This window comes from Uloborus diversus, chromosome 7 (assembly GCF_026930045.1).
Source record: "Uloborus diversus isolate 005 chromosome 7, Udiv.v.3.1, whole genome shotgun sequence".
NCBI classification, from domain to species: domain Eukaryota; kingdom Metazoa; phylum Arthropoda; class Arachnida; order Araneae; family Uloboridae; genus Uloborus; species Uloborus diversus.
In genome coordinates this window covers 88,577,154-88,649,242 of record NC_072737.1, presented here as the reverse complement: position 1 = coordinate 88,649,242, position 72,089 = coordinate 88,577,154, and positions in this window count along the sequence as shown.

Below are 72,089 nucleotides of genomic sequence, written 5' to 3'. Positions count from 1 at the left end.
ACATATCGCGAGACAAAATGGCTCCGACTACGTGATATTCAAATTTGAAACATTCAAATACTCATCAAATACTCAAATCAACATGGGCGCTCATTTTTGAGGTATTTGTCCTCATTTTTGAATATGTAATAATTTAAAAGTATTATGTACTCACTAGTGGAACCCTCACGACTTTGCCCGTGGCAGAAAATGATAAGGTCATTTGCTTCGCCTCTATCTTTACAAATATTGGATAATGATTCTCACGCCAATTTGCTATATTCATTCGCTTGCCCATGCTACGGTTCCCCGTTTTGATAATTTCGTAATTTATCATAACGTGAAACCGTATACCACGTTGTGATGATTTGCTCGGTAAAATCTTCTTAAAACTGGAATAGAAAAGGATCAAAATCGAATTTTTAAAAAATCTCTTCAAGTTGCACACCCCCATGCTACAAACTAACTTTTCACCAAATTTAATGAAAATCGGCCGAACAGTCTAGGCGCTATGCGCGTCATAGAAATCCAGACAGAAATCTGGACAGAAATCCAGACAGACTTTCAGCTTTATTATTAGTAGAGATTTTTGAATATAAAATATTTTAGCCCACTATTTGAAAACATGAGTACTCATATTTGAAACAAAATGTTTCAAAAAAAAAGAAAAAAAAATGAAAGCATGAATTTACTCATTTTCGAAAACTTCATTTTTCTCTGTGTGTCCTTGGTAGTTGGTAGAGGGTGTCCAAACAATGAAAGAAAGTAAGCGATCGCTCCGGAAAAAAGCATACAAGAACATAAAACCTATAGTTTTGAATACGGATATGAATGAGGCTTCTGATATACAAGTTGCTCAAGATATCCAACTTCAGCGACTATAGGGTTATTAAGTTAGTTCTGAAACTGCTTGCGCAAGCATAACTGGTGTCATTGGAGTACGGAAAATCCTCATCTCTGTCGCCTAACCACTACATCCACAAATGGTCATGGTGTGATGTGCCATATTATCGAAAATGTATTTAATCATCTCTGTTGCCAAACCACTACATCCACAAATGGTCATGGTGTGATGTGCCATATTATCGAAAATGTATTTAATCATCTCTGTCGCCTTACCACTACATCCACAAATGGTCATGGTGTGATGTGCCATATTATCGAAAATGTATTTAATCATCTCTGTCGCCTAACCACTACATCCACAAATGGGCATGGTGTGATGTGCCATATTATCGAAAATGTATTTAATCATCTCTGTTGCCTAACCACTACATCTACAAATGGTCATGGTGTGATGTGCCATATTATCGAAAATGTATTTAATCATCTTTGTCGCCTAACCACTACATCCACAAATGGTCATGGTGTGATGTGCCATATTATCGAAAATGTATTTAATCATCTTTGTCGCCTAACCACTACATCCACAAATGGTCATGGTGTGACGTGCCATATTATCGAAAATGTATTTAATCATCTCTGTCGCCTAACCACTACATCCACAAATGGTCATGGTGTGATGTGCCATATTATCGAAAATGTATTTAATCGTCTCTGCCGCCTAACCACTACATCCACAAATGGTCATGGTGTGATGTGCCATATTATCGAAAATGTATTTAATCATCTCTGTTGCCAAACCACTACATCCACAAATGGTCATGGTGTGATGTGCCATATTATCGAAAATGTATTTAATCATCTCTGTCGCCTTACCACTACATCCACAAATGGTCATGGTGTGATGTGCCATATTATCGAAAATGTATTTAATCATCTCTGTCGCCTAACCACTACATCCACAAATGGTCATGGTGTGATGTGCCATATTATCGAAAATGTATTTAATCATCTCTGTTGTCTAACCACTACATCCACAAATGGTCATGGTGTGATGTGCCATATTATCGAAAATGTATTTAATCATCTTTGTCGCCTAACCACTACATCCACAAATGGTCATGGTGTGATGTGCCATATTATCGAAAATGTATTTAATCGTCTCTGCCGCCTAACCACTACATCCAAAAATGGTCATGGTGTGATGTGCCATATTATCGAAAATGTATTTAATCGTCTCTGCCGCCTAACCACTACATCCAAAAATGGTCATGGTGTGATGTGCCATATTATCGAAAATGTATTTAATTCAATATTCATTGACGATATGGTCACGGGTATGAAGTATCGAGAGTTTCTGGAGAGTTACGAAGGCCCCAAGGCATCACTAAGGCCTTAACATGGCACTCCGATACTGGTTCATGCAGGGTGAAGCACGTTTGATGACAGTTTGACTGCATTGGATGTAGAGAAATCCACGGGTTATGGGATATTTCGTATTAGAGTACTAAATTTACACAATGAAACGCATTCTTTTTCTTAGATTGTAAATTTGGAAGAAATTGAGATGTTGAATAGGAAATTAAAACTCCCAATGGTAGCGTTCCAAATGAAATAAGATAACAAAGTGAATTTTTTAAACATTAAGAAATTTTGGTTGCTAATATTAAGATATTGATGCCTGAATAACAAGAAAAAAGTATTTTTATTACATTTATATTTGATTATTATTTGAGTTTGAAATGTGTAAAATCATTTTTCAGATTAGGAGATGCATATGTTCCGTGGTTTTCAAAGGGCAATAAGTATTCTTCAGAAAAATTGGCGCTTACGATTTAATTTACTCAAATGCACATTTTTCCTCAAAAATTTAAACTGTAGGGGAGACCGAGGTTACTTGTGCCAGGGGAAAGTTGTGTCATCGAGCCTCCTGACTGAGTCAATAGTTTTCAGCACTTGTCGTTTCATGTGAACGAGCAGGTTGATGGTCTCAGTGCCTTGTGTAAGTTTGGAATAATAGCGTTGGACTGTTTTCAAGATAAAAATATTTATCGTGTTTCCTACAGCAAAAGTAAATTTTGTGACCTGCGTTGAAATTGTCATGGCCACTAAGGACACTGAGCTATGAAAACTTTCCAAGCATTATTTGAATACCTATGTATCGAGCTGTTATTCCATGCATTTCATTTGTTGATCATAATAATACTTCGGAAACTATTCAGTAATGGCGTAAGACGGTGCTAGTTGTGACAAAGTCAAACAGGCACGTTGTGACAGTGTTACTATTTGCCCCGGTCCGTTATTCGTCAGAGAAGAGAGCGTTGATGACCAAAATGATAGCAAAATTAATAAATATAAAGTTCATATCAAACCCAGCACTTCAACAATAAATTTAGTCAATGATAGTAAGAATACAGATCAGTCTTCAGAAGTGAGCAATCTCATTGTATTAGATGAGTCTATGGCAGTTTGCATTAGCATTGTAACAGCGGTACGTTTTAGAGGAAAAAGACCGCCACCCAAAACTGGAAATTGAAAGTACCAGCACATCGCTCGTAAATAATTTAAAACCTGTCATTCTAGCAATCGCGCCTAAAGAGAAAATTCGAGAAGAACAAAAAGCAAGAGAACGCAGGAAACCAATTGAAGAAGAAAGAGACAAGTTTAAATTGTACGAAAATGCCAAAAAGTGCACAAAAAATTACAGCAAAGTTATTAAAAAAAATTGAAGAAGAAACTTTCGGATAGCTCTGAAGATGATAAAACTATGAATATAATATAAATATAATATGAATATAATATGAATATAATATAATATAAATAGATGATTGACTATGTCTAGTTTGCTTAGAGTAATACAAAGTTTGAAAACTCTAGAAGACAGGGTACAATGCATGACACTTAAAAACTGGTCTCATGTCAAATGTACCAAAAAAGAAACCTTATTTTATTTGCATTAACAGCACGTACAAGGGATGATAATGAGTGATTATAAAAACAGATTGGTCTGTAAAATATGGGCCTACGCATTGTACCTAGTCAAAGATTAATGTAGCCAAAAATTAGCGTTGGTCTACGTTTTATCGTTTCTGATTAACATTTTTTTGACATGTCCCTAATAAAGAGTTCACAAGTGTTAATAGTTTAACTATTTTACTTTCATTTCGTTTAAAGTGTTTTTGAAAACATGAAGGTGTACTTTTTGTGTTAAGAGCATTTTAAATGAATATTTTTTTCACTCTTAACTTAAAATATCCCATTTAATTTCAACTCTTATATAATCTGTACATTTTACAACTCATTTGTACACGTTTTTTTGTTGCCACAACTTGCCCCAAGCATGTCACTACTAGCCCCGCTACGGGGCAAGTTAAGACAAACTTGGAGGCTACGCAAATTCCATTTTATGTCATGAAAAACGTTTAAAACGTTGAAAATTTTTCTCATAGATTCATTCTCAAGATTCACTCTAATGATATGATGCACAAAATGTTTCACATCAGTTCAAACTTAAGGTAATATGAAAAATGACAAAATTTTCACCACTAGCCCTGGTGTCACCTACATACAAAATAAGTTTTTTTTCGAAATCTCTACTTATAAACTTTGGTTTAAAACATAGATAAGCTTTTAAGTTTACATATAATAAGGTAAACAACGTTTTCCTGCACAAAAAATTAAGGTTACTTCATGCAGTTAATTCGGTGTTACAAGGGATCCGCTTTTTCAATGCAAAATAATTGAGCTTATCTATGAAAAGCATCCGAAAAAAGACCGATGTCTCTAATTTCAAAGCATAGTATGTTCAAGAAAATGTTTTGCTGCAAAAAAGGCTTGATGAGTTCAAATAATCATGACTTACAGCAATTGCTTCAAATAAATGCCAAGTACTAAAGCATTATCTCAATTAAATATGACTACTGTCTAGTATAATTAAGATGACAGTAGTTGTTACTACTAATCAATATGCTATCCCATTTTTGTTGATTAAAAGACTGATCCTCTTCTTTACACTAAGAAAATTTTCAATACAATTGCATGTCCATAAGACTACATGCGCAACATATTATTGTCTCCCTACCTCCCGCGCCCCAGTTTCATCTGACATTTTTTTCCACTTGTATTTCTTTCGCATATTTCAAATTTTGGCCTTTCTAAATACATCAAAACTGTGGTATGAAAATTGTAAAACATTACACGTCAAATAATGTTTGGTCTCATTTCCCAGCTCATGAGTTGATCTCCCTCCCCCCCCTCACCACATCCGGTTAAACCAATACCAGGATAGGTAGAATGGAAGGGTTTAAGTTTAAATAAATAAATGTGTAACAGCATTTTTGTCATCATTCTTAAATTTTCATTTTTATCATTTTTATTATTTACATTCAATGGCTACACATAAATTTATTCAGATTGAAAACTTTACTAAATATCCGAATAATTAAATTAATCCTGCGATTTTCGAACGAGAAACAAATAACATCCATTTGTCTAATGAATGAATGAACCCTGAATGGTTTCATTCATAAAAAATGTTATAAATGCATCGAATAAAATAATTGCTCACTAGATATCCTTCAAAGCCACGTTCCTCCGCTGCTCAAGCCGCATTTTTTACCATTAGACTGAAAGATTTAAAATCCTATTAACTAAAAGACTTTTAATGTTCCCTTGAGAAATTTTAAGGTAAATTCTTTCCAGGAAATATTTCGTTGTTTTTTTTCCGTTTATCTTTCTTCCCGGTAAATAGTCCAGATTAAAGAAAAAGGAGTGACATAAAAAGCGATTGCCGCTGAATACTATTAATCTCCGTAGCGGACGTTGAATTAGAAAGTTGAAGTTAAAATAACAGATGCACGCATCAATTTGAAATTGGCAGCAATACCGTATTTTTATAAATTCTCGTTAAATTGTAACGTGTGAGAATTAAAAACATGTTTATGTAAAAGGTTTCCAAAAAACTTTCGGCCCTTTAAAAAATCATAAAAATTAATTTGAATACTGAAATTTTGAATTCAAATTATGTTTTTCGCAATCACGAGTTGCGAGAGGACCCTCCCTACTCATTGGTTACTACCCTACTCACTTGTTTCTAGACATGGCTCTTGTCCCTCCAAGCCCACCTCTCCTCTTGGGCGGTTACGTGCGTACAGTTGTGTATGTGTAGGCTTTTGTGTGTGTGTTAACCTGTGTGTATGCACGTTGGCGTGTGTGTATGTGTGTAAAGGCGCCCGTGTGTATGTGTGTAAAGGCGCGTGTGTGTATGTGTGTGAGTGCGTATGTATATGAGCGTGCATGTGTGTAGGACATGGACGCCACCGACTAGGAGCGGCTACCGGCGGACGGAGTCGTGCCTGCAGGTGACGGTGAGGATTGAAAAAGGCACGGACACCAAAGACGGTCAAATGAGAACAATAAGCAATCGTGATTCCTCAAAAAACAACAAATTGTCGGAAGAATATGCGATTTCTGCCGTAATATTTTAAAAATTTCATTACATCGGGGGGGGGGGGGGGGGGAACATTTTACTATACGTAACCTCCAGTGACAACTGTAAAGTCACAGCAAGAAAAAAAAGACGTGTCACCCACTTCCCCCAATTAATTCTAATTTGAATTCTAACACATTGAATTTTGACATATTGAATTCAAATTATGTTTTTCGCAATCACGACTTGGGAAAAGACACTACTCATTGGAGTTATTGTTTCTATAAACGGCTCTCCTCCCCTTGCCAAGCATATTCCTCCTCCTGGGTAGTTACGTGTGTATAGTTGAGTGTGTGTGTGTGTGTGTGTAGGCGTACGTGTGTGCACTTAGACGTGTGTATCTGTGTAAAGGCGAGCGCGTGTGTGAGTGTGTATGTGATGAGCATGCGTGTGTAGGACATGGACGTCACTGCCCAGCATAAGTGGATTCCGGAGGACAGTGCTCAGGACCAGTGGAGCCGCGCTGATGGGCGGTGGTGCTGCAGAGATCCCTGGTCAAAGCTGAAAAAGGAACCACAACATCAAGGACGGTCAAGTGAGAATAATGAGCAATCGTGATTGCTCAAAAAACATATTGTAAGGTGTTGGATCATTTTATCAAACTTAAAGCAATACCTTTCATTACCAGAGTTTAATGTGTGCAATGTATCTCGAAGCGCACCAAAACGGTACTGAAGTTCATACAATGCTCACAAACGGTGCACACATTGAAATCTGGTAATGGAAGGTATTGCTTTATTTTAATTAGAATGATTAATCACCTCACATGACGTTTATTTTTCTTACTGTGACTTCTTACAGCTGTCACCGGAGTTACATATAATTACGCGTTTTTCTTTTTCTTTTTTTACGATTCCATAAAACAGACTTGAACTTTTGAAGTATTATAGCAGAAACCACATATTCATGTAACAATTTGTTGCTTTTCAATGAATTTTTAAAATTTGCCAAGGACTTCTCAGACATTATATATATATATATATATATTTAACTACGTCAACTTTCTATTAAACTCCATATACCAGCCCAAATATATTCGGGTTTGCGAAAAAGTCTGGAAGATAACAGCGAGTTTTATAAAGACATGTTATATTGGTTGTTTCGCAGATAATACTTTTTCTGCGAAAAAAATGTTGTTATGGTATCTAAACGCATGTTTAGAGATACACTCGTGCCTAAAAATTTAAGCAGAGGTTTTTTTTTCAGTTTAAAAATTTTGAAGTCAAACGGAAAAAAACGGACTTTACCCTCGACAAAGGAAATCTATACTTTTTCTTTAACTTTTAGATTAATGGAAAAAAATTTGAAAAATATGGTTTCTTAAAAGCACAGTTTAAACTTCGCCACAAATCGTCAAGTAGGAAAAAAACTACATTCTTGAGCTTATACATGATTTGTAATGAACTCGACAGTAGTAAGCTAAAGAATTTACCGACTTTGCAGACTGAAATGTTCGTTTTAAGCCGTTATATAAGCTACGTTTTACTTTGATTCCACAAATAACTCTTTGCAACGTATACTTTGCACCTAATTTATGAATATTAATTATTATTTTAATATATTTTTCAACGAAGCATCTCTCGTAAAACTAATTTTTGTAACACATTAAGTGTTTTTTTTTTTTTTGTCCTTTGGTGACAAAGCGTTCTGTTAAGTTTGAATAAATCTTTTTAAATTGAAATACAAAGTTATTTTCAATATGCCCTCCGTCAAACTAGCCCAAAAAGTCTTCTACCACAAATTCTACTGATAAAAACAAAAATTTGACTGATCATGAAATTTACAAACTATTTTATTTTTGGGAATAAAAAACAACATTTTTTCATTAACTATGTTCAAAATCAAACAAAAAACTTAATATGGTTTTGGCAACATATGAGAATGAAATTCCCATATTTTTTTAATCATATCCTAGCTAGGCAATTGAATTAGAGAAACGCATCGTCGTTTCAGTCGAATTTATTGGTGTGGAGAAAGCCTTTTCATTAGATCTTCTCACTTTTGTTTTGAAATCCGGGAAGAAAATCAAGGGACACTTTGAGAAACAGCAAACATTTAATTGAACATCAATTGTCTCGATGCATTCCAAGAGAATAACATTTAATGAGAATTCCTGACCCGATTGATAGCCCAATGTCGATCCTCTTTCGTTATCCTGATTTTTCCTCCCAGCTAATTAATAAAACAAGCATGAAATACTTTCGCAAAGAATGCTCTGCTTAATTTCTGGGCATCACAACAGATAAAGTTTCTAGTTAACAGGAAATGATTTAAAATTGGCCTTTGCTTGTCGGACAGAATTCGTATTAAGATCATTGAGACATTCAATTTAGCTCACGAAATTGCAAGTCTTAACAATTATTTCAATAAATATTGGCTCCAACTGTTTGTTGTGTTGTAGTTTTTGCTTTTGCGATTGTTTCGTTAACTCGACCGTTATATTATTTTGTATAGTAACTGTATATTTTTTTTGGGTGTTTTATTGTCTTTTTATTACATCATAACGCATAGGCAGACATTTTTTCTAAGCATTGACTTTCATTTGCTGTAATAAAAAATATATGCTTTGTGCATCCTTACCTGAAATACCTTAACAAAGAATGCTCAGATTAATTTCTGGGCATCACAAAAAAAAGTATCTAGTTAGCAGGAAATGGTTTGAAGTTGGCATTTGCCTTTTGCGTAGAATTCATATTAAGATCTCTGATTCAATTAAGCTCACGAGATTGCAAATGTCAACAATTATTGCAATAAATATTGGGATCAACTGTTAATTGGGTAGTAATATTTTTGTTACAACTGGCTTCGTAAACTCGACCGTTATATTATTTTGTATAGTGACCCTAAATTTTTGGAATGGTTTCGTGTCCTTTTTATTAATCTTAACGAATATTCACTTTTTTTTATAAGCGTTTACTTTTCTTTGCTTTAATAAAAAATATATGCATTTTGTATAATTATCTTGCTGTATCCTTACCTGTAATAACTTCACAAATAATGCTCTGCTTAATTTCTGGGCCTCACAACAGATGAAATTTCTAGTTAACACGGAATGATTTAAAATTAGTCTTTGCTTGTTGGGCAGAATTCGTAATGAGTACATTGAGACATTCAATTTAGCTCCCGAAAGTTTTAGCAATTTTGCATTAAATGTTGGCTACAGCTTTTTATTGCGTTGTAGTTTTTGCTTTTGCAATTGTTTCGTAAACTTGACCATTATATTATTTTGTATAGTAACCTTATATTCATTAGTGTGTTTCAGTGTCTTTTTATTACAGCATAGTAAATAGGCAGACACTTTTTCTAAGCGTTGACTTTTATTTGTTTCAATATTACCTTGTTGTATCCTTACCTGTAATAACTTCACAAATAATGCTCAGATTAATATCTGTGCATGACAAAAGAACAAGTTTCTAGTTAACAGGAAATGATTTAAAATTAGCCTTTGCTTATTTTGCACAGTAACCTTATATTCATTTATATTCATTGGAGTGTTAAAGTGTATTTTATTACACCCTAACGAATAGGAAGACATTTTTTCCAAGCGTTTAGACTTTCAATTGCTTTAATAAAAAGTAAATGCTTTGTGTATCCTTATCTTGCTGTATCCTTACCTAAAATACCTGAACAAAGAATGCTCATATTAATTCTGGGCGTCACGATTGAAAATTGACGTTTGTTTGTTGGGTAGAAAACGTACGATGATTACTAAGACGTTCAGTAAGTTCACGAAAGTGTACGTTTTAGTAATTATTGGCAATAAGTGTTGGTTCTAAAGTTTTTAATATATTTTTTAAATTAATTCTTAATATTGATCATTACATTAATTTTTATATTAAGGTTATATTCCTCAGAGTGTTTTGGTGTCTTTTTATTAAATCACAACGAATCAGCATCATTTTTTAAAACATTTAAAGTTTAATTACTTTGGCCTTTGCTTGTTGGGTAGAATTGTATTAAAGTCACTGAGACATTCCATTTGATCCCTTAAGTCATAATGATCTTAGTTTCTGAGGTAGGTACACTGTTTAAAAAAAAAATCCTGAAATTTTACTGTAAAAGACACAGGCATCCATGTTGCCAGTAACTTTAATCGTAAAATCCTATTTCACTGCAAAATTTTACGGTAAAATAAAAGAGGGTTAAAAAACGCAAAGTTCGATCTCGGGATCTTCGGATTGACAGGCGGTTTTGCTGCCCACCATTCTAGTTGGGACACATCGAGTGAGGGTAAATACAGTGTTATCTGCTTCGCAATGTAAGTCATGTGTTGTATAAAAAAATTGGCGCTGCAATCATTTATTTTCTTCAGTATAATTTACTGTATTTTTTGTTCTGTACTGTAAACATTCCATTTTACAGTAATATTTATCATAAAAGTTTCATGAATTTTTAACAGTGTAGCCTACTGGTCAGACACGCCAGACATATGTGACATCCAATGACACATGTGCCATTCTCATCCCGATGAGTTGAATCAACTTTTTTTTACACAATCACGATTGCTAATTGTTTTTATTTGACCGTCCTTGATGTTTGGTTCCTTTTTCAACCACACCGCCCTCTGCAGGCGCGACTCCTCCCGGTAGCCGCTGCTCCTGATCGGAGGCGTTCATGTCCTACACACACGCACGCTCATACACACTCACACACATTCACACACGCGCCTTTACACACATACACACACGTCAACGTGCATACACACAGGAGGGACAGGAACCGTTTCTAGAAACAAGCGAATGGGTTAGTAACCAATAAGTAGGGTCCTATTGCAACTCGTGATTGCGAAAAACATAATTTGAATCCAAAATTTCAGAATTCAAATTAATTTTGAAAATTCGAAAGGTTTTCATTTATTTAGCTCTTTTGGACATAAGCCAAGCGTTCGCTCTACACAAGAATTATCTAGTTGTATCAACTCGATTCAGTTTTTAATGTTATTGTGGAGTAGTTTCGCGAACAAATTCGACTTAAAAAAAATGATTCAATTACTTTGGCTCGTGTGAAGACAACCAAGAAACACCTGCAAACTAGTTAACAGACAATTTTTTCGAAAAGTTGGTTAAACTTACCGTTTCGTTTTTCTTTTCCTCCAGGTTTCATTTGCAAGCTCAAGTTTCCTAAATTTTTAACAGTGATAGCAAACGGAGTTTCTAGTCAACAGGAAATAATATAAAATTGCCTTGTTTGGTAGGAATCATGTTACGTTCCCAGATAATTTGAATTTAGTTCGTGAAATAGTAAGTGTTACTCATTACTACACACTGTATAACTGATAATAAGTGTACAATTCCGTACTTTACGAAAAATTTAAGTTTTGTACCGAATCATGCTGAAGCATTTTTTTAACTATTATTATCCTATTATTGGCGTTTTGTTGTAAAATGTATAACAGTAGAACTCGAACTCTATTAACGCCAGTCAACCAATGTTATATTTAAAGATTTTGTATTTTATACAGCGAGATCAGAGTTATGTTTTACATATGACATTGCACTGACATTATCCATTAAATGCTTTTGATCATTGCTTAAGTCAGCGTTTGAAACTTTGATTTCTTCTAAACTAATTCTTACGAAGTTACCAAAAATTATTTTTTGGAGGACTAAAACTGTTTTCAATAATTCAGGGAAATGTTTCAATGCCCCACTTTAGGCACTTGAAGGAATGTGGTAATGCTTAGTGAATAGTCTTAGTGGTACTTGGGAAAATGCAAAAGAGAAGGATTTTCAAGAAAATTTTAATGACACGATTATTAATGCCAAAGCTGAGCTGCGTATCCAACTTCAAACCTCAGTCTAAGAGTATAAACTTGTTTAAAGTGATATAGTAATTGAAAATGTAAGTATAAAGTGAATATGTAATTCCGGTATTTATCCTTAGCTGTGTGGATGGGAGAAGCAAGGTGAAACACTTTGTGAATGCAGCTTCCTCCTCGTGGTGAATTATGGTTTCTTAATGTAAGAAAATGCTATTGCATCCTCAGCACACTCACTGAACATTTTTGAAGGAAAGAACTAGACTTTAAAAAAAAAGCACTGCAATACGCAAAAATGCTAAAAAAAAAATTTTGGTTAATATCAAAAACGTCTACGGCGGCGGCAAACCTTGAGATAAAATCTGTGAAGGAATAAATAATTTTGAAGGTATAAAAGAAAAATATTAAAACAAAGCATTTTAGTGGTATAAAAGCAACAATTTCAAAAATTGTGTATTTTCATAAAACAATTAATATTATACCACTTTTAACCTTTGAAAATATTTTTGAGGCTCATGCGAAACCTGAAGGCTTAAATTTTTATTATTGTAATCATTTCTCTCAACTCAACGATGTCAAAACACAACTTATTATTTTTGCTATAAGACGTTGTTTATCGAAAATATCAATTTTTCGGCCCTCTCTACAGTGGATGCCTACCAAGTTATTTTTTAGTAGGCAATTTTAGTTAAATAAAAAGTTAAATAGTTTCCTTGCAGATAAACTGCATTCATATCTATTGCAATATAAATAAATATCCACTGCCAAATGCTCAGAAATATCTATTGCTTTTTCTACCTCAACCGCCTAGAAGATGAACTGCCCTTATCGCTATTGTAATAAAATGGCAATACATACACCGAACCCTCTTTTTGTACGGTCCTTTTTTGCGCATTTTTTTTTTTTTTTTGCGACTTTTTTTGTGCGGTGTATGAGAAAATTTCAGTCAGATTGGATCTCAATTGACGATAATATTTTTGAAACGAACTAAGTTATTTATAAAACAAAGGAGCTTTTTTTATGCGGTCCCTATCCACTGCATTAAAAGAAGTTTGAGTCTACTTTAATTCTACTACGTTAATCATCAACAAATAACATTATTTTAATAAAAAAACAAATAGTTGCTAAGCATTATATCTTTTGCAATAAGCCATTATTACCGGTATTAATACGTAACTATACGAGCCTACCTCATTATTCCTTTAAAGATAATTTTAATTTTAACTTGATTGACCTCACGCAATTACTTGGGATCCATAAACAACATCGTACTAATTTCAATTAGGAGGTCTCTGAAAACATTCCGTAAATTTATATCACTGTCAGCACGTTTAACAGCGCGCACTGTGTTAATTTTCGCGAAGATTACAAAGGAGAAAATTTATTCGGTTTAAACGCGCCACATTCCACAGCTCTCACAGCAACGGTATGTAATTAACAGGAAAATAAATGGTCATTATTTGATTTTGATGTTTAATTATCTTTTTAGGTGGACATTATGGGTACTGGAGCACGTAAGAAAATTGTGCCTTTTTGAATATACAACAGTAGCTCTGAAAAATAACGCATTTTATTTTTAACTGGTAAAAAATGTTATTTTTTTTTACCAGATTTAATTAAACGTGTAAAATCACCACTATTCTCAATAAGGGTTGTTGCTAATAAAAATTCCAGGAATAATTTGGTTCCAACAGCTAAGCCATGAAAAATTAGACAATTTATTTTGTATAAAGTGTCTTAAAATTATATTACCTCGTACTAAAACGAAAATGTATAAGCTCTTTTTAAATGTTTCTAATCAACGTTTGCCGTTTATACCCCTCGATACAAATATATGGCGTCCGAAAAGTCCTTGACACATTTTAAAATTTACAGAAAATCAATAAATTGTCAAATGAGTATGCGGTTTGCTCCATAATAGTTTCAAGATTTTTTTATGACATTGTAAAAACAAAAAGGTAACAAAAGAAAGAAAAATGTGATTAAAAGTAGTCGCTGCATGGTCACACCAAGGTAAACAAACATTATGTGAGGCAGTAAGAAGCAAAAGTAGGGATATAAGTGCACATTTCAAGTTTTGAGTAAAACGCGTTTATACACAAGGTCCTACGTAGGTTTTCATTGAAGAGTTTTTCTAAATTATGCTGTATAGTTTAAACATTAGTTTCAGCAATTGGATTGTTTCCCATTTTTCAAAAATATTTTTTTTTCTGAAAAAGCGTCGTCGAAAACGTGAGGTAAGTTACTTTTTTTTTTGTTTGTTAATTTTGATACATTTGAAAAATAGTTTTAAACGACATTCAGCCGTTGTTTTCTTTTTCGCTGCTGACGTCACAAGGGAGCAAATCGCTACTGTTATCAGAATCAAGTTTTAGGACAATGCCAAACTTTGCTAAATGAATATTTTATTCAACTAACAATTCTTGTTCCGCTAATAAATTGCTCGTGGTAAGAAATAAAAAAAAAATCCTTAAAAGGCGATATCTTGTCTGAAAAGACAAACGTACACTCCTATCCAAATGACTTTCATCACTTGTGACCTCACATGATGACACATTTTGATTTTAAAGTCAAATATTTGAAAAAAAATAATTAAATTCAGTGTCTAAAAGTATTATTTAGACTGAAGAAAACATCCCCATTATTGCAATCAATATTGGCACCAAAATGTTTATTATGTTGCTGTTTTCTTGTCTGCAACCGTTTCGTAAACTCGATAGTTATTTTTTTAATATTAATCGTACACATGTGATGTTTTAGTATCTTCCTTACAATTATTATATCTAATGGGTAGGGTCTGGTGGGGTAAAGTGGTCATAAAATCGTAGGTTTTCAAATTAGGTGAATAATAAATACAATAAATTCTTTAAACACTTAAACTTTTTTTGTTTTTATTTTACATTGCATTATTAAAGAACACGGTACATTGAGTTTTAGGAAAATAAATATTGATTTAAGTAGCATTATAACCCTTTCTTTTCCCTTTGTATTTATGACCACTTTACCCCATGGGGAGGGGGAAAGTGGTCATAGCATGGGGTAAAGTGGTCATAGTTAAAAATAGATGCAAAACCATTATAAACAACCCTAATATTTGTATATTTTGCTTATTTTTATAGTTACAAGTATATGCACAAGCATATGTGAGTATACACGAGTATATACGTGTCGTGTAAACATTAGTAAACACGTTCATATATGAGTAGGTACATGTATGAATCAGATACATGCATGCACGTGCCTACTCAATCATATACGTGTATATAAGCATGTATACGTCATAAGCTACAGGAGTGTATGCGTGTATACACGAGTATATACGTGTCACGTGTATGTACGGGTATATATGTGTGTAAACGAACATCATATGAGTGTATGCACTTGTATCTTGGCACATACGTGCATACATGAGTATATACGTGTACAGTAGACGTATACACGCATATATAAGTGTACATACAGAAATATACTGGTATACACGAGTTAATTCGTGGATACATCCAGTGTATGTTTGGGGGAACATGTCTACTCACATTGTGAAGCACGCGTATACGTATGTATACGTGCAAACATGGTTATATACCTGTATAGACGTATATACGTACATTTACGTGTATACACAAGTACATGTATGTATACACGAGTATACAAGCTTACAAGCTTATATACATGTGTGCATACAGAGTGAAAACAAGATCTTGGGCAAAAATCTAAGGGGTGTGAGAGGGGAGGATGAGAAGCAAAGAATTACAAAGAACTTACGTTCGCTGACGCGCTACATGCACACAATGCCAGAAACTGATGGATGCAAAACAAATCACCAATTTGTTACACAAAGATGATTTTGCCCAAGATTTTAGTTTTTAAGAAATATTTAGAGCAGTTGTTAAAAGTTACGGCCTGTAGCTCTAATACAAGCATCGCAACAAAGGCGCATCGACTGATGAAAGTTTTTCAAAAGTCTCGTTATTGTAACAGAGCGTGCTTTGTGATTGTGACGCACATATATCACAGCTGCAGGCCGCAAATTTCATCAATCGCTTTAAAGTTTTCTTGAAACCTAAAATGTTGTGTAAAATTGTCTTTGTGTAATAAATTTTTGACCAGTTTTGCATCCATCAGTTTCTGACTTTGCGTGCATGTAGCGCGTCAGTATTGTGTTTGTTTCCTTACGTGATTCTTGCTTCTTATCCTCCCCTATAACACCTTTTAATAATTTGCTTAAAAGTTTAAACTCATCCTGTATACTTGTATATCATATGCTTATATGTAAGTGTCTACTCGGGTACGTACGCGTATATGAGTGTCTACCTGAGTATATAAGTGTTTATATACATAAATGAGTATATACGTTATAGTCGAATGTATATCTGTATAGATTAAAAATACTTGCAGATACCCATATATGTATTTATTGGTGCATTCATGTGAATACGTCTATATACGTGCCTACACAAGTATATGCGTATACTTACGCATATACTCGTATATTTAACACCATTTACTGAAAAAACAATACATATTAAGTGAAATTAATATTTAACTTATATCTGCCTTATACTTAATGATTAAGTGACATTAGAAGAACAATACTTGTTAAGCCTAATATTATGACCACTTTACCCCATCTTACTAAAATTGTTCTAAAAAATTATCTAAAATAGATTCAGCTAACTGTTAATGAGTAAGAATTCTTGAGACATGTAGGAAGCTTCCTATGCAGTCAATCTGTTCATAATTCTAACAAACAAAATTTCCCAAGGAAGTTAAAAGAGATGTTTAGATTTAAAAACTTCTCATATTGACACAAAATATTTTTTTTTACCGAATAACATTTTGCCAGTTGTAAAATTTTGTACTCAAAATGTAGTTTCTTACTACACTACTCTATAATAAAATTTTCACATTCATTCGAACATTTATTTTCTTGCTATAGCCATTTTTTTGACGACTGACAACTTAACCCCATTGACCACTTCCCCCACCAGACCCTAGATATTATTTTTTCTAACTGTTAGGATTTTTAATTGCTTTAATACGATTTGTATTCTTTGTTCAGCATCCTTACCTGAAATATTTTCGCAAGAATACCGATCTTAATTTCTGAGGCAGGTGGCAAACAGAGTTTCTAGTTAACAGGAAATAATGTAAAATTGCCTGGTAGGTGCTGACCTACCAGGTGTACTAGTACAATCTCTTGCCCCAAGACAGATGTGAGTTTCACCTACCATTTGTACTGATTGTCTCCAAATTTTTAATTTTTGCACTTACATCCCTTTTCTTCTCACTGTCTCGTGAGGTGTTTAATTATTTTCGGTAACAGAAAGCAATGTCTTTCAAGTTCAGTGTCTGCACCATTTATGTACTTGGGATGAACCTGAGTATGGTTTAGATGTCGTTCGAGCAGCATACAACTCGTTTGAAACGAGTGCCACAATACGAAATCTTTAATTTTCTTTTTTTTTTCGCTTAAATAGCTTCAAATAACGTTGTCTTCTTTGGAAAATAATGACAGATTTTTGTTCGAATACTAAACACAGGAGAGCACAGCAAATTTACTTTTCTCACAGCAAATTTCCTGAAAAGTTGAACTTTAAACGCTTTTCCTGTAATCAGATATTTTTCCTTTTTTACGCTTCTCTTATTTTTACAAAAAAAAAAAAAATCTTTAGCTAATGAAGCATTGTGGTTTAAGTTGCATATTCATAAGACGATTTGTAGCTTTTCTGTAAATTTTTAAAATGTGTTAAAAGATTTTTGAGACACCCCGTGTATTCTTTTGATTAAAAAATTCAAAATGTTGCTTCTCATGACAATAATTTCTTGGATAACAATATTCATATATATATATATATATATATATAGATATATATATATAGTAAACTCTCGTTTCCAGTTTTATAGTGATCGACTGGAAGAAATATCTATTTGCGGCATTGAAATAATTTTATCATAGTTCTATCTTTCACATGAAAAACTAAACTTTTTTTTTCTACTTTGGGCTGTATAGCAATATATGTTCTTGTTGTTTCTCATGCCCCTTGGAGCACCCAAGGTGATGGATAACGCAGGAATTAATCCGTTTTTGAGGTTTCCGGTTGACTGAGCCACATTTAGATATCAATATACGTATTGGAGATATATACGTAAGAGAATCACCCTTGTGAGAGAAAATAATATGGAACCTTTTCATTTGGAAACATAACATGCTGTAAACATTCTTTTTAATTTTCAAAGCTTTAAAACTTAAAGACCATCTTATTTCTTGCATTCATTACAATAGAAAACAGCGTGTCTGGAATACCTTGATGGACCATTATGACTGCAGTAAGACGTAATTAATCTATTACGTAATGTTAACATATATGTCCAGTAGGGTGGGTCGAAAAACCTTTTTTTTTCTTTTTCGAAACGCTATACCGCGAAAAACTTGCCCCTAGGGTAGGTAAGTAAAATGCAGATTAAACAGAGAAAAAAAAATGAGTCCCCAGCTAGCGCATTGTACTTGAAATTTCGATTTTTTTTGAAAATCAAGTCATTTTACAATTTTTTTTGTAGTACTTATCCGATAATATTTTGTAGTGCTATAGTGAAAATCTTTTACTAAAATGGTTGAAAAACACATGAAAAATGTTTTCTGGTCATTATCCTTCAATTTGAGGTAGCGCAAAAGACTCCAAAATCGGTAAATTATTGCATTTCATACGCGCGGTAATTCTGGTCTGGCGCGTCGCCCTGCGTATAACAGCTATTACTGTTTCATTGTTCTGTTTACCTCTCCCCCTTTTAAGATATGAAGCTTTTTACCACCACTTCCCACAATGCATTGTGTGCACGCTCGCCGTACCATTCTGTGACCTCTTCGGCCGGGGGTCAGTTTGAACTTTGACCCATATAGTGACTGGTGTTTTAATGCGCTGTGGGTTTACTGTGCTTTCTTATTGCATTGTATGATGAATGTTTCAAAGAAGTTAACTCGAAGTGAGTTGGAGTGTCCTCTATTTGGTCCTCCGAAAGACTTGCCTTTGAATAAGCTTCCTACGTATGAAGACGTTCTTCGGTGCAGTTTCAATGAACAATATAATATCGCCTTAGAGACTAATAAGACTGTTAGTTTTTCCAAAGTTTCGAATATTGTAACCCCTAAAGTGAAAGCTTTATATGATAAAGCTTCAATACCGACTGTGACAACTTACAGAATTGTTCAATTAATAAATTCCTATCATGACAGTTACCGCAAATTAATGAAATCATTTAAACGAGAGAAAGAGAAAGAATCCTTTAAAAAGCAAGTTGATAAATTCAAGAGAAAAGCACTGTTTCTCTTTGACATGGCCTCATGTAAGTGCGCAATTAAATACTCTTGCAACTGTCAAAAAGTTCTTGAGGTATCTAAATGTCCCATATTAATTTCCTGTGCATGTGAAAAAGCTAAAAAAATACCCACACTTGAGCTGAGGTTCATGTATTTTCAAAGAAATATTGGAAAAGGTAAAATCGGAGGTGTTGATGTTACAGAAACAAAAAAAAAAAAAAAAAAAAACTAAAAGACATAGAAGAAAATTAACTGAACAAAGAAAATCCCAAATTCAGTTGACATCCCAGCCATCATACTCGAAGAGTGTTGATATTGAAATTAGTTCGTCCGAAGAAGCTGAATATAAAGTGGATAAAGTATCTGAGTCGCATGCTGGAACTAAGAAACCTTGGCAGATGCGTATACAACTAAAAAATACTGCATTGACCTGTGATTGCTTCGGAATTTCGGACAGAGCAGCGGCTGCTGTTGCCTCAAGCGTGCTAAAAGATGTTGGTATTGTTACTGATGAAGACCACTCCAACGTTGCTGACAAATTTAAAATTAGAAGAGAAAAAAGAACAAAACGCAGCGAACTTCAAAACCAGAGCATGGAAGAACGCAGTCCCCTCCAAGGACTTTATTTCTATGGAAGAAAAGATAACACCCTTGTAATTGAGAATGTCAACCAAAAACATTTTCGAAGAACTCTAAAAGATGAACATTATTCCTTAATACAAGAACCTGGATCTGTTTATGTTGGACACGTTACACCCTCAACTGGAACTGCTCAGAACATAGCTAATAGTATCATATCTTATTTGACTGACAGTGGTTTTTCTTTGGACGAACTAGATGTTTTAGGATGTGACGGTACAGTTACTAACACGGGTTGGAGAACAGGCGTTATACGTTTTTTTGAACATCAAGTTAAAAGTCCACTACAGTGGGGGATTTGCCTTTTGCACTTCAACGAGTTGCCGTTCCGGCATTTGTTCCAAGCATTAGATGGAGAAACGACTGGGCCAAAATCATTTAGTGGCCCAATTGGTATCCAGCTCAATAAGTGCGAGAAACTTCCTATAGTGGTTTTTGAAAGAATTGATTTTGAGCTTCCAGTCATTGATTTAAATACTTTAAGCAAAGATCAGCAATACCTGCTGGACATAAGTTATGTTGTAAAGTCAGGCAGCTGCCCTTTGGACTTATCTGTTCATGAACCAGGCCTTCTTTCCCACTCACGATGGCTGACAACAGCTAACAGAGTTTTCAGACTATATATAAGCAGAGACAGTCCTTCAGATGAGCTCAAACTGTTAGTAGATTTCATTCTTAAGTCATACATGCCTGTATGGTTTAAAATAAAGAAAAGTAAGTACATAACAGATGATCCTGACCATATTTTTGAAGTAATAAAGTCCACAAGATTTCTACCAGAGAATTTGATTTGTATAACTGATCCCGTGATCGAAAGAAATGCATTTTTTGCCCATCCAGAGCATTTGCTCCTTAGGATGATAGTAGATGAAAGAAAACATATCACAGAGTTAGGCTTCAGAAGAATTATAAAAGCCAGAAAATTAGCCTCCGAAACAGAATCAATAAGATGTTTTCGACCTCCAAAAATTAACTTCCAGGCAATGGACTACACTGAAATAATTGATTGGAATACCACAACACTAAAACCCCCTCCATTGTTACGAAGAGTATCTGATGATGAAGTTTGGGCAAAAATCACTGCTGGTGAAACTGCTGACGAATGGAACTTCGGTAAGTTCTCATGCCACACTCAAGCAGTAGAATGCTGCGTTAAGTTAGTAACTGAAGCAGCTAAAAAAGTCGTCGGCACAAAGAATCGAGATGGTTTTATAAGATCCACTATAGTATCCAGAGCATCGATGCCCAAGTTTTCTAGTAAGTGCAACTTCAACTTACCCACCCAAAAATTGTGAGACTTTTGGCAATGCAATACTTTCTTGTTCGTTTTTTTTTTTTTTTGTATTTTTTAGTAAGTATGTAACTATAATAGAAATTAAAGATTAATATGTTCTTTTTTAATACCCTTTCTAAGGTCATTCTTTTTCAATTAGAAAAAAAAAGTAGTGGCCTTTTAACGCATACAGCTCAGGATACTTGACTACACCTTCCTTTAAGACGCTATTAAATGCAATAATTTACCGTTTTTTAATTTTTTTGCGCTAAAGTAATTTGAAAAAAATTGGCCAGTTAACATGTTTTTGTGTTTTTCAACCTTTTTAGCAAAGGATTTTCCCAATAGCAGAATAAAATATTATTGGATGAGTATAGCAAAAAAATTTGTAAAATGCCTTGATTTGCGAAAAAAATCGAAATTTCTAGTACCATGCGCTAGCTGGGGACTCAATTTTTTTTTCTCTGTTTAATATGCATCTTACTTACCTACACTAGGGGCAAGTTTTCCGCGGTATAGCGTTTCGAAAAAGAAAAAAAAAATTTCGACCCACCCTAATGTCCAGCAATTGATGATAAATGGGTTGCATATAAACTCTTAAGATTTTCTTAGAACGCATATTCTTTTGTAAATTTCCAGAAAACCAATTGAACTCCACCGATAACGTTTAACACTATCACGTTAACTTCTTTTTATTAAGGGTAAGATTTTTTTTTAAAGTTTACAAAACGTTTTTACAAAGTTTGCATACAGTTTATCATATTAAAATAGTTTTAGAAATTTCTATTATCAGAGTCGGCTCGCCCAAACCCCTGATTTCCCTTATTTCTAGAACTCGTACTTAGTGGCATCTATTCTCTCCCACCCATCATACCACCAATTAATTTTAATGAAACTAATTAAAACATATCAACAGCTTTATTACAATATAGAGTGGTGTAAAATTTCTGACTAACAGTTTAAGGTGTGGTGGCAAAGTACCTTCTAACGGTTATGTTTTGTAAAGAAAGACATACGCACAGTGGTAGCAGATCCAAAAGCACAAAAAGAAAGAAACTGCCGAATTAATTTATCTTATCATTTTTTTCTTCTTTTGTTGAAATGTCAAAGAAATATTTTAAAGTATTCTATTAAATTTTAAAGGATCATCTAAATTCATCTTAAAAGAATCCAGATGAGATTGTTTTTTTGCTAATATACACACACAGTATATATATATATATATATATATATATATATATATATATATATATATATATATATATATATATATATATATATATATATATATATATATATATATATATATACAGAATTTCAAATATTAAACAAATTATAAATAATAAATGATGATAAAAAGGAAAAATGCAAACAGCTATTAAGTAGGAATAGATAAAGAGTGAATCCAGAGCTCATCAGCCGTGGAGGATTCATTAATTATGGTCAAAAGACCAAAATTTTAACTATGAACTAGAAGAGAATGTTTAAGCTACAGTACATGCAATATAGAGTAACAATGGGCAAAAGCACAACTTGCTAAGCTAAAAACAATAAACTAGAGCTCAAACCTAAAACTAAAAGCAGGGGGTTTCGCCTCAACTAATTAGGAAAACAAGTTCCGATAATTAGCCTTCCACGGGACAGTACCTGCCTATAACAAAATTGTCTTACCTTGAAATCCACGTAAACATAACCCAATCCATTATTCAACCTGATAAAAAAACATTCCATTTGTCAACATAACATTAAAAACATAAAAACATATCCAGAAATCAGTCCATAGACATACCGAGTCGCCTGTTTCGCACGTGTAAAAAATTCATCCACCCCGGTGATTCATAAAAAATGGTTTGTCACGGTTGTATCATACACTTACACAGTTAAACAGTTTCAAAAGAAGCGAAATGCTCATCGAAGGCTATACTTAAGCAAATGTTTTCAACTAGATTTTTAGGGAAGTTATTATTAAAAAGTAAGTTTTTGAGTACTGAAATTTCTTGCTTAAATGCAGAAATGGTATTGCAAATTCTTTTTATTCTGATAGCTTGCGAAACAATAATGCCAATAAAAACCTTTTTACTTAAGCAGGAGGAAAAATCTTGTAAGCTATTAACTGTGAAATTGAATTCGCCTCTTTTATCATAGATTGTAGTGGAACAATTTGAGTCAATTTGTATGTTGATATCCAGGAAATAAAAGCTATTTTGATTAGAACTGGTCTTTTTGAGCGTTAATGAACTATTATAAATAGTTTTGCTAAGTTCAGAAAAATTAGGAATATTTATACACAAAAGGTCATCAATGTATCTGCAACAAAGAGGTGTAGAGGAAGGATTGTCAATTAAATATTTTCTCTCATAATATAAAAGAAAAAGGTTGGCTAATGTAGAGCTAAAATTAGCTCCCATTGCTATGCCATTAATTTGTAGAAAACATGAATTACCATTTTTGAAAAAATTATTGAAAATACAAAACTTAAAAAGACCAAGAAAAAACAATTAATTTAAATCAAGGGAATCCTTGACCGAATTAAAAAGTTCTGAAACTTAGGAAAAAAGTTCAATGAGTGGGATATTGGTGAAGAGGTTTTCAAAATCAAAAGTTTCTAAGTAATTTATATCAAGCATATTAAGTAAATTGATCACTTCAACACTATTATTAACAATCCAGAACCAATTCATTTGTTGAAGTTTAAGTTGTTCAAGAATTTTTTTGAGAAATTGTTCGAGAAACTGTTCGACTGAATGTAAAGCTCAAGTTTTACTGCATACTTGTCTTTTCCACGGTGAAAAAAATGTAAAATTATTTTTAAAATAATCTTAAACAAATGTGGAAACATTTTTTCAAGCACACGTAAACATGCAAAATTATATTGAATTTTCAATTGCAATTAAAGACATTTCATTCTTTTTTTTTTTTTTTTTTGAGACAATTGTTTTTGTTATGTAAAACTCTTTAAATGGAATTCCAAACAGATTGATAGTTTTACTTTAGTTCTTTGTTACACTTTTTTGTTTTTTTGGCTTGTTGATTAATTAACAAAAAAAGTGCAATTTTTTAAAAGAATGTTAAAAGGAATTTCTCAAGAGAGCAATAAACTGGAACAAGAAAGTAAACAATTAATTTTCTATGATTCAATGGTCGCTAAGGGTTAAATATAAACAAATTAAGACAAAATTGTTAGAAGCAAATAGTTTTTTACGTTTCTTTTCCTTTTTCTTTCTTTTAGTGATTTCTAAGCAACAATTATGATTTCATTCGGAGAGGCGGAATTTGACAATTTTAAGCATAAAATAGTTTATTGATTGTCTGCAAAAAAAAAAAAAAAAAAAAAGAGTGTACAATCATTTTTATCCACTATGCTTTAAAATATTAAGTGAAATATTTTGATTAATTGTGTGAAACGATAATGTACAACATATACAGTTTAGCGCATATTCAAAAGTTTATTTCACTTGAGATACGAATATACTTCATAACGTGCTTTCTAAAAGCTACTGAGTTTCTAGCGTTTATTAAGCTTAACATTCTACCTGTAGTTTGGGTAAACTTAACCTGGTAGATCCTAATCACAGCATTACGACGCTACCAGATTTTATTTTATCCAACAAAAAACGAAAAATTAGAAAGTTAAACCACTTCTAACTGTATTGAATTAAACAAAATAATTAGTATTTTAAAAAAAAATGTACTCATTTTATTTTATAAACTACGACTAGCTGCACAAAGTAATTAATTAGTTTATCTTTTATTATTTTAGTTTACTACCTTTTAAGAAAAAAAAAATATCGAGTTGAAATATATGGAGTTAAAAATACCGCAACGAGTACCACAAAACGGATTGCTTTATTTATTGTTATTAATATTAGAAGTAGACTTTTGATCAACAAGTTTTATAATTTTTTACAACTATTTTTTTAATGCAAGCTAACGAAATATTTTACACTACTTTGGTTAGCTAATCTCAATATGAGTCAAAGTGGATTATATATATATTTTTTGTATTGATAAACATTGCTATTGTTTTACATCTGTCGCATACGTCAAGTTTCATCTAAACTCTTTTATTAATTCTCTATATTATTATGAATTTTAAGAAAATGAAAAGAAAAAAAGAAACTTCATTCTATCATGCGCTGCACATTATGTACAGATCAATTGAAAAAAAAAGGTGTGTCCACCTTAAATAACTTTTTTCTTCGACCTGAATTAGACATTTTTTCACATGTTACCCCCGAGATAAATTATTTTCCAGTTTTCACGATTCTATCTCTGCCGATGATCAAATGCCTTCGGTCTACCAAGAAAAATCTGTCGTATCTGCAAAAAGCGGAGGTATCTCGCTCAGTTAAGAAAGCGCATGACAGGAAGTATGTATCTACCTAGAAAACAAAACCTAGGGAAGGAATTGTGGGAAGCAAAGCACTTGCTCCTACCTCGACATAGATGAAGTAGATAGTGACATAATATATGGGAAGTCATCTCGAAATCTTTCTTTTTTGGATAAAAGCGCACGCTCCAGTGCTCCAGTCTGCTCCGCCCTCTCTACCCGTATCCAAACTACAACCCCCTTCCACTATCTTTTCGGGTAATTCCTTTCACTATGAGGCATGGCTTGCTGGGGTAAGCAAAAATATTGCCTTGCGCCGGTAATGTGCGGGCTGACAGCGGAGTAGTTTTCTGCTAATTGTACAACCGAATTTATTTTTTTTTCTTTCTTTATCTGGTGTGTAATGCGAATTTTGGTCCATGATTTGAAAAGGATTAGACCGCCGTTCAAAAATGACAGCTCTCGGATTTCTGATATCGATGCGTTATTTTTGATAGTGGGGTGATTGTGGAGAAAAAATATCTAGTGTGAACCGCTGATTTATATCCACTTGTAAAAGTTTGGTATTTTCTTCTGCAACTCGTGTAACACTTGTTCGAGTTCTTAAAGTGTTACTTACAAAGAAATTTAATCTCCTTTTTTATTTAATGCATAAGAACGTTTTCTTTCTTTCTTAATTAGTTTGAATGCAAAAGACAGTTAATTTCAAAGGTAAAATTGTTTAAATTCTTTTTATTTCCTTTTACAAAAAAGGAAGTAATGTATTCGCGAAAAAAATTTCACTCAAAAATCGGGCTTTATTTCCCTTTTTATCACCCCCGAATGAATTTTGAGTTTTTTTCCGACCCGACCACACGTGGATATATGCTTAGGAACGTACAGACATCCGAAATACCCATTTTGAAGATCCCGAGGTAATTAGAACGAGTTTTCTCGTGACGTACGTATGTGCGTAAGTGTTTGTGTATGCGTGTATGTACGTATGTATCTCGCATAACTCAATAACGGTATGTCCTAGAAAGTTGAAATTTGGTACGTAGGCTCTCCGTGGGGTCTCGTTGTGCACCTTCTCTTTTGGTTGCATTCGGCTGTTCCTAAGGGGGCCTTTTAGATCTTTTTGGGAGGAAATCATTGTTAATTTCAATGCTAACTCAAGTGGTGTTATAATTTGTCAAAAGCTTGGCGATCCATCGCCAAGCTTTTGGCCGCCAAGTTTTGTCGCCAACTTAGCAAAAAATTTAGCTATTATTTTTATTTATTTATTTATTTATTTTTTAACTTTTAAATCTGATTTTGAATCGGCCAATGTTGGTGATATTTAGAGAGTTAAACACTGAATCACATTAAAATTGCCAATAATGGGGAAATAAATCTGTGTAAAACGTTTTTTTTGCTTCGGTTCGCAAGAAACTAGGGAGTGAAAATATTCAGTGTTTCCTTGCTTACTCCAAGGCGCAATCATCATTAAATTAGCGTGAAAGGAAGCCATGTGATGCCCACCATCAGCTTGTTTAATTTAATGCAAATGAAGAAGGATTCTGAAATGACGATATATATTGTATAGCTTTGAATTTTTTTACGAAAAAAATAAAATGATGTGCAAAAAATGTTTAAGAATGTAAAAGTTTTCTCTAATCATAAGAATTTATTGTACAAAAATAATATGAGTATTGATTGTTTCGGTATACCGTGAATGAATTCACAGAGTTTTGAATAAAACTCTACTTAAATTATTAAAGTTTGATGTAAGAGACCTGGGGAGCTTGAAGAACGTCAGTTGGCATTTAAGTTTTAACTTCATATTGTTAAACATCTAGACTGTTACAATAAACGCAGCTTTTTTTTTTTTTTTTTTTAAATTTTAACTCTAAGTATTGTAACACTTTTACCTAGTACTGTAGTCACTTGCAACAAAACAATCTAAAGGAGAAACTGTGAATAATCTTTTACCTGATAAAAGAAACTCTATTTCATCTTATATCTCCTATTTATTTCTTAAATTAATATACCAGAGTGGTTTGTTTTAAGAAAGTTAGATTTTTTTTTTCTATTTTATGAGTTTATATATTAAACACCATTCCGAATCATTGAAAATTGGACTATAAAAGCCACTAGCATTTCTGATTCAAACAATGACGCTTGAGGGTTTGTGAGTGTAGCAACACTTATATGCAAATTCTGTCGTCATGTCATGAACTATAAACTAATCGCGACCTGTACTAGCGAGCTGCTTGACGCCACTTACTTCAGTTCCAAAGTATTTGGTGAATTTTGTTTATATCAAGTAACAGTGATATAATTATAAAGTTACAAGTATAATAAAAGCTTTCATAATGATCATATAAAAGTTTAAATTATACTGCGCATTCATATCAAATTAGTTTAAACTTTAAACTATCAAATGAGTAATATGGATGAATAATGGATAAACATATCAATATATAACGGCAAGAGAATGAGTTTAGAATCATTTTTACAGTACAAATTACGTTTTTTTCAAAGTTCAACTTATACCCGTTTAGTTTCATAGTAATTATTTTAGCCGATACTGTTTAAAAGGACAAAACTTTGTGTGTGAAATACCATCATTTTAAATAGCTTTGTATTGCTCTTTCTCGTACCTTTGCTTCATTGTTTTTAAGAATCTACCGAACCGTAATAACAATATTAAATTATCATTTACACATGCATTTAAATGCTCCTAATAAAAGTCACGAAATAAGTTACAAATATTTAATATTTTCTTCGAAATAAAACTGGAGAACAGCAATTTTTATTAATTTTGCTTGCTTTTGACTTACTTACGGTATATGATTCCAAAAATTGGTTTTAGTTTTAACCAGTCACATTAAGTCTTAAGATACACAAGGGGGGGAAATGTGGCGAATATGATGGCGTCTTCATGGCCTCTAATAACCAATGCAAGACTATAAACTTGATCACTCTTGGGAGTTTTCTGCCACTGGTTCTATTTTCTGTACTACCAATAGGATGATTGTTAAGCAGTTATCGTACGTACCTTAATATGTTGCCAAACTCTAGAAGAAAAAAAAAGAAAAGAAAACATAATACAACAGACGATGCGAAGATATTTAAACTCGTTGCTTCCCTTCTATATGGCTTCGTGGCTTCATTCTTTATTAAGAGGAATCTTGCGGTCTTTAAAATTCCGATTTCTTTTCTTTTGAGATTAATAAAGCTGAAATTATAAAAAGAAGAAAATAAAATCTGAAATTGCGTTCGTGGAGCGATTAATAGTCACAACTATACAATTTTTAATTTCATGCAGGCATCATAGAACATAAATCAGAACATATTTACAAATATTCTTCACTCCATTGTGAAATACCATCATTTTAAATAGCTTTGTATTGCTCTTTCTCGTACCTTTGCTTCATTGTTTTTAAGAATCTACCGAACCGTAATAACAATATTAAATTATCATTTACACATGCATTTAAATGCTCCTAATAAAAGTCACGAAATAAGTTACAAATATTTAATATTTTCTTCGAAATAAAACTGGAGAACAGCAATTTTTATTAATTTTGCTTGCTTTTGACTTACTTACGGTATATGATTCCAAAAATTGGTTTTAGTTTTAACCAGTCACATTAAGTCTTAAGATACACAAGGATCAATGCGATCAACTTCCCAAATAAGAGAAGTTTTTGAAAGTTAGGGAAAAAATACATTTTGAAGAGAACAACAATGATTAAATTTTGCTTACACAATCTACATATATAAAGCGCTTATGAAAATATTACCTTCTGTGTTACTGTCGAACAAGTAATTACTATACTTTTTTTATTGATCTTTTAATGTTTTGCCGTGATAATAGAATGAGTTAAAATGTGTCACACATAATTATAATGATTATTCGAAAATGAAACACTTTTTTTTTTCAATTTAAAGAGGTTTATGTCAGTCAATAGGTAAATAGCAGGGCTCTTGCTCGGAAAGAGGGTCACAGTTACAAAAATATAGAGAAGAAAACCTGCTAACTACATGAAAACTAACTAGTTTTGAAATATCAGCAGGGCAATTTTACTCTATAACAGCTTAAAGTCGCACTCAATAGAAATTGTATTACGAATTGTTTACCAGCGTTATTCTATTATGAAAAGAAAAATAAATACTGTATTTTAGGTGGTTTTACCTTTCAATCTTCCTTTGTAAATCTCCAACTTTTCCCCTGTTTTGTTACTTCATTGCAAAGCTCAATCTCAAATACTGTAAAACTCGTAGGAAAACTTAACATAAAAGTCTGAAAGACCAGACTTTAGAAAGAAATGAGCCAAGAAATGAGCCAACATATTTTAAGTTACTTCTTCTAAAGTTAATGAATTCTGTATTTTTCCTGAGATGTTTTAAAACAGAGCTTTGTAATTTATTTAAGAGGTTTATATTCTTGAAAGAGGTGGTGACAAAATATAAAACTATGTATACCCATTATTTTATTGAGCTTTGATGGTTTAATGCTTGTTAGTTTCTGTTATAGTAGATGAAAATGCTGTCTAATCTAAAGGAACTCTTATTCATTTTCAAATTTTTAGAGAACACCTAAAAGACCAAATCATGAAATGAATCTAAATAACATAATTATAGTTCGATAAATTAAGGAGCAATAATGAGTAATTTTTGAATTCGTCTCGAGTAAAAAAAATTCTTCTTTGAAAAAAAAAAGGAAAATAATATATCTTAAAAATGAAAAATATAAAAAAGTGTAAGAAACAGAACAAGAACAAATACAAGATCTGAAAAGAAAGACTGAATCTTATGCAATTTCGAAACACTGCGTCATGAACTAATGAACTATAAAGTATAAACATTTTAAAGTACAAAAAATAAATTAATTAATTAATTAATTAATTAAAATTAGCAAATAAAATAAATAATTATTTCGAAGTAAATAAATAAATGAAGATAAAATACATGAGTATTTTATCATGTATGCAACAACAATCAGTAACAGTGTCACAAAGCCGAAGTGCAGCAGAAAATTTAATTTTTCAGAAACTTTTTTTGAGGCTAATCCGAAACAGGATCGCGCCAAGCCTGATTGGCGCCGCCGTACAAATGTCTTTTGAGCGCCTTTATGCACTGGCTTTCAAGCAAAATATAGTTCCTGGGGGTAAGGTTTTGTAGATTAATGTAATATGGAAAAAAATACGTTTGACATTTAAATAATTAAAAGAAAACTAATCTGTAAATTTTTAATTTTGGAACACAGTATACGTTTTCACAGCACATCTCGAAATTATTTCTACTATAGGCAGATGTAAGGGAGGGGCAATTGAAATGGACTTTTGGAATCTGACATTTTCTCTTGAAAACTTTGCATTGAGCTGCCGGTAAAAGAGAGATTGCCAGTTTCAGTTATTCAAAACATTTTACCCCAACAATTAAAAAAAAAAAAAAAATCCTGGAATGTGATCGAGATGGTCATTGCTTGCTGGTATGCAGCTTAAATTTCTAATATTTGATATACTGTCCTAAAAGCAAGATGTCTATTTCTGGACTTCATATGTTTCAAAATATAGAAAATTGTGAAAAACCCACTTTACCGAGATAGTGGGTCTTTTCAAGTATGCGTGCCCGAAAAACACCGGACGGGTTTTTCAAGCTGGGCTCGGTTTGAAAAACCTTGCTTTGATAAAATCAAAAATTCTAAAATACGGAACCATTACAAAAAGCATTGAATTTAAGATCCAAAGCAAATACATAGTCTCTCCATTTTTTTTTTCTTTTTAATTTAATGCCCACATAGGTAAAGAGATAAAAGGGGGAGGAGAATCGAGTAATTATGGGCAACTCGTTACTTTTCGGAACTAAAAAATTAACCTAAAACATTGTCTACAATATATAAATATTACGCACATCGAAGAAATATGCAAATATGCTTAACGTATTTTTCATGCATGATTACATGAAACAAGGGAGTTACAACGAATGAAAAATCTCAAAAAGACTATAATTGCACAAATTATAATACAAGATGTTCCCCGCATGAACCAAAATGGGGATAAGCAATTTTCTTGCTTTTCGTATGCTCAACCTTGTGTAATATAGACATACCAAAATAGCATCAACGGCTCCACATTAAGAAAGAAAATGCCAATGCATGCATTAATTAATGTCAGTTGTTTTCAGGGTAAAAGATAGCGCTTATAAATAGCATGTTTAGTCACAAGTCAATAATTTTTCCTTTTAGATTCTCTGAGAGACGGATTGTTTCAATGATTAGTATAATTTCACTGCCTCCTTAAGTTATAATGAAGAATTACATTTTACCCTTTTGGTTAGAGTTTATTTTCCCTTCGTTTGAAGCAGTTTTGATCGGTAGAGCTCGGAGCCTTTTTGGCTCTGGCGCCGTCTTACCTCGCAGGACCTTGCACATAGAGACGGTGCTGCCCTGATCCGAAAGTATGCTTTTCTATTCAACCCATACTTTTCTATTCTCATTTGTGAGCTATTATTTTGTTAAAAGTTGATTCTTGAAACGATGCAAAACATTTCGAATAATTTACGAGCATAAGTAATAGTACGATAAACTAGTAATTGTCAAATAGTACGATAATACTATAATGCCAAAGGGCCAATTCTTTTTAGAAAAACAAAATAGTTTTCATAAATGTATGCTTTGGTTCATACATTCGTAGATGCTATCAATTATATTTTTTTTAGTTTAAAAACTTGGTTCTTTTTCTTCTGAATAATGAAGCTTTTCTAAGAAAAATATAATCGTCAAAAAAATATGAAAAAGAAAATGCTAACAGGCCAAGGATTTGTTTTACGACAGTTGGAAATAAGCAGCTATTAGAAGCTGCGTCTGCAGTTTGGAGAATTGAACGGAGCTTGAATTCTTTCTTATCACATCCCAACACAGTCCAGCATTTGCGATAAGAACCCAAATACAAAGCAAATAGTCCGAAAGGGGGGAAAATGTGGCGAATATGATGGCGTCTTCATGGCCTCTAATAACCAATGCAAGACTATAAACTTGATCACTCTTGGGAGTTTTCTGCCACTGGTTCTATTTTCTGTACTACCAATAGGATGATTGTTAAGCAGTTATCGTACGTACCTTAATATGTTGCCAAACTCTAGAAGAAAACAAAGAAAAGAAAACATAATCCAACAGACGATGCGAAGATATTTAAACTCATTGCTTCCCTTCTATATGGCTTCGTGGCTTCATTCTTTATTAAGAGGAATCTTGCGGTCTTTAAAATTCCGATTTCTTTTCTTTTGAGATTAATAAAGCTGACATTATAAAAAGAAGAAAAAAAAAATCTGAAATTGCGTTCGTGGAGCGATTAATAGTCACAACTATACAATTTTTAATTTCATGCAGACATCATAGAACATAAATCAGAACATATTTACAAATATTCTTCACTCCATTGTGAAATACCATCATTTTAAACAGCTTTGTATTGCTCTTTCTCGTACCGTTGCTTCATTGTTTTTAAGAATCTACCGAACCGTAATAACAATATTAAATTATCATTTACACATGCGTTTAAATGCTCCTAATAAACGTCACGAAATAAGTTACAAATATTTAATATTTTCTTCGAAATAAAACTGGAGAACAGCAGTTTTTATTAATTTTGCTTGTTTCTGACTTACTTACGGTATATGATTCCAAAAATTGGTTTTAGTTTTAACCAGTCACATTAAGTCTTAAGATACACAAGGATCAATGCAATCAACTTCCCAAATAAAAGAAGTTTTTGAAAGTTAGGGAAAAATACATTTTGAAGAGAACAACAATGATTAAATTTTGCTTACACAATCTATATATATAAAGCGCTTATGAAAATATTACCTTCTGTGTTACTGTCGAACAAGTAATTACTATACTTTTTTTATTGATCTTTTAATGTTTTGCCGGGATAATAGAATGAGTTAAAATGTGTCACACATAATTATAATGATTATTCGAAAATGAAACACTTTTTTTTTCAATTTAAAGAGGTTTATGTCAGTCAATAGGTAAATAGCAGGGATCTTGCTCGGAAAGAGGGTCACAGTTACAAAGGTATAGAGAAGAAAACCTGCTAACTACATGAAAACTAACTAGTTTTGAAATATCAGCAGGGCAATTTTACTCTATAACAGCTTAAAGTCGCACTCAATAGAAATTGTATTACGAATTGTTTGCCAGCGTTATTCTATTATGAAAAGAAAAATAAATACTGTATTTTAGGTGGTTTTACCTTTCAATCTTCCTTTGTAAATCTCCAACTTTTCCCCTGTCTTGTTACTTCATTGCAAAGCTCAATCTCAAATATTGTAAAACTCGTAGGAAAACTTAACATAAAAGTCCTCTCAAAAAATTTAAAAAAATCGGATTTTATATGAAACACAGCTGCACACACACAATCACTGAAACAAATCCATACATCAATTGAAACTAAAATACACTCTTGTTAAACCAAAGAAGCTATAGTGGGAAGAAGATCTACGCTAAAATTTGAAAACAACGATAAAATATGTAAACAAATTTACCCTGTGCTCGAAACCTGATGGATAAAAATGTCTCCGTATAAGAGTTGATTGTGTTTGCCCAGGTCACGTATTGATCGTAAGTTAGTAACATGTTTTCCTCAAAAATCAGAATATCAAATTTAGCAGTTTCGGGCAAACATATCTTTAAAGGTTGCTCTTGTTAAAGAACAGCTGTCAAAGAATTACTTAAACATGTATAGTAGCTGCTTTTCTCATTTTATATTCTCAAGACTTTCTAAATATAACACTCCTTTCTTTTATCGAAAAAATATAGAGCTTATGCAGTCACCTTATCATTTTTCGCACTCAAGCGTATTTATACATTTTTTTTAATCAGAAAACTTTTTTTCTTCTTTTTGACAACATTTAAAACGTAAGATATGGTTTAATGTGGTTTATTTATTACTTTACATTTGGACTAACTATTACAGCTGGTAGAAACATTAATCCGCCATTGATAAGTAACATTTTTCTTGATCCTCAAAAAGCAATGGTTTCATTTCATCTGCATTAGTCTTCTTTGTAAAAATCTGCACGTTGAGAATGATTCACTAATTTCACACATGCACTACAAATTATAAGCAGACATTCCTGGTAGGAAAAAAAAATCTCATTAAAAATGTGCAGTGAAGCTTAAACAAATCCCAGATTGCTATAAATTTGTGTCATCAATGCAATTGTTTTTAAACGTATCTATTATATTTTGACAGATATTTAAAACTAATATTTTTATGAATACCGCTAATTTTTAATGATATCTGTAAACTTTATTTTTTACTGATCTTACATGATAAGTGCATATCACCGTCAAAAGATAAATATGTTAATGAACTGCATCCATCAGGGAAAAAATCAAACGGACGAAGTTTAAATCTTTTTCAAATTTAGAAGATATTCTGATTATGTCTGAAGCTTATGGGTCAGTGACTGTTTACCACAACCTCTGTAAAACCCCATAAAAATTAGTATACTATTTTTTTGTGTAAGTTAAAGTGGCACCAGTCTCTTCTTTCATTGAAGCTAATAGTTATTGCTTTCGAATGTATAACGCTATACTTTCTCCTGTGCAATAACAGAATTCGTAGTCCAAATGTATTGAGTTTATTGTCAGATATCCTAATGTTACATTCTAAGAAATGCATGTTTAAATCAATCATCCAAAGACTTTCGCAGTTCATAAAAAATATTACTTTTGGTTGCTACCCGTTTTTTGATGAATTTATCTAAACCTGTGCGAGAAAATATTTTTTATTTTCATTAGAATCATTTTCTTAATTGTTGAAAATATATTAATCTTTTCAGTGTTTCGGTAAGAAATATAACGTTAAAAGCACAAATTGAAAGCAGAGGCGCACGTGCTTGAAGTTTTCATTGCACCATTGGAAATGTGGAAAGGTGTAAATTTCTGGATTTAAAGTCATGCATCAAAAGCAAAGCGACGGAGCAATAAAAAATCTAGATAGAAGCACTGAAAGCCAGGCAGACTACGAAAAGAAATCTCGAACCAAAACTTGCAGGAGGTTCAAGGAATCGGATTTTTTTTCGTACCATTGCTTTGTGGAGCAAAAGTATTTATTTATTTTAATTTAGCGTTTCTCATGTAGTTTTTCTTACAATTCAGAAGAGACTGGATTATTGAAACAATTGTCTTTCTCCATTCAAGTTTAGAAAATTACAAAATGTTTGCAAAAATAAAGTACGTTAGCATAATTTTTAGAAAAAAATACTCATTATAGAATTTTATAAGTCATTGCAGTGACGAGGCACATTGAAACCGTGGAAAATGTTACTAATTAGTAACTTTTATCTCGTCTCAATGATTGTGACCTTCATTTTTGATTTTGCATCAGTTTTACCTTGGTTCTCTTAAACTTATCTTCACAAACGAAATGTATACTATAAAGGCAGTCTATGAGGAAACGGTCAGAAACAGAAGGACATAAAAAAAAAATCCCGTAGAGCCAATGACAGGGACAAAAATGAGCTAAAAATTATTTCGTCACAGACACTTCTGTTGTGAAATCTCACTGTTTTAGCCTTTTCTGAATAAAGTAAAACAATTAATTTTGATCTGTAATTCTACACGACTTATTTGTATTATAATAAAGATATGTCTTAAATGAACAGATTTTTAAAAGGCAGATATTTTATGTTTTCATCCCTTTTTGTCAGGATCCCTTTTTGGAAAAAAAAAAGAATGATTTTTTCCGAGTACTAAATGAAGTTTTTCACATGAATTTTTCAGTTTGGCAAGATATTTTTTCTGAGCATAAAACGTAATTTTAAGAAAACTTCTTGCGTTTAAAAATGCATGATGTTTAAATATTTGGGATAGTTGCAACTTGTGTTTCACAATATTACAGCAGAAAGTTTCAAATTCGTACAGTCAACATTCCCAAAGTTGCAAAGTTCAGGCTTTTTAAAACTCTTAATAATTAATTTTCGCTTTACGATTATATATATATATATATATATATATATATATATATATATATATATATATATATATATATATATATATATATATATATATATATATATATATATATATATATATATATATATATATATATATATAAATTTATTTATTTTATTTTTCTTAACAGAAAGAAAGATAAAATCGTTCTTTCAACATTTAAAGTTTGCGAAATAAAGCAGAATCTATAATAAAATATGTAAATCTAAGCAGCGTCTATTCGAAAATTTCTCATCAAAGTCATAAATTACATCTCATTTAGAGGGGAAAAAACGAATTTGTGTGTGTGCGTCTTTTAATGCTTCCATGTCGTACCGAGAAAGATTTAATGACGGCATGGTTTTAATATCATATTTTGTTATTTTCTTTCTGTTTTATTTCCCCTATTTTGCATCCAAGTGTAACAGTTATTTTTTGAATAAAGTTTCAGGGAGTCAACTCAATCCACGACTCGCACACGTACGTCACGATTTTTTTTTTTCACATTGTAGAAATGGAAAAAGGAATAAGGAAAATTCTAAAATTCTGACCAAACGAAGTCCAAAGGATTCGGAATCTCGGACTTTGTACTGTAATAAATGGTTAAGTAAGTCACGAACGAAGTTGATCAATATTAAATAGACAGATTAAAAGACCTAATTTGACGATTAGTACGCGAACACTCATCAATAATGATTAAAAATCCTTTGAAAAAGAGATAATTGATCCTAAAAACATTATTATTCTAGAAAATGTGTTGAAAAAGTATGAAATAAAAAAAACTGAAAATTAGAGCCAAAAAAAAAAAAAAAAAAAAAAAAAAAACAAGAAATATTACTTGGGCAACAAATTTTACTGCATTTGTTTTCCTTTTTCTCATTTTACTGTAGCATTAAGCTCACGTGACTTTTATTAAAAATCCTGCATATTATGTTCTCATAAGTTGTAGTGAGTATATTAAGAACTTCGTTAAACGACACGGCCTACGATCAAGCCTTACAAATGAAGATCTCCAAGCTATAGTTCGAAAGAGGATTTGCTAGTCATATTTCTGTTTACATGTTATTCATATTTGTGATCCGAAATACTATTGTCTCGAACAATTGTTTTAATAAACAAAGCTTACTTAAAATGCAAATTCCCTTAAAAGTAATTGTGAGTTTGTCGCGTAATACGTTTGTCTCGGCGGCATTATTCATTCAATATCGATTGATGACTCTCACAAACATGGTCAGCATTTTTCGAATGCAAAATTATGCCGGAATCCGGCTAAGAGCAGGTAAACCTCGGAAGAATGTTTACCCGATCTTCTGCAGAGTTCGGCACCTCGTTAGTTCAAAGGTATACGCTCGCTTACAGAAGGCGGAATTACTACTACTACTACATGAAAAGGGGGGGGGGGTCCTTCTGAATAAATATCATCCCCAATGTTTGTTTCTCTCCGAGATTCTAAACCAGCCATTTGCCGCTTGTTTGCCTTTTTACTTGAATGAGCTTTTCGCAAAGTTCGAGAGAGTCTTTGATGCAAGTAAAAAGGTAAAATGAAGGGATTTTCTCCTGTCGAGTGTTTCCTCGCGAACAAGAAGGAAGAATTACTGAATGGGCTCTGAGCATTATGCATATTAGCTGAAGTTAAATATTCGACTTTTATTACGTTCACTGGCAAAATTTTATTAGTTCACTTGGCGAATACGAGACGTAACTGGTTTGTTAAATTCTTGCATCTTGGATGAAAAACCCTAAAGAAACAAAGATTTCCTCAATTAACAAAGAATTGATATTTTTATATACTTCATAAGAATTCAGAGTCACTCTAAGTTCTAATTTGCAAAAAGTTACAACATGCAGGTAGATTTATAGTTATTGCATTTAGTTCTGCTCGACTCATAGTTGAAAAGTTTCACAGACTTGCCTTTACTGATTAAAATGACACTTACTTCCATATAGGAATGTGAAGATGTGTTCATTAAGTGGATGTGAAGTTTGAAAGAAAATACCATTTTTATGTTCAGTTAAATTTTGGGATAAACATATTTTGACACTCAAAGATATTTTTTCTTGCTTTGCGGATTGGCTCTTGGAAAAATGGTCTTCTGTTTGAATTGTTCATTTTTGTGGGGCAATGAAAAAAGAAGATAAAGTGTACATAGTTCTCTTTTTCTTTAGGGGAAAGAAAAAGAACTTATAATTTGTCTAGCATTCTGCTTCTAATCTCTGGTTTTCACTAGGCTTGTTTTTTTTTTCTTTAACTATTTTTCAGTATATGCATATAAATAATAGATTGTAGCAAAATTAAAACACTAATTTTAATGAGAAAGTGAAGGTAACTGCTGCTACAACCTAAGATCTAAATGACCTTTGAATTACCATTCGAATTCTCCATCAGCTGAGTCTAATAAATTTTGAACCCAAGTAATGAATTCTGCCTTTCCAATACAGAAAATGAGAGTTAAAAAAATAATAATAACCCGAAGATCTGATCTTTCTTTTTTTAATTTAAGTATATCCCTATTTTAATTTATATATTCTTTTACATTTTTTTCTTTATACATATTAATATGTTGACAATCTTAAATTTTATCATCAATGGGTTTTTTATGCTTAGTTTTTAATCAGTATCATTTTCATTTGTGTAAAGAATAACTTTTGCTACGTTAATTTCAGGACATGAAGAAGAGCTGAAATTTCTTCCCAACCAGAACCTGAAATGTATCCATACAGTAAGTTTTTCTTGCTTTCAAAACTATTGTTTCTTCTCAAAGGATTTTTTTGTACTTTGGAAAATATGCTTCAAAAAATAGTGATTCATTATTATTCACCGCAATAACTTTCACAAATTCTGTGTATTTTCATTCAGAGAATATGTTTACACTGCATGTCTGGATTTTAGACAATATTAATTTAACAAAATAATTAAACAGAATTAAACACTTAACATTTTCATAGATTACCTTCAACAATATCTGTTTTTCGCCGCTCAAGAAATTGCTCTGAGTATCATGAGAAATCATTCGTTTACAGAATTACAAATTTAAGTGTTTAACACAGTATCCACAATAAATTATGAAGACGAATGTATCTGCAATACGGATCGGGGAAAACATTTTATTTTCCAATTTCCAAAGGTATAATTTTATTCTATATACATAAGCATTCTTATGTGTTTGGTAAGGTTTATAGGTAATAACGTCTAGGTTTAGCCTTTACAAGCAATACGCCTCTTTTTGACGCGAAGAAAATATTTTCTCCACTTGGTGAGTCATTACAGGTGGTATCTTGCCATTAGATTTGCAAATGGCATTCTTAAATGCCTCAATTGTCTGTGGCATTCAGTCTTTGAATGTCCTCGAACTAAGGCGGTGAGCACATGTGCAAAATAGAACAGGTAACCACGGAAAAGCATGGCTCTTGAAAAACAAAAGTTTCCTTCCCCGAATAGCACAATTTCAAACTACAAGAGTTTCAAGCCATTCTTTTGAAAAAGATTAAAACATGTACATCATTTACTATAAAACTCGACACTACACCTGAACTAACAAAGTTTCGTCGCAGGTCCGCGAATTTCGTTGAGTTTCCGTTTTTTAGCCTACTTTCCCAGTAAAAGTCAGAAAAAGAAGAAAAAGGCATGAAAGAAGGTTTAATGCATCTTAAAAAAATCGCGAAAAACAAAAAAAATCATAAATAAAAAAAATAATCAAATAAATATCGAAAAATTAAAAATTGGAAAGTAGGGTATTGAGATGGGGGATAATGTCTGTCTGCCCCCCCCCCTAATAACTTTTGAGTGAATAGTTCGATTCGAACAATTTTTTTTTTTGTTCGAAAGATCTTCAAGTCATTCCTATATTTCATTTTTTGATTTGAACTATTTTTTGTTCAATTTTGAACAGTTCAAAACATTAGCGCCTACGGGGAAATTAAAGGCAATTCCGAACTGTGATCAAATTTGCTTCAAACAGACTTTGTAGGAAAAAGTTTTTGATGAAAAACTTGTATATAAAATATCTTTTTGATTTGAACAATTTTCCGCTCAATTTTGAACATTTCAAATCCCTTAACATTAGCGCCTACGAGGAAACTGAAAGTCAATGTAAATTCCGTACTTGAAGGCGGATTTACTTCAAACAAATTTTGTTGGAAATAGCTCTTGACGCCAAACTCCAGTCTTCGACTCCTAGAATTTAGGGGCACCTGACTTTGACTCCGACTCCCCGACTTCGACTCTGATTTCGTAGCTTTCGCAAAAATTTATATAGGGAAGACAAATGACTGACTCCGATTCTTGGATATTCGACTCCGACTCCTTTATCCCAAAATGAGATTGACTCCGACTCCACAGCTATGGTTTTAACTGCGAAATAATTATTGCTGATATGACTTGTTTTTATTTTCACGCTAAAGTTTTAATTTAGGTATTCAGTTTTCGGCGGATAAACTCGAAGTCATTTATGTTTCTACATAAAGATATGCGCAGACGATTTTTTTTTTTTTTTTTTGACAATGAAAATTATTTTTTTAAGTTGACATTTTATTGTTTTTATTTATTTTGGTAAGTGCATTAATTCATTTAAAAACTTATTTTTGGCAGCAGGGGAAAAAGAAACGATTTTTTTTTGTTATGATGTATTTATTTTAATGAGCTTATTCACTTTAATTATTATTCTTTCGTTTTGAAGCTGTTAAAAAAATTTTTAATGGAAAAAAAAGTGTGTTGGCTTCTTTGTTTAAAAGGTGCTGCTATTTCATTTGTTCGTTTATTTATTTATTTTATTTATCTTTTTTTACGCATCTAATTTTTTAGATGAGTGAGGAATATTTTATTCCTAGAAATCAGCTTAAAATATTTAATATGTTTGAAACAATTTGCGATTTTAGCTATTTTTGAGAATATTGAACAGGTACTAGAAAGTAGTATGGGTGTACGGGAAAGTAGGCTCGTTTAGTTCTAGTCGGAACTTCTTGTCGTTTGTTGCTAACGTAAAAGTATTTGATTAGTATGTGTCACTACTTTTTGATCTTTTGTGCTGTTTCTCCAAAAAACTTTGTTGATTCTTTCCGAGGATCTGTACTACGGATTCTTTCTTTTAATGGCGGAAAAGAACGTTTGAGGAAGTAACAAGATAAAGTTTTAACTCTTATTGAAATTTGAAATGTTCTATTCTTCGATGCCAATTAAGAAAAGCTTTTAATAACCCAGCTACATTTTACCAGCAATTACTGAGATTTAGCCAGCTACATTGGGGTACATTCTATTCGTAACTATTTATTCGTAACTATTTAAAGGCGTAAGCGGTAAATTTCCCCCTTAAGCCAGCGCTAAGGCAGAACTACATGCAATATATCGACAGTTCGGTTTTTACTTCCAGAGACACAAGTTTCATTCTTATTATGGACTCACCAGTGTGGAATAGTCAATAACCGAATTGGAAGCAGATGTCTTGGCTATGAAAACCGACAGCCGAGTTAACCGTGCTATCGGTATATTTCATGCACTTCTGTCTTAGCCCTGGCTTAAGGACGGCCACTTACTGCTATGTTCCTAAGCTTTTTATCTGCATTTTACGAGTTGACCCCAATGAAAAGAGATAAAATGGATCGAGTGCAGACTTTCATTCGTGAAAGTCACGTGATGATTTGAAATCTATCACGTGACCCCAAGTCACGTGACAGATTTCAAAGAAAAGCGTTGAAAAAAATCAGGTTTCTTTCGCTAGTTTCACGCAAAACGTGTCAACAATTCTTCGATGTTGAGTCACGTGACTTGGGCTCTTTGACCAAGCTTTTGCATAGCCACTAATTGAACTAGCTCCCTCCATTTTAATTTCTGCTCTAAGGTTGAACCGTATCATTCGTTGCGGACTGTTTTTGGTGTGCTAAATTAATTTTAGCTATCAGTTTAAAGGTAATCTCAGCCTCAAAGAGAGGTCTTCTGCCTACAGCTCGGTTATTGACTAATCCAGACTGTTGAATCCGTAGCAAGGACGAAACTACTGTCTTTGTACCCATAACTGGATTGTCGGTACATTACATATTTAAAGTGTTGGCAGGTAAAAAAAATCAAAAAGTGGAGGCGAAAAAAACGACTTAATAGAAAAATCGAGATAACGGTAAAAAAAAAAAACACTTTTTATTTTCTCCTTTTTCTACATATTTTAGTCAGTCTGGAGTTGTAGTCAATCCACGAATATCAGAATCTTTTTACTGTTCCTAATTTACGAGGCATACAGAAGTTCAGTATCACGAAAGCATTGTTTTCATTAATGCAGCACCATTGCCAGAAAAAAAAAAAAAAGAGAGAAATCCTATGCGTACACAGAAGAAAAGGAAAGGAGGGGTGGAGGATGGAATCGGTAAGAATGGTTGTAAGGATTCTTCGCTGCTCCAATGAACGACTTTTCTGACAGTTAAAAATAAACCCAAATCCTTCCCAATGCGTTTGGCTTCTAATAGAGATTTCCCCCTGTATGCGTGCATGAAATACGTCACGAGTTAAGGGCTTGGTATTTTTTCCGCTGAAAGAGATTTCCGATGACGCTGATGGAAGACAGGGATCAAACAATGTTCCATTACCGAAACAATGCTTCAAATATTTTTACAGGCACTTTAAAAATGTGAAATCATAATTTCACGTTGTGAATCCCAGTTCTTAGACAACGATAGATAAAAATGCAGCAAATTTGCCTAGCACTTAATGAGTCTAATTTTTCGTGCTTGATTTTATGCACAATATCTCTCCATTGGCTTGGGCTCCAAACCCCTTCAGATTGTTTTTGTAGTAAAAAACTCTTTCACAAAAAAAAATCGTCCTTTTTTTTTGTATAAAATAAAACAATTGGTTATTAGAAAACCCATATAAAATCTTCTACCAAAGTGTAAGGCGTTATGTAAAAGCACATTGCTGTTATCAATTTCTTCGTTAAAGAATATAAAAGAAACCAGTTAGAAAAATGAACAAGAACAAAAATCTCTCTCCCACCCAAATATAAACTTTTGAATGAAATAGCTGTAAATTAAAAGAAGTTGTATTTTTAATTCACAGGGGCATGTAATTTATTGAATTTAAATATTTTTTGCAGCATTGTCATTAGGGTTACAGTTGTTGCTGTCCGCGCCACACGCACTGGGGGGTGGTTCCTGAAATAGTTTTGAAGGCATTCAATTTTTACTTTACAGTTTGACAATTAATAGGTGGCAAGAAAAACGTTGCATGTTGAAAACGACAACTTTTCACTACAGCCAAAAAACGAATCTGCTTAGTGCAATATACTAAACAGGCTACTGAGAGCAATATACAACGTTTTTTCCATTCAATTTCCAACTCACTTTCTATTGCAAGGAAGCCTCGAAGAAGGTTCTGCAACTTACGACAGTTCTTCCTAGAATTATGAACACTTTTTTTTTTCTACAAGGCCAATGCCAACTACCGCACTTTCTAACCGTGTAAATGAACTAAAAACATAGGTGATTCATTGTCTGGACTGTATTTATCGTTTTTCCACTGGAAAAAAAAATGTTGAAGATCTACACATACAACGTTTTTCCTGCCACCCATTCAACTGTTGAAGATTTTTAAATTCACATATTTGTTTTCTCTCAAAATGTTTCATCACATTGAAATGTCGTCTCAGAGCAACCGTAAGGCATCTAATGCCAGAAACAACAGTAATAGATCCTACTGTTGCTCTGAGGCGGTGATATGTTGAACATGACAAGATTCAATATTTAAGTCACTCTTGCTACATTTCAGCTTTAACAACCTTCTTGGTGCACGTATATTTAGTTTTTACTTTGACCCTATTAGAATAATCGCGTACCCATGAGGTCATAATCTAAAACCAAGTTTTTAACAGCTTGATTTGTTAATGCCATTTTTTTCTGGAGCTTTTTTTATTCCATATTTTCTTCTTAAACTATGTTGCAAACTAGCTGTGTGCAACATAATCTATGTATTTAAGTTTGGAAATGAAAATTATAAAAATTCGGTTTGAAACAAAATGTATGCTTGAATTATTTATCAGCCCTTTTTTCAGCAACACAGTAATTTTAGAAAACATAATTTCTGACATTGAGCAATTCCTGGTACTTGGGGCATTTGAACTACTTTGATGGAACTTATAAGGAAATTTTCAACATCATGAAATTAAAACATGATTGCAACTTGTCAAATTTATGAATTTAAAATGATATGTTTTTAAGAAAATATTTAAAATGATTCAAACAGGTAAAATACTTATTCTAACTTCTTCAAATGCATTACTTTTTGGAATAAAACAGAATAATGAATAAAATGTACGAAATTGCTTATTTTAAATTGCATTATTGTTGAACAAAAAATAGCTTTTTCTCAGTTATTTTCCTAAAAAAATATTTTTGGCATTCATGTAAAAAATAAACCGATTTCAAAGTTGACATTGCGCAATGTAGAGCGTAAACTTGTTTTCGCTGTTATTTTAAGACACTTTCTGATGGGAATTACTCAAGCTTCTTTAACTGTTTTTTGTTCAGAAAGAATTCGAAAGTGACAAATCTTGCTTTACGAAAGAACAACAAAGGATTTTCCTTTACCTGTCTTAAACCAGCGACGAAAGCCGGTATTTGTCTGCTGAAGTCTATTTCTGAGTTCTGCCTGAATCTGTGCCAGTAAAACGGCGAAGTTCGCTTAAACTTTGGTAATCTCGATTTCCTTTTGCATCATTGAATATACTTGGGTTCAAACATTTTTTTACAGTTTATATTTTTGCGATTTTTACGGTTTTGTAGGGAGGCTGACCAAAAATGATGCTTTGAGGGGGGACGGGGGGTCCATGAAAACGTGACAAGGGGGGAGGGGTAACATGAAGAACAACATCATGCCTTTTTTTGCCATGAAAATGTTTATAGTCAATCATGTGAAAAAGAGGAAGGATGTTTGTAAAATTGTGACAGTTAGTGACAAGGGGGAGAATGGGAAGAAAGAACGCATTTTTTGTACCATATGCATTTTTTTGTATCAAGAATATGTTTATGAAAAATAGCGTGACTTTTGAGAAAGGGGGAACGGGGTTCATGAAATTTTGGCAGTTTGTGACTAAGGAGAAGAAGGGTAACATAAAAACTGACATCACGCTTTTTTTTTTTTGACCAATAACATGTTTAGGAAATATAACTTGACCGGGTGAGAAAGGGAGGAAGATATTCGTGAAGCTGTGACAGTTTGTAGCAAAGGAGAGGGGGTTGCAAGAAGAGTGAGATAACGCTTTTTTTTTAAATCAGGGTTTGTTTGTGAAAAATAACGAGAAATAGAAGAAAAGAGGGAGGAGATTCATAAAACTGTGAGTTTGTGACAAGAGGTAGGAAAGGAGTAACAAGAAGAGTGGCAACATGCATTTCTTTATCATGAGTATGTTTATGGAAAACAGCGTAGACATATAAGAAAGGAAGAAGAAAGGTTCGTGAAGTTATGACAGTTTGTGACAAGGGTGGAGGGTAACCAGAAGAATGACATCACGCTTTATTTTAAGAAATCTAGAATATGTTTATGAAAAATAACGTTACATGTAAATGAGGGAGAAAGGGAGTTCGTGCACTTGACAGTTTTGACAAGGAAGAGGGAGAGAAAAACAAAAAGAGAGACATCCTTGATTTTTTATCAAGAAAATGCTTATGTAATATAGCGTGGATGGGAGAAGGGGATCCCTTCCCCTTTCTCACTCTTTTTTATGGTGAAGTGTGACACTTTGTTGCAAAAGAGAAAAGGGTCAAACATGTCGTGAAAAAAAGGAGTCATTTTTTTGAACAGCCCCAAATACAGTAAAATCCTGTTGTAACGAATTTCAAGGGGCCGAAAATTTTGTTCAGAAGAGATATTTCTTTGTGTTGATATTTGTTGTAACGAGATTGAACTTTAATATTTAATGCCTTAATAGGAATTACACTTTAAAAACAAGTATCACGTTCTTAAGGATGATTTTGCTTCCTACAACTAGTTTTTTTATACGGAAAAAAAATCGCTTCCTCACTGTATCGGGACATACAAGCATCTACTGAGGGAAGTTCTGACTGAGAATAAGGGATGGATATCAAACATGATGTTATGATATGAAGAAATTAGAAAACGTTTATTTTTCTCATTTGTTTCAATTTTGTTCCATTGCATATTAGAATATGCAAATTTAAGGCTTTTATAATACGCATTGCTATTAAAATTTTATTTCCATTTATAAAAATACTAGCAAAAGTTCCCGGCGTTGCCTGGGTCAGTAATAATTGCGGGAAACAGTCGCTACTTTCATTAGTTTTCAGTTTTAACTGAAAAAACTCAAAACACACCCCTTTGACATGATTAAAAATCGAGCTTCTTCCTTACCCATAAAAGTAAAGAAGAATAATTATAAAGAACGAAATAGTATTCAGTTAGAACGAGAGTTAAGCATATAAAAATTTGAAGAATTTCCAAAATATTAAATAACAAAACCAAAGATCACCAAAAAAAAGTGCCCTTTATTTATTTAATTAAACAGTACACACACACACAAAGGAAAAAAAAAACTCTCTGCTATGTTTCCCTACGTGTGCAAAAAGTAGAGTTTCCAAATATTTAAATGACTTTAAATTCATGTTTGCTCGGGAGAAGCCTTGATTCAAAATTTTTATTATGATTACTATTAATATTGCTGTTGTAAGACAATGAATGTTTGTAACAATGGGTTTTATATTAATCATTTAATGGGGAAATTACATGAAATTTACTGTTTTCCAACATAAAGTTTTTAAACTAAGTTTTTTAAAAATAAATTATAGCCTATGTTGCTTCCTGATAATGTAGCTATCTGTGGTGAAAAAATGGTTAAAATCGGTTCAGTAGTTTTGAAGTTTACTCCAGACATACTTACATACAGATGTAGCCATTTATGCATATAGATTAAATGCTGCATTTAAAAGTCTGTGCAATATGTGTAAAAAATCTTTTGTATAATAGTAAAAAGAAAAAAAAAATATTTGGTTGCCGAAATGTACACTTGCTAGTGAACTTCCTTGCAATTAGGCCCTTGCAACCAATCAAATTTAGGAAGAAGTTGCTCACACGCTTTTCGTACAAGCTAAAGTTTGAGATCAATGCAGATGTGCGTTCATTAAAATATAATTGCCTCTTCTTAGCAATACATTTCAAAAACATCACGAAACTTCTTCATTTGATTCAATTTTTACAGTGGTAAACTGCCTTTTGTAAACTGCTTAATGTTTACTGTTTAAGCTTCAACTGTTCGATATTAGCATCATCAACGGGTTATAAAAGATCACACTCGACACGGAATTTTAAATTTGATTAAAATGGTATTTTAAGACATTTTTATTTAATACTTTCCATATACTTTCAAGTTATTTTTTTTCCCTGGCTGAAAGCAGCAAAAGATTTTCTTATTATATACACAGCAATTTGTTTTTTAACTTTTCAAAATATTCTATGATACAGAAAACAGCGGCAAGAACAATAATATTTCTTCAAGTAAGAATGATTATTTTGTTACCTTTGCATTGTTGGATATTTCTCTCTATTTCTACATATCTTTGTGGTTCTTATCTATTTCTCAGATAAAAACGTTTAAAATTTTCCTGTTGACCACTATATCAAAAACTTTTGAAGTCTTAAAAAAACCCTTAAAGTAACTAAATTTAAGAAACCTTTTCAGAATAGGTTCTTCATCAAGAGCTTTATCTAAATATGTTTTTATGAAGCAAATCCGTCTTAAGGTTCAGCATCTACATTTGTTTTAAATTTCTCCGTACAGACTAATGTATTTTTTTAAACAGTTCGCACTTGAACAAAGAATTGCTGAAATACAAAAGTGAGTTTGTTCGAATCGGACTATTTACTAAAAAATATTTTTGGTCGGGGGTGGGGCACCAGACTGACGGACCAACAGTCTGACACACATTTTCCTCGTCGCAAAACCTTTCTATCCCAATTTTATTTTTTCAATATTTATTTATTTATTTAATATTTTTTTAAGATGCATTAAGCCTTCTATCGTGATTATTTTTCTTTCTTTCGTTTTAACGGGAAAGTAAGCTAAAAAAGAATAACAACTACAACACTTAAATAACGAGTTTTAATCTGATTCTTTGCACTCATATTCATGATTAGTTGTTATGAAACAACTAATTATTATCATATATATATATATATATATATATATATATATATATATATATAGTAATTACAATAGAAAACAAAAGAGCTCAGAATTTTTATCAACAATCTAAGAGTTTATTATTTAACAATTTTATGAATAAATAGTAGAATAAACATTCATAATGAAAATCAGTCTTACTTTCCGAATTAAATGGAATATATTCAATTGTTTTCTCAAAGGTTTTAAATTCTTGTTTGAAAAATTGGAAATTGTGTCCTATTATTCTATTGTGTTTTATCTGTTTGCTTCTATTTTAAGTACAGCAACTAATTTTAAAATTTAAGTAGGTGAAAGAAATTATGCTGATAAAATAATGTTATCGGTTTGCTGATCATTAAAATTGGAGCACATTTTTATGTTTTCTAAGTTGTAACAGACTTTCAACTGTTTGCTTAAATAACAATAAAATGAATAATTATTGGTGAATAAATGAATATTTTACTATTCGGTAATTTAGTTACGTCTCGACCTAACCCCTTACGCATTTACCTAAATGCAATGTTTTGTAGTCAGTTGTGATTAGAAAACATTTTTAAAATTCTTTTTAAAAAGTCTATGAGTCAAGTATGAGGATTCGTAAAATGTTAGAGAGCAATGCCTGATTTCGAGCTCAGCTGCTGACACGACATTATTTATTGTTTGCTAAGACTAGTTTAGGTTTATCCTTAATTTTAAATTGTGTGTAAGAATGGCCAAAGATTAATGGTGGTCATATGTGTCCATAACTAAAGAACTTACTGTTAATTGACCAGTTATGGGCTCATTAGCTCGAAAAGATCTTAAATATCTTAACTAATGGCAAAATTCTTTATATATATATATATATATATATATATATATATATATATATATATATATATATATATATATATATATATATATATATATATATATATATATATATATATATATATATATATATGAGAACGTTCCAATAAAACTGCTATCTGATTTCAGGTCCTTAAGAGAGAAACCGTGCAAAAACTTGCTAAGAAAAAATTCTCATCTGGTGACGAAAAAGCATCCTCGTATATATAATCGCCAATGATCGAGTAACCCGCGAGTTTCAACAATGAAACTCGCGCCACGGCAAGATAATTTCAGTAACGTTTTGGTAACGCTTAACATTCAGGGAAAGGCTTTATCGTGACAAGGCTGAACTCGATCTGGTATCTTAACTGTTTTATAGTGGTAAGACTGTGTCAGGGGAATGAAGAAACGTAAAAAAGGTGTACAATGAACGCTATCTACTGGAGTTTACGGTTCATCCACTGGAGTTAGAGTTAAAATTTAAACTATCAAATATCACCAAACAGGCAATGGCTTCGTTCAAATGTAGAAGCAATTTCCACCCGTCATACCTTGACGGGCAATTTTTTAGTAAATAATTTTGAATAAATCTAATTCTTCAAATTTGAGAAATGAAGGGGTTTAATCACATGACTTTCAATTAACCATTTATGTGCTTTAATTCTGAACCTCAAAAGGAGCATAACTTATATTTGGAAAAAATGAGTGGAGGAGGTGTTCTTGAAAGATGATACTTTGAGAATTCACTAATGCTGCTCCTGGAATATCAATCAGAAATTTGACACTGACAATACTAGAAAAATGGCACATTACTGGTAGGACGCCTATAATTAGACATTTACATTTTTAAAACGAAAATTGAACTATGAAATTTGATATGGTGTGAATAATCAACAATGCTTGACAATATTTCGCAGCAATGACTATGATGTTTCGATTTAGACGACAGTAATTAAAATATCAATCCTAATTTTTATAATTAAAAGACCGAATTCACATTAGCATTTATATAAATGCTTAAATGTTAGATACTATTTAACTTTTTCTGAATGATATTCTTAATTTTGATCTTTGTAATAACTTAAGTTTACTTTCAACATTGATTAACTTTCTGCAATTTAACTTTGAACGCGTACCAATTCTGAAATGTTTTAGAAATAATTGTGTACGTTATTCAAACACATTGGTACGTTAATTCTTGAATTTGAAGACACCATAGTACCAATATTTCGAAAGAAACGTGCAGCATTTCTATTTCTACTAACAGAGAACTTTCTTTAAAAATTGAAGCTAAAAAGACTCTTCCATATTTTAGTTTAAAGTCAAACATTTGATCTACGAATTTTAGGAAAAACTTTCTCTACAAGTGGAAAAAATTCTCTGGGTGTTTAAACGATTTCAACATACAAACGAGCCCATATATATCTCTATATCTTTGTTTATGTTCAGTTATAATTCATTTTTTCAGGTGAAGGATGTTATATATTATTAACAAACTTCATACATTGTGCAATAAAATTTTGCCTCGATAATATCCACTTAGTAAAAAATTGTATTTTCTTTATAGCCTTAGAAAACGATTTTCTTTAATCAATTTTTATATTTGACCTTTCTTTTTAAGGTTTTATGTAAGTAATACTTTCGCATTGTTATAAAGGTGCAGTGTAATAACGGATCAAATATTTTTCGGTCAAAAGACTTTCCAATTCATTCTAAGCTGTAGAAATTTTAAAACCTCATTGTTCCTACAAATTCTTTTGAATTCAGGAAGCATTTGACGTGTTTAGTGAGAGTTTAATATTTTGTTTTTAATGCGATTGTTTTTTGTCATAAAGTTTGTAGAGATGGTGCGTTATAGCTCCGAAACAAGCGCATTTCATTACCATAAAGGATTTGAACAAAATTGAAAAGCCCAAAAACTACAATTAAAGCAGAGAAAATAAATGCAATATGTTTACATACATCTTTGATGTCATCGGTAGCTGGAGCAAGCAATTTAAAGCAAATAAGAACATCGTTATTGCACCGTTATTAATTATAATGGCAAAAAAGCCGTGTAGAAATGCCTTTTTTCAAGCTGAAATATCGAGATGAAACAAGGATTTACGTTTTAAAAAGTAAGTGCTTTGCCTTAAAATGCAGAGTTAGCATAAATGAATACCCCGATTTTAACAAAAATATATTTCATAAACTATTACACTTAGCACTATAAATGATACATAAAAATAAAGAATCGTGAAAGATTTTTTTTTTACTGATAAATGTTCGATGTGTGCTCCTATCGTAACACGAAACACGTCTAACATCCATTTTTAGTGTTTCACTGTCAATTTTTCGCCTAGCTACACACATGCGATCTTTCAGTTCTTGCAACATTGTATGCAATGGTGGTGTATAAAAACTGTCTTTGACTAAATCTCAGAAAAAATCACATGGGGTTCGATTTAGGGATCTGGCTGGCCAACGCATAAACGGTAAATCATCCTCACCTGAACGGCCAATCCAGCTTTGCAGAACGTCAGTGACCAGCAAAGGGGGGAGGGGGTGGTAAAAACGACCCCCCCCAGAGGACTTGGTTTTAACATAGTTGCCAATCCTAACACAGTAAAAAAAACACGTTCTAGGACTGTTACGACACGTGTTAGAACACGTGTTAGGATCCCTACCGGAAGGAATATCTTGCGCTAATACGGAACGTGCACGTTTAAGTACTGGTTACTTACATTCAAAAACTAACTTCCTCTGTTTCACTTTATTTTTATGCATCATTTACAGCGGTAAGTGTAATAGTTTATGAAATATAAATAATTAAAACAGGGATATTCTTTTATGCTAAGCCTGTAAATGAATGGGTAAATTAAAGCAACAAAGCTGAAATAATAGTAATTGTTATAGGGACGTTAAGTAAATTATAAATAAGTGAAAAAATAAAAAAGATAGCATTACCACTATTTCTCAAAACTAAAAATATTTTAGCTACTGAATAATACTTTGGTTGGATATTGTGAATGCAAGCAAATACCTGTGTTTCCATTTTTTCCCCAATTTAAATAGACTTTTTTGCCTTTTAGAATCAATGTAACGTTCTTTTGGTAAGTACTGTAGCAGCTATTTGTAGCACTCTAACGTAGGTGTAGTGTAGTAGCAGCTATGGTACTGTAGCATAAGCACTAATGGAAGCGCAGTATACTTTTGTTTTTATTCGTTTAAAAGTTACTGTACACTAACAGTAACATTGTAACACACTTAAGTATAACACTGTAGTATTATGTGTACTGCATTCTAGTCCTGTAACATACTTTTTATTTGTTAGCATACTAGGAGAAAATATTAATGATATGTGCCCATATAATTTTGACTTGCACAATGCGTGAAAAATTATTTAAATCAATTAAACAACTTAATTTTATTAAGTTGATTCTATCACACTGACAATGTATGAAGCACTTGCAACACAGCATTTTTCCTTAACAAGCACTGTTAGCTCTTACACTAGTATAACACTGTAGTAGCATGTATATTGCATGGTAGTACTGTGACATACTTTTTATTTGTTAGCATACCAGACGAAAGTATTCATAAAATGTGCCCATATATTTTTGACTTTCACAATACGCGAACAAGGATTTGAATAAAAAAACAATTTCATTTTATTGAGTTGATTTGATCAGACTGGCAATATATAAATGAATGACATTTTTTTGAATTGTTATTTCCTATAAACTCTCGATCTATAGCTTCCTCCCCCCTCTCAAATCGAGCTATAAGGCGTCAATTGGGCGCCAGCATTGTCAGACCATCTGAGTGATGGCTGTAAAAAATAAGCACTTCTCCATCTTTTTGTCCACCAGAAGAGTAGAATTTTCGGCCTCTCCAAAGTTCTTCTATTTCTTTCGGAAAAAGATTATTTTTTTTATTCTCGAGTTTTCCGGAAGATGTAACTTTATATTACACTAGGATTATAGATTATCGCATTTGTCTTTCCTGAAAGTTCAATTGATTTTTAGTGTTTAAACAACTTCAGAGTATGAGGACACTCAAACATGTAAGTGCAGTAGATCATTTTGTGAATGAACTAAGTCTAACGATAGACATGCTTTCGTGAAGAGGGTGGCCAAATTATTGTACCCAAACAAACTTTTCTGTATTTGTGTTGCTTTTTATTGTTGTTATATCATTTTTGAATAATTTGAACACATTTTAAAGTTTTATCTTTAAGACATGAAATAAACATATTTAACATAAAGTACCTTCTGACAGATACTATAAATAGGTAAAAAAATAATTATTTAATATTTAGTAATTGTGCCTTTTACTGCAATCATGGATTGGATGCGATGAGGCATGCTTTCAAAGCAAGGTGTGGATACTTGAGTTCCTTAGTATTATGTATAAAATTGTTAAAAAGAAGCTTGTAACTTGAAATTTTACTGACACTGACGTCTGTCCCATTTAAAATTACTTTTAAAAAAAAAGTAAAGTGTTGCCGGAATAAACTTTAACTGCCAGTAATACAATATTAAAAGCTATCCATTTCTGCTAGCGAGCATTGGAAGATAGAAGATGTGGGGGACTTTTAGACAGTGTCTACCGAAGCCCTCGTCGCAACTTCGCTCCGAAAAAATAGCGACGATTAAATCAGAGTAACAAAAACCGCAAGGGCCCACCCACTAAAGTAAACCGCGAGCCGCCACTGGTTTTTAATAACAGTAATTTTTGAAAGAAAAACCAGATACTAACAGTTTTCACACCATTGGAAAGCTTCTTTTCATTTCGCAAAACATTTTGATTCTGCATTTCTTTTTTTAACTTCGAACTGCTTTAGCAAATGACTTTAAGCAGGTTTTTTGTTCATTTGTTCATCCTTTATGTTTTTTCTTTTCTAATTATCCGCATTCTGTGCTTATCAGTGGCTCTGATCGTGTTAAACTGATACCTCACCGACACCTTTATCTGAGTTGTTGTCTTGGGGAAAAGTCAAGAGTCAACTCATCAACAAGAAACTCAAGGAAAAGTACGACTGTTCTGGTTTCACATCAGCTAATGCTAAGCAAGAGGTTTGATAGTCCTCTAGTTGAAAAATGACAGAATTGGATTCGCGCCATATTTTCCGAATTCTTTACAAACACTTTGCAAACTTGAAATATTTATGGTTAGGTACGCTTTTTGAAATAAATTTCGGGATGACTTACATGTTTGAAGTTTGTCACAGAAGACTTTTCTTTTAAACATTTCAAATTAACCTGTCAATATTAAGTTTCGAAAATCATTAATCTTTATTAATCATAAATTAGGGTTGAACAGAGGAGTTAGTTTCAAAGTCGTTGAAATTATAAAAAAAGTATGTGTTTAGCATCGGTCAGACATTTGTTTAGTTTTATGACTATTTTTAAAGTGATATAACTATGCTTATACTCGGTCGGCTGGGATAAGATAAGCTTTTTTGTCGCTTACATACACAAAAATAAATGATTCAAAATGCAATGTGGGTTTTTAAATATTTTAAGCATCAAAAACAATTTATATCCAAAATAAAATCATTTTTAAGAGTTCTGAATTGAGGCTTCTTTGAAAAAACTCACTGTCGTTGCTTTAGTGATATATCTTAAAGACTTTTGATTCTTCTTTCTTTTTTTCACTACTTTATATTTGGCATAATTCAACTAGGTATTGCTACATGTTCTGTCGTGGTGTATCAAAACTATAATTTGGAGAAAATTCAACCCAAAGTTGTACAGTAAATTTTAACGTCCCAATTAATTTTATTGCCAAATTTTTTTTAACGTGGTTTATTTCGTTTCTAAAATGAAAACTATTGATGAAAATAAATTACGCTAGTCAAATCTAACTAAAGCTTGCTCTCCAAATTTTCATAATACTTACTACTTTACATTAGAGTGCATTAGAGTTGTGTGGAAAAACTATCGAGAATATCTTTTCTTCCTATAGCATGAAATAAAACCTTAAAGATTATGGAGGGGGATTATAGAAAGCTAGAGACAAACTAGATTAATGAACTTTGTTGCAGCATTTCTAGTTCTCTGTTCCTCTTTTTTTTTTTTTTTTTTTTGTTTCGTGTTATATTCGTGTTGTAACTGTTCTTAATCTGCCATATTGGAAATTAAGAAAAAAAAATTCATAAATTAAAAAATCGCAAAAAAGCGAAATTCTCACTTTTTTCGATTTTCAGACTTGTTACGTGATCTGAAGATATTATCCATAATCTCTTTGTATTAAAAAAAAAGTAAGGTCAAAGAAATTGTGAAAGGAAGTCTGTGGCGGGGTTGCGTCAGGAGACCCCATAGCACCTACAGCCATGAAATTCTGTACAAAATTACATCGAGCCCCGGTGGCTCTCACCTGAAATTTTGTTTTCTAAATTTCAAATTAGTTTTTTGTAAAGAATTTTTTAAGCTCAAATTTCGCATAAATTGCCAATTAAAGGGGTGAAAAATTACTTGCATATATTAATATAATATATCGTTGGAAAGGGTGGAATTTTCCGCGTTTTACGCAATTTGTTTTAATGCTCTAATTATGGCGGTAGTTTTTTGCGCTTTTAGCTCGAATTTTTTTAGGCCCTACTGAAATTTAGGCACTACTTTCTTCGTTAAATCTCATCAGTAAAAAATTCCTTTTAACGGAAAATCTTAGGCTCAACTCAATTCAAGCCAAAAGCTAAGGAGAAAAATGTATCACTAGAGCACGAATATGAAAACGAATTTTTATACGTACAAAACTGCAATTTTGCAGTGCTCAGGAGCCCCTTTGCCTTTACAGCTCTTCAAACCGAAGTTATTTTGAAACATGAGGAAGGGGTGCTTTTTGTTCCAAAGAGAACTCATAATGCATTTTTAATCTGTTTCTTTCTAATTGACGACTTCAACCTTTGCGACTCAAATAAGATTGCGGAGCAATCTTCGCGGGCTGGTGTGCGTGAGCGAGCAGGGTCGGAACCCCCTAGTAATTAAAAAAAACCTAGTAATTAATTTAAAATTAATTAAAAATAAAAGCTTTTACGAGTTGCAACTTTTCTCGATATATCGACTCCAAAACAAAAATTTTGTTTTATACGCGCCACCATAGTGTACATAGGATGAAAAATTTACAATAGGGAAGTTTTCGATTTTTCAATTTTATTTTTATATGATAGAGTAACATGTATGAACATCATAGGTGAAAAAAATTTTGCGATACGATAAGTACTTTTTTTAAAATTAATTTTTAAAGTTCAAGCTCATGTGACGTCAAATGGCATAGGAAGTGACGTCATCCCCTCTTCCGATAGGGGAGAAGCGAAGGTCACGCATTCGACTTCGAAGACGAAACGTAAAAGGCTTTCTCATCGAATTTAACTCCTCGCGTTTCTGGAACATTAAACCTCTCATCCTCTCGAAAATATTCGAATATCTCATTGGTGTTACTTGAGGAAGATTATTTAGATTGTGCTGAAACGAATCCGGTCTCCATAGTGTGTTCAAAAGGATTATTGAATTTCTAAAAAATAAAAATGTCAGCGCGCTCAAAATGTTCCTAGCTAAAACAAAGGATCTTCGGCGGAAGGCTGCCCATTCGCGCACTGTGACGTAGGCTCGTGACGTTTCAGAAGCGCGCACTTTTGCGCGTGGATTTTTAAAAATTCATTAAAAATCAACCACGGTGTTTCAAAATTCGGTGATGGTGAATTTTTTAGTTTTGAGGATCAATTAACAATATCCAATAGCCAAAATATGAACATTTAATAGGTTGCAACTTCCCTATTTAATGCTAAAATTCGGAGGGGGAATACTGCAGTTTTAAATATATACATACAAGAAATATTTATAGCTTCTTGGGTAAGCAATTTGTAGGTTTCTGCTCTAACGTTTCGTGGCTATTATTCCAAGAAAAGTTTTATTCCGAAAAATTAAGATGAGGCCTAGTGAACTCATGCTTATCGCACTGAATGTCCCTTTCTTGGAAAAAGCAATCGAAGTCTTTTTTGCACCTGAAATATGAGATACGTTCGTGCGTACCATCTGATATTGTCAGAATAAGAACAAGGTACATTCGTAAGGTATAGATGTCAGCCCTGTCCAGCTGTGAGTGAAGCATTCGATACACACGACGGAATGCTAAGCCCCATCATCTGGGAATATCGATGCATTTACTGCGCTTGTTCTTTTATTCGTGTCGATACAAGATCTATATTTTTTGTAAAAGGGATTTTTCGCTAAATATATAACTTATTTTTATATTTTAGATGCAGAGAAGTTGCATTAAACTATTATATGTTCTTATTCAAAGAAATTGCCTCATATTTTTGTTTAAAAAAGGAAAAAAAAAAACTTTGGCAGCATTTTGGAATGAATTTTTACTGACAAGGGCTTTAGTATTTTCTATATCTGGACTGTAGTACTCTAAATTACAAGAATTCCTCTGCAGTTTTTTGTTTAGAGTATTTTAAAAAGGCGTTGTTTGTGAGACGTGTTTAACTCGTTTGTGTCAAACCTAAAATTTTAATTTGTTTCAAAATAAAAATGTATATTTATGTGAATGGTAGTTTCTGTGTATGTGTGTTGGTCTGTCTGTCTGCGTGTTGGTAATGCCCAGAAGAATTTATAGCTCTTCGAGAATTGAAATTCAGTAAATAAGTGGTTTGGTAATTACACGATATAGCAGAAAGATTGAAAAACAAAATTCCAACTTTAAAGCAACATATGAAGCGATCCGAGTAAGAAGTCGAATCAACTGACAAACCGCAACGATGTCGGACGTAGCTAAAAACAATTCTGGTCTTCAATTTGAGCCTTGAATTATGTTTGAAGGCTTGAAATCACAGAAGATTTTTAAGCTCCAACCTTGAACTAACTAAGAGCTAAGCCTGATCAGCGAAGCTGATGAAGCTAAAGAGCTAAGAATGTAGTTTCGTAATATTGAATATTTCTTTCAGCGCAGTTACATTTCTTTAATTAGGTACATGAATTTTTCCTACAAGTGATTTTATTAATAAGTGGATTCCCTCTATCTGAATATTCTCTAAAGTGAACACCTTGATATTCTGAACACATTTTGATGGTCCCGGTGAAACTCCATAGACTTAACATGGCTGACCTCTCTGTACTTTGAACACTTTATAATGTGAACACCCCAGTATTATGAACGCTATTTTAAACTCCCTTCAATTATTAACTTTTATATATACTGAACATAGGTACTCGGAAGTTCCTATGAATCAAATTTGACAGCCTGAAATATCTTCACAATTTTATAACAATAGTTGAAGAGGATTAAGAAGATGAAAAAAAACTATTTTTGCGGATATTGCTGCATAACATAAAATCATTCATTTGAGCAATATGAGCCTGAATTTTTGCCACTGAACTATATTTTAAGAATACAACCATTATATCAAGTTTTTTTCAAGACTTTTAAGCAAAATGCAGCTGAGAATCACACTGAAACATTTTCTCTTGGATATTTGCACACACCTTGCATAAGGATACACAATGCAAAAACAGATTAATTTTTTTTAGGTATCGTACCTATATTGTAATATTTTATTGTTGAATGTTACCCTAAACTTTTTAAACTAAAACAATAGTTTAGGTCCTACCGAGTTTAATTAGACATTGCACTAGCCACCAATCCAAAGTTCAACATCTCTACCTCAGTTACTGGTATAGCTCAGTGGTCAAAGTACTGAACATAGTCCACTAACGCAACAGAATACATACACACGCATTATCCAGTCTCCCTCTATAATGAACATCCCCATAATCTGAACACTTTTGTTTGTTTCCATGAGTGTTCAGAATAGAGAGAGTCCACTGTATAACGTAATTGCTCTTGATAGTTTGAGATTGAAAGTTAATCAGATTCTAACCAACCTTCGGGAACTTTTGCATTCATAAAACTTTTGTAGCAACATGTGGCATTAAACCTCCCACTAACAGTATTTACAGTGTTGTTACGTAAAGTGATCCAGTTTTGTGGTCTTGCCTATCAATATTTTTCTCGCTTTGCTACAGAAATGAAATAAAAAGGAAACAGAAAATCATTCATAAATAACAAAATATGAAAACAGACTTCAGCTTCAAGTAAATCAAAGCAATTTTACAGTCCCGTTACAACAAACTTGAAGGGACATCAAATTTCATTCGTTGAAACGGAATTCAAGCAAAATGATGGAAATTAAATCAGGATTGAAAATGTACTTCTTTGAAACAGATATTTCTTTGCTTCTGTATTTCATTTTGAAACACATAATTTCAAATTGAATTCCAGTTAAGTGCTTCTATTATAATTTAGAAAAGTTTTAAAAAAATGTTTGTTTGCATTTTTAAAATCATAACAAACACCATTGAATCGGATGAAGATGAAGGGCAAATATCTAACGTTATGGCAGTATGAACCGCCATGTATAAAATGTATCAATCCTTTTTCTTTTTTTTCTATTTTACCATCATACTCAAAATCCCCTTGCTCGTTTAAGTAGGTGACGACATGCATTTCTTTTCCTCCATCCGAAGAGGAGTCAACAAGGGGGAGAATGATGTTCCACCTCCCCGAAAATTGTTCTTGTTCTTTATTACGCAACAGATAATTCATCGCATGGGGACAGAGTATTGCATAGGCAATACTCCTTCCCATTTTTCCACCCAGTCTGTCCCAATAACTCCCACCCCCCCCCCCCTCAAATATATTAGCAAAGAAATATCATTATTTTTTCCCTCCTCCTCCGTCAATCCTTCCTCACTCTTACTTTGTTGTAAGGTTCATCCCCTCACTTTGGGGAATATCTACAAATTAATTTTCCCCAAAGTACTTTTTTTTCTTTTTTTGGAAATCTTCAGCATGCATAAAAGTAGATTCAAAATGAAATGTGACAAAATTAAAACATGAAAATCCTCTTTGAATTTAAATGCATTTTTAAGAAAAAATGACTAAAAAGTGCTTTAAAAAAAAAAAAAAAGAAAAGAAACGATGTGGTAACTTCCTCTAATGTCTGGAAAAAGGAAGGCTCTGAAGGAAAATATCCAAAGCATTTAAAATCTAGCATATTAAGATTTAAAAACAAAATGCCTGATAATTTGAGTTTATACAAAATTACGAATTTTGCATCAAGATTCATCTGAACTACAAGAATGAGTTCTGGTGACTTTTGCTTGATATTGGCTAAGCTTTTTTTTTTTTTAAATATAAAGATATATGATCATAATTAAAGACTTATTCACGAATATTTTATAAAAGGACGATTAGCTTTAATAGAAATAATTTCACCGGTTTGAAGTTCATTTAACACATTTTCTAAATTATCTTCTCTTTTGTAAAGCAAACTGTCAGTGAATGACTCAATTGAATTACTCAAAAGTCTCTCGTTTATTTTTAGAAATTACTTTTATAAGAGTTGTCTGAATCCTATATAAAAGTTTTACTTGATGCCGGTGAATCTATTTTCCTGAAACATAAAGTTATAAAATAATAGCTAAAAACTCATTAACAAATATTTTTATAAAAGCCCGTTAATCTACTAAAGAAACCAGTTTACCTGTTAATTTGAACCTCATTTGAAAGAATAATTTCTTTTTTTATCTAATCATTTCCAAAGCAAAATAGCAATAAAGAAATCAAATTAGTTCTACACAAGTCACCCATTTGTTCTTAAATTTTTGAATGAGAACTAGGAACTTTTGCTAGATGTAGATGAAGCTATTTTCTTAAAACGTAATATTATGTATAATTAAATTGAAAAATCATGGTAAATAAAGCATAAATTAACACGAAAATGCAGCATATAGCTATTTCAAGAATACCACGGAGCTTCTTCATCAGTGCAAAAAACTCATCACACAACCAGAAAATCGTGGGAGAACTGAATGTAAACCACGTGGAACGGGTATTTATGACAAACAGATCAACCAATAGGAATTCACGACAAGAGACGACAACCAACCAAACACCAAACTGCAAGTCAACCCCGTCGCGCTCAGCAATAAGAGGAGACAACCAATCATAAGCCCGGAAATAAAAAGAGAAAACGAACAACCCGAATAAACAAATTAAAAAATCTGCTTCTAAATATAAGGGAAAAATGGAATGCTTTAAAAATCATTGACTAGAGAAGGGGAATTTTTCCAAATATGGTAAGTTTCCCGAAAATCAAGGTCGTAGAACGAAGAACATTTACAAATAATTCTGGCAGATGAAAAATCAAAACAGTAATATTATGTAATCGCATTTAAATATTAATTGACGAATAATTTTTAAAAGCACGTTAGCTTCTAAAAAACACTAGTTTAACAGTTAATTTGCAGCTAATTTTAAGAAATGTATTTTTAAAAAAATGTCTTCTCCTTCGCAAAGCAAACTATCAAGAAATAATTCAAATGTATTTTACAAAAGTCTCAAATTCGTTTTCAAATATTATTTTAATAAGAGTTATCTGAACCATATCAGAATAAAATCTAAGAGTTTTTTTTGCTTGATGTTGATGAAACGAGTTTCTTGAATCACATAATTTAATACTCATTGGTAAAAACTCCTTAACGAATATCTTTATGAAAAGCACGTTAAGCTTCTCAAGAAACTAGTTTACTTGTTTTCAAATATTGTTTTATTAAGGGTTAGCTGAAAAATATGGGAACCTTTGCTTGATGCCGGTGAAAAGCTTTATAATTTTATACAAGAATGAGATCTAAGGACTTTTTTGTTTGATATAAGCGAAGATATTTTCTTGAAACATAAAATTATATGATTGTATGAAATACACCGTATTTCATGTATTTTTGCTTTAGTCCCGGCCAATGAGTGGTAATTTACTGAATATATGATTGCAGTTTAAAACTCAATAACGAATATTTATTTAAAAAAAAAAAAAACGTACGTTAAGCTTTTTAAGAAACTAGTTTACCTGTTTTAAAATATTATTTTATTAAGAGTTGTCTGAATTATATAAGAAAAAATGTGGAACTTTTGCTTGATGCCTGGAAGAGCTTTATAATTTTATATAAGAATGAGATCTAGGGCTTCTCTGCTCGATGTACGCGAAGATATTTTCTTGAAACATAAAATTATATGATTGTAAAAACTCAATAACGAATATTTAAAAGAAAAAAAGCACGTTAAGATTCTTAAGAAACTAGTTTACCTGTTTTCAAATATTATTTTATTAAGAGTTATCTGAATTATATAATAAAATGTGGAAATTTTTGCTTGATGCCAGTGAAGTTACATAAGAACGAGATCTAGGGGCTTTTGTTCGATGTAAGTGAAGATATTTTCTTGAAACATAAAATTATATGATTGTAATTAAAGACTAATTAACGATTTTTTTTTTTAAACCTTAAGCTTCTGAAGAAACTATTTTACCTGTTTATCTGAAGCTCATTTAAAGTAGCGCATTTTTTTCTAATCTTCTCTTTCTCCAAACAAAATATCAATAAATAACTCAAATTAATTCAACATAAGTCTCCCATTAAAGAGTAAGCTTTTATCTAAAAATTGAACTCCAGCCTTCTTTGAGTATCGGATGTAAAACTGCGCACCAACTAATCCAGCAGCCAATCACGGAAGAAAATACGAGGAAAAATAAATTGAAATAAATCTTTATTGCTCTCTAGCACCATTCCAGATTTTCCCTCAATTACTTTTCTCTCGAATTAAAGTGTCACTTTTTAGAAATAAAACATAAAGAGCGAAAACTTCGAGGAAAAAAAATAAATGTTTCTTTAGTCGCCGAAGCAAAAGAAGAAAAGGCGCGAAAGAAGCGAAGTGTAACTGATACGAAACCCGTTTTTTTCCCCTCATTCTCATACCTTTCGGATGAAATGTTTTGATTCTTTTTTAAGTAACTAAAAATCTTCAGTAGCCTTTTCATTCCTTCTAAACGCCTGGTTCTGATTTAGAGAAAAAATGGTCTGAATCAGTGGAAAACTGATTTTTTGGTTAATAAACATAATGATCTAATACTGTATCGTTTGCAAAAAATATGTAAAAAAAACCTTTCTTGAAATGATTAAGGTTTTTTTGTAATCAAGTTTTTTTAATTTAAAAATAAACAAAACACATATTTCAAAAATTTAATTTTTATGTGTGAATATTGCATTCAACTCCTTGCACGTCACAAAATAACAACATGAATTGTTAAAAAATTAATTTAAGCTCATAATTTAAAATAGTTCAAACTATGAAAATTAATTTTAGTATTTAAATGAAAAAAAAAACAAGCACTTAATCCTAAAGGAAAAGCAAAACTGGGTCCCTCCTTATAGGAAAGATATTTTGAATTCACAATAATTTTGTAGTACAATGATATGCTTGATAAAGCTCAGGGTGAGAGTCTTGAATACCACTGCTTGATAGTTAATTATATGCGTTTTCTGCACATACATTGCAATATCGTTTATTTGAATTGGCTGCGACCATAGGCAAGGCAGAGAATGTAACAGCTAGACCACCTGAATAATACGGGTAAAAAACAAAACAATCCTTAAAGAAAAAGATCTAAAACACATAGCGATAAATGTATGGATTTTAACAAAACTGCATATTAATATCAAGACTGTCAAATTTATCGTCTCAAGATCCAAGATATTCCCGGTCTATGACCCCAGACACGTTGATAATGTGGAAGAACAAGCCTCCTGAGACCCTTGCTTTGTCTAACCAAGTACTGTCCTGCTAAAAAATGGTTCCTGGCTTTGAGTGCCAACACATGTGACTGAAGCATAACACTAATGTACCGTTGTACTGTCATGGTGCTGTAGATCAATATTAGGGATTAACATGTTTCATATAGGAGAGGATAGCACCCCATAAAATCACTCCAGTTGTGGGCGCGGTGTGCCGATAAAAAAAAAACCGAAAACAGATTAATTAATTAATTTTCTTATACACTAAATTTCAGAATTATTATTGTTTTTTAAAGTCCTCCCCAATTACAACGGTTCCATCTTGTAGCTTTAAAAAAAACAGTGAAACAATATACTAAAATAATCCCCCCCAAAAAAAAACCTGAAATTCTCCACTTTTTCAAATTTTTAGGCTTGTTGCACGATTGGAAAAGTTTATCCGATTTTAATAATTGTTTTCGATTTTTTTTAGTCTTCCCTCAAAAACAATTTTCCGTCCTAAAGCATTAAAAAACATTACAGCAAAAGTAAAAAATGACAAAAAAAAAAAGGCCGTGAAATTTTTAATTTTTTCGAAGTTTTAGGCTTGTTGCGAGATCAGAAGATATGATGTGATGTCAATAATTTTTACTTTTATTATTTACTAGTGGTACCCGCTCGGCTTTGCTCGTAATAGAAAAATTAAAAGGTCTTTTGGTTCACCTGTGTATTTACACAAAATGTATGGTGAATTTTCTCGCCAATTGGCTTGTACCCATGTCACGGTTCCACCTTATGATAATTTCGTATCTCGCCAATTGGCTTGTGCCCATGTTAAGGTTCCGCGTTATTATAATTTCGTAATTTACTCGTCCAGCTTAAGATGGTTTTGTTCTTAAAATTGCAATAAAAAAAGAACCACTTCGAATTTTCGAAAAATCGCTTCGAGGTGCACACCCCCATGCTACAAACTAACTTTGTGCGAAATTTCATGAAAATCGGCCTAACGGTCTGGACTCTATGCGCGTCACAGAGATCCAGACATCCAGACATCCTCCGGACATCCAGACAGAGAGACTTTCAGCTTTATTTTTGGTAAAGAAGTCTTTACAGGTAAATGACAGCAACTGCATTTTTTTTGTCCCCAAGTGTATGTTAATTTTACTGTACAAGCGTCCTAATTTCCGCTGAAAAAATAAAAAACACGTTTAGTTCCAACATTTCTTTATTGTTGGCATTGAATATAAAACTCATTTCCGCAGATACTGCCTTTTACCTGCCCACGGCAGTTAACCAGTCGCAACTTTTCCGTGTGACTCGAAAATAAAATTTTTATTTCTTCGCAACACCCGAATAAACTTTTTTTGGTGCAGTAAAGATATCTTTTTTGAAAGGTTAAAGATGCAGCTTTTTTTGTGTTTGATGTGTTCGAGACACTTTTTTAATGTCTTTTTACCTAAAAATTCAAACTAATTGACCATGCAAACGAGCTCTCAATTATCCTTGGCTACGGAGTTTTTCTGCATTAAAACCCTTTTAGTATCAATAAAGAAGCATCCTTTTATAGGAGCTGTGTTAAATAAGAAATATAACGAATTACAACGGTTGTGATACATAAATCGGTTAACAAACATGCTTTCAGCAAGATAAATCTTGGAGTATCAAAAACTATAAATAACCTAGTTTTGCGATTATCCTTGTTGCTTCAAAATATTATGGTTATCTGTTTTTCCATGTATCTTAAAAAAACCTTTTATATTCATTTAAGTAACACCCTTTCATACCTGCAATTTTAAGATTTAAAATCAAATGCTATAAATGTGGTAACACAGAGATTGATAATTAAAAAAAAGCATAGAAGTGGAATCAATTCCTTGAAGTGCAGCTGAGCCACATGGTCACTCTGATTTCTTTTACAAGGGTTCAAGTTGTCAATGGAGGGAGCAGGGGAGAAGGGGGGGGGGTCCAGAGAAGTGACCCTTCTTTGCTTCTAAAATATATCTTTTTCTCGCAAGCAAATGTTGATCTTCCAAGATCAACATTTACGCCCAGGTACACAGCGAGACGAGGAAATTTTAAACTTACTTTTGGGTTATGGGGACAGTTTACTTACTCGGGTTCTTCGATTTTTCATGTAAACCTAAACATTAATTAAAAGGGTCATTTAGTAGTTTAGTGTAATTGCATTATATTTTTAAGGGTTTCAATGAAATTTAAATTACAACTTTTAAAAGAATTTGTTGAGCGAAAATTTCAATTTCATTTTTTTTCTACATATTGTTGAATTTGTTGAACATAAATTAATATCATCTTATACAGGACGAAGTTCAATTTTAAATTGACTAATAAAAAAAAAGTCTAAGGCAAATGTTATGAACTTTGATGGTTAAAGAACGTCATTATTATTTTCTGAAATCAAAATTTGTACTCAATGTAATGATTTAATAAACAAATTTCTAAGAAAATATTTGGTTTTCAAAGTTCGTGAGCAAGTGAATAGACGTGGCTGAAAGCTTAGCTCGAAAACGTAAGTGGCCCTAAGAGGGTAAGTTTTCGAAGAACGCTTCAAAATTGTAGTTTTTGGATTTTTATAAAGCGGGTACCTAATTGTGATTTTGTACATTTACCAATCAAATATGAAGCTATAAATAATTAAAATACTTGACTAGCTACCTGCCATTATAAAAAAATAAACAGTTGTACTGATCCAATTTAAAGTCAGCACATTTGTTTAAAAAACATAAAGAATTAACTGATTAAATTAATAGACTAATTAATTGCCATCCGAAAAAATAACTTTTAAAAGTTATACTTATCCTATTAAAATAGAAAATCTTTGTCAGCACTCGAGTCAAGAAATTATAAATAAAAATATGATTAAATCCTATACCCGCTTTGCCCGAAGACACATTTTTTATTTCAATAATGATAACCTTAAATTTAAAAATGAAACAAACAAAATGACTATCGTAGTTTATAGGTGGATGATGTCAGAATAACGTAAAAATATTGAAAAAAAAAAGCGGTCTTTGACTAATCACAAGTCACAAAACTTCATTTTTTTAAAATTTTAAGTATGGTTGCGCCATGCCGCTTCACTGCTGCTTCATTTAGACTGATTAAAACTCGGGGGGTGTTCATGTAAACACGACATAGGTATGCATCGCCGCTTACACCCCATAGGGGAGCATATGAAGGCCTACGCGCTTTGGGCCACCCTCCCCTATTTTGTCTTTTTTTTTTTTTTTTTTTGTAAATTTTCAAAATAAGAAATTTATAACGTATTTGAAAATGCAAAGGATTTATGTAGCATAAGTAAAATTATTTTATAAAACCCTTGTAAAACTGAATTCCGGAGCTAGAGTACGAAAATTTGTACACAATTTAAGACAAGATGTACAACAAAATTACTGCAATCGCAAAAGTGACTACATTTTTGTTGCGTCTTTTCAAGCCGTGTCAGCTACTGCATATTCAATGCGTTTTGCTTTCTTTTAATTCTGTCACTAAACCTGTTTCAAGTGAACAAAAAAGCTTGTTGCTTGTGCTTTGAAGTCATTTGTAGCAGATAAATATATGCTGTGAATATAAGATAGATAGCAGAAGCTTGTTGTGGGACGAACGTAGTTTATTGCCCTCATGTTGAATGAATTTGAGACGAAAGCTTTTTAAGAATTCAAAATAGTACTTTTAAATTATCATTTCAAACGGTTATTTACATTATACTTTCTCGATTCTATGCCGAATAAGATTTTGTTTAATAAGCGCTAAATTCAATTAAACATTGCTAACTTAATTTTCACGGTGATTCTTTTTGAGATCTTTATTTTTTTTCTTTGTACTTAAAGTATGACTATGATTAGCTGCGGTCTATCTTGAAAATAAAAAATGAGTCATGTGACGTATATTCAACAATGAGGCTTAAATAGAAGAAAAAAAAACCGTCATGCAAAATTTCGCCAATGATGACAGAAAAACTTTTAAGAACTTAAAATGAGAAAGATGGAAGTAAAAAGCGTAACCATGGAAACACAAAATAAGTTTAAGAAATTGAAGAGATGGATTAAAAAGATGGAAATAAACAATGGATTCAAGAAACACAATCGTGAAAACTCGAAAATAAAATGGTTATTATCTTGAATGGAGATGAGATTTTCGAACTTGATTTAAAAGGCTTGTAACTTTTTTTCTTTTGAGATAAAAGCTTAGGTTTTCAACCATAGGTCGAGATAGATCCGGAGTAAAAAATGTCGTTTCTTCAAATGGTGTCAAAAGAGAACTGTGGGACAATTCTTCACTTTTTATTGATAGATTTAAAGAAGAACGTAGTGCCTAAATTTCAGCTAACCTTAAAAGAATTCGAGATAAAAATGCAAATAACTCCCGCTGTAATAAAGTTAGAGCATTGAAACAAACTGCGTAGAACGCAGAAAATCCTACTCGTTTCAACGATACATCATATTAATATGTGCAAGTAATTTTTAGCCCCCATATTCGGAATATGTCGAATTGGGCCTAAATTGGAATAAAACAAAAACTATTTATCGATTTTTTTCGAACCAGCCTGCAAACCGTTTCCGAACTTAAAGAAATAAATGGAAAATTTCGACGAAATCATCCGGTAGTTCTCGAGTTTTGAGCGTTGAAACACACAGACGGTTTTTGGAGACTTCATTTTACACTATGTAGAGATGAACAAATAAAAAATATATCTAACTTTCGCTTCAATTTTTCGCCATTTTTCTTTCACTTAGTTCATATTTTATATTACTACTTTGATGAATGAAAACTCAATTTTAACTCAAGCAAGTTAATTTGAATCTTACAGTTATTTCTATCATTTCTCCCTACAGCATCATATTTTGTTAAAAATTAGCTTTGTATTTAATGAAGACATTTTTAGCAAGTTTTAATTGATAGGCTAACTCGTATTTAAGATTTTCAAAATTCTAAATATTCATTCTGATTTATATAATCATTATATGATAAGCTTAAGAGAAGCATAGACGCTAATAAAAAATTTGCAAAAAGCAAAGTAATTAAAATATATAAATGTATGCACTGAAACCGAAACACAGCTTCTTACAGGCACCAGTTTAAATTATTAAACAGCAAATAAACGAAATGACTGAAATAATAGCAATACATTTGCTAAGAAAATGCTATATATGTGCTTCGGATTCACACACCGCTGCTTTATATCCGAAAAAAAGAGATGCAACGAAAGAAAAAAAAATGCATTTATTTATTTTGTTTCTCTGGCAGAGGATTTTTCAATAATACCGAAACACGTGCGTCTTATTTACGTAGAACAAATCCAAGTGTAGAGTGGAGACAAAACAATACAATCCTTTGAACTAAGAGAGTTTCCGTAACATAACTTTGCATATCAGAAAAAAAAACCTGTTGCGTAAAACAAGATGTTGAAAGATGTTATATATTTTAACAACTGGTACAGTACTAGTAACTAGTATTCAAGCATAAAAATGCAGCTATTTCTGCTCTTTGCAATTGTCTCGTCTGCTGCTCTTTACATTTATTATGTATCTATTTATTATCGTCTGCACCTTGCTTTAAATTCCTTTGTATAATTTAATAAATTATCATCAGCTCTATTCATTTATTATTGCGTTTTGAAATGGCAACGCTAAAAGAAAATCGAGGGAAGATTTGGAACGTTTTGACGAAGTGAGAATGTAGCTCTTCTCGAATGAAGTTGTTGGCGGAGAATATCAATGTTTATTTTATTTAAATATATAGTTAAAACTCTTTTTTTTACATAAAAATTGAAGAATTTGATTGAAGTTATTAAAGGAAGACTTTTATTTAAACTTCAAGGAAGTAGAATGGAAGAAACAACAACACAACTTTATTTCTTTCATAAGAAGTTTTGAAAAAAAAAAAAAAACATTTATTATTAAAACGTTTATTGTAAATCCTACACATTATATTCAGTCGTATTTGAGTACATTAATATGCTTGCATCGATGTCTGGAGACTAAAGCGCCTTTGATGATTCTAGCAATTCTCATAAATTGCTTTCTCAGTGTGGAATGGCGATGCTGCTGGAATAGCTTTTCCTTTGTCAACTCCAGCGGAAAGCTCTCACAAATTGCTCTTAACCACCATTATACCGAAATCCGATTACTCAGAGGCCTGATTAGCTTGAGCTCTTAAGTTGCCTATCGTTGGCAGCACAACTAGTCGGAGCAATCAACTCCTCAACTCGATGGGCATTACTACCGCTTTGATGCTTCGCTCAACCCAGGATACCAAATTTTGAGAACATAATATCAAAAACTAATTTTCTTTCTGTTTAATTTCTTTTCGTCTCAAAATTTAATAAATGTTTTTGGTACATGAAGTGCAAATACGTTAGTAAAGAATTATGAAGGTTTTTTTTTAAAGGAAAAAATGGAATGACTTGCCAAACTTAATGTCATAATAATGAACAATTCCTTTTATTTTATAAACAAATCCTGATCTACTTATGCAAAGAGTTAAGGTGTGTTCACGAATCATTGTAAACATATTTTTTGAGCAATCACGATTGCTTATTGTTTTCATTTGACTGTTTTGATGTCCTATGATTTTATTTTCCCGCCGCCTCCCTCTGCAGCACCACCATCGGCCGGCCGCCTCACGATGCAGCTCCTGTAGCGAAAACAGTATCCAGGTTGCGTCACTTACTTGCTTACCTTTACTAAGACACCTACACACACACATACACCTACACACACAAACACATACAGACACCTACACCGACACACACACACACACAAATGCATATACACACCATCACACACACACCTACACACACGCACACACACACATGCACACACATTCATTCCTGCACACAGACACAAACACACACACCTAGACGCACACACTCTCGTGATTGCGAAAAACATAGTTTGAATTCAAGATGACAAAATTCAAATTTTTTTTCTTCATTTGCTTAATCACCATTTTAAAGTATTACATTATAAGAAAAACATTATCTTGAATGTTGTTCTTATCTTGTTCCAGTTAGGCTGTCAGTTTAGGGTGCGCTGCTTCACTTTTCCTACTGTACCGTAATGTGGCGTGAAGTCCAACTTCCACAGTACACACATAGCGTAAGGATCCGTTTTTAGATCAGTCAATCATTCACAGCATAACAACACATTCACACAACAAAGTGACAAGAACAGAAGAGAGAAAGTACATCCATGCCCGAGCTAGGATTCGAACTTATAACCTCCCCATATTCTTTGACCACTAGACAAGGCGTCCGACAATAATTTTGAATGGAGAAATTATATGAAGATATGTTACATAACACTTTTTATTTTTTTTTAAACCTTTAACCTGGTAGAACTCACACACCAAACATCACACAAAAGGTCGCTAGAGGTACCTGTAAGGCACCCTCTATTAATTGTTGCTTAATGCTTGATGCTTTATACATGTAAATTTTAACTAAAGTTCCTTTCTATTTCGTAAAAATGATATTTAGACAGTTTAGTGCCAACTAACTTTAGTGCCATCTGAAAGTAAATTATTTTTTTTAATAATCCTTGCATGCATTATCTTCTACACGAATTCTTGTTTACAATTATATACTACTAATATCACATTCATTCATCAGTTAGCTAGGTAGCAGAATTATGGTCAAAATATTTAATCTCAGTTGTTTAATAAATTTACATTATCTAGTCAGAAATGCTCACAGCTTACGTCATTAAAAATAATCTGAACACAATTTAGAGCCGACTAACTTCAGTGCTATTTGAAAGTAAATTAGTTTTTGTTCTAATTCTTCCATGCATTATCTTTTACACTAGTTAGTAGTAGTGCGACATCGATGGCAAAGCATCGATGTTTCAAAACATCGATGTTAGAAATCAAAACATCGATGGTATTGATACATCGACCA